Raw genomic sequence first — 72089 nt, 5'->3', positions numbered from 1 at the left:
AGACCAGGAGGAGCTGCTTACAACGAATACTACATCCCCTATTTCCAGCCATGGTAATGCGCATCCAACATTTCTAGGTTTTAGCAACCAAATTCAGAAGAGATTTTTGACTAACCTCTAGGCGGGCTTTCTCAACAAGAGAGGGACTAATCACATCCTGCATACTAGCTGGGTCAAACAATATGACAAAACACTGCCCCATCATATGACCATAACATCTAATGAGAGACTCATCAATGGGAGGGTCATGAGAAACTTGGTGAAGGGGGAGGGTCAGGAAAAACTCCATGGTGAGGAAATTCTTATTCACTACTTTCATGCTCATCACCTTCGAGCGAAGTATCCATTCCGCTTCGAGTGATGACTATACACTGTGATCTTGGGTTCTTAAGTTCACGAGGAACTTGGGTTCTTGGGTTCTTGAGGGTCTTGAGTTCTTGACGTTCTTGAGGTTCTTATGTTGCTGGCAATCTCTATTAGAGAAGGATCTTCTCTTCACTTGAGTTCTGCTCTTTTCCGCGGGCGCACCCCTTGCACTCAAACCAAGGTTTCTTTTTCCCACCTCACATCGATTGGCCGGCCGTTAAGTGCACGGTCCGCTCTCAATGATTGAAAAGAGGTACAAGGGGAGGCAGGACAAGCCCTTCTTTCTTGGGTTTCCTGTCACTCTTCATTAAAAACACGATTAGGAATCGACACGCCCAAGTAAACTTGGGTTTGTGCGACCTAAACAAGAAAAAAAAAGTTATGTGGTTCTTGTGGTTATTTCCTTGAGTGATACAGAACACTGCCAAAGCTCTGATACCAATGTAAGGTGCAGCGGAAGTGAATGTTGAACTTTGGTCAAGATGAGTGCTCCGAACTGTGCTCAAGGTTCCTTTTACTTACGGAAGGGAGAGCCTTCCGTTCCTTTAATGAGAGAGTGCAAATGATCACAAACAAAGTGAATGACACTATGAATGAAGGTGCTGAGACTGAGAGATCGAGAGAGAAAAATACGACACCAGAGACGTAAAACCCTCCTCTAAAGGTCCCACTCTCTATGGCGAGAGCGGTCTACTTATGATTGCACAAATCTCTACAATGCTTCGATTTGCCTACGATGTCGATGACGACGAGGACGACGACAAGACGGACTGAAATCTGAAAACACTAAGGGCTGAAATCTGCAAATCTTTATCTGCTGAATTCTGACTCTATGTCGGTGACGATGTCGATGGTGACGACACGACGACGACGCGCTGAAAACGCAGATGTTGAAATCTGCATTTTCCAGGCTGAAACTGTAAACCTTGCGGGATCTGATTGTGCGGCGAGGATCTGTGCGGGAAGGTGAGGTCTACAAGGTTCGGGACTTCTTTTGCGGTGCTAAAGGCTAAAAACTGAAAACGCTGATCCTATGGCTGATTTTGTCGCGATGACCTGCAAAAACGCCAGGGTTGTTCTGCAAACCAAAAACGCTAGACTGAAAAAGGTCCTCTGTTGCTGTCGGTGGCCTTGCAATGCAAAACGCTAGGCTGTCTTGCTGTAGTCTTGTCGTCAAGCTGATGCAGAAGCAAAATGCTAGGTTGATCTTGTCCAAAACGCTAAGTTTTTGCTGGGGATGCAAAACGCTAGACCATCGGGGGGTGTCTTGCTGAGAAGTTGCGTGTTGAGCAAGGTTCTCTTGCTGCCTCTTCTGCCAAAAAGTGCTAGCGCTAGGTTTTTATTTACACAAAGTTTGCAAAATTGCCCCACCTACTTTCCAACAAAATTCACTTAAAAATAATAAGTGAAAAATGTCAAAAATAGTGAAAATAAGCCTATGCACTGTAAAAATGCTACTAATGGGATCTGACTAGAATCTGATGGTCATGCTGTGTTATACACAACCTTTCTTGCTACGGATTTTGTGTTGGTACTTGTTTGTGTTTAAGTAATACATGCAAATACTTTTCATTTTATTCTATTTTTTATCATCATACTTAATATTTTATTATGGATGTAGGGTGCTCAATCAAAGGTTATAAAGCTTGTTCCTCATGTGGTGATTGGTTGAAGTCTATGTATAGTAAGAATCTCAATCAAAATATATACCTTCAACATAGACGATTCTTGACCGAAGATTATTTGCTATGCCGAAGAACACAAACTAGACATTTCAATGGAAAGGTTGAGAGCAGATGATGTCCAAAACAGATGACACCCGCATATATATACCTAAAGTGGACCAAAGGGCCCATAATCAATCCAGAGTCAGAGCTTACAAGCAACAGAGATGACGACTGCTCTCGAGGATGACCCTCTCTAACTCCCTCTATCTCTGTATGGTTTTCTTTGGAGTATTGGAAAGGATTTGAAGATTGCTCATCTTCTTGATTCTATGCACATATTTAAAAATGCAGGCCACTCTTTGTGGAAACATATTATTGGTTTGAAAGACATTGAAGCATCTCAAAACGACTTAAAAGATCAAAATTAAAAGTGTAACTTGTGGTCCGATTTGATGAAGAGACGGGTCAAAAATAATATTCACCTGCATCATGGGTGCTTACCTCCAAATAGATTGACACGACTAATCAAAGAATACGATCTATCCGTATACCCACGTGATATGGTGCCTCATTGAAGAATATATTCACTATGGATGACACAAGTCTTTTCAAGCCACATGATTGGTATATTTTCATCAAGGTAACCTAATATGCGATTTATCATAACAACTCCTTCCTCCAATCAAGAGATACTAATTTGACTGTAACTTAATACATGTAGCATGTTCTCCCCCTTGTTATTGATGACTGCTTGAGGAGTGGTATTCAAGATATTATCTATCATTTAGGGAAGCTAGCAAGGTATGTGTGTAGCTCACAGATGGTTGTATATGTACTTTTAATAAAAACCATAGTTGGTATCTATGAAATCAACTTCTGTATTTGCAAGTGGGTAATAAGATTTTGTAGATATATAAAAATATGGATGCTATTAACTTTGAAGTTTCTTCTAAAGTCTTATGTTTAAAAAAATTGTATTGGAGATTACTTGGTTTTGTGCTGAGTATAAATGGGCTAGATCCACAATGAGACAAGAGCCATCTAGTTTTTAAGTAGTTGTCTCTTCCAAAACATTATGGACAACACAAGAATCATATATTTTGTTGGCACATTGTGAGTAGGCCTTCTTCTACAGTTCTCCAGATTCTCTCACTCCATGGAGGTAAGTCGTGTCTGTTAATCCTCGGGACATCGGATATTTGACACCACTAACTTAGATGGAATCTCAGATCATGTAACTCAAGAGAGCGACACAATTTGTATGCATTCTCATCTCCTAACAACATTAGCACATGATGACTGCTCTATCAAAGAAGAGAGAGACACTAATGCAATGGATGAAGCAGAATTTTTGGCCTTAAGAGTCAGACGTTGAGCCTTCATGCAAGCATAATCCATCCTTGATTGGTTTGCGAGACACTCTCTCTCTTGATGCAAACTTGACAACTGAAGAGCTTCTTGAAGCAATGAAGGACAATGAAGAGATGGAATTGATCATTGACCTCTTCTCGAGTTTGACTGAACCCTAAAACATAGAGTACTACAAAAGAGAATGAGCACTCTAATCCATTAAAAAGAATGAGTACCTAAACCTTGAATCGGTAAGAACAAACTCCCCTACTTTATTTTTTTAATCGAATAGAATTTGGTACTACATATTTTTATTTATTTTATTTATATTTTACTGCAGGCCCTCAAGCTCGAGGGTGAGCCCATATATGGCTCTATGGTTGGGAGGTGAGCCTGATGTCCGGCCGTTACGTGTCTAGGAGGGAGTCTCATTTGCAATTCTCGTCGCATACTTGTACTAGTGCGGGCTCGTTGGTATGGGACACCAGCTCTTGTGGTAGAGGCTAGTTGTAGGCCCTCATGCTCAGGGGTGAGCCCATATTGGCTCTATAGTTAGGAGGTGAGCTTGATGTACACCCATTACATATATATCTAGGAATCTATACCAATGGTGACTCTGTCTGCACACCCGTATTGGTGTGGTCTCATTGGTATGGGACACTGGCTGTTGCGGTAGAGGCTAGCCCGCCGACTGCATGCCCTCAGTTTGGGGGTGAGCCCATATTGGCTCTATGGTTGGGAGTTGAGCTTGATGTACGCCCATTACATATCTAGGACTCTGCATCAATGGTGATTGTGTTTGCACACCCGTACTGGTGTGGGCTCGTTGGTATGAGACACTGGCTCTTGTAGTAGAGGCTAGTCCACTAGCTGCACGCCCTCAAGCTTGGGGGTGAGCCCATATTGACTTTATGGTTGGGAGGTGAGCCTGATTTTTGTCCATTCGTATCTAGGACTCTACACCAATGGTGACTCTGTCCGCACACCCGTACTGGTGTGTGCTTGTTGGTATGGGACACCGACTCTTGCAGTAGAGGCTAGCCCATTGGCTACAGGCCCTTAGGCTCAAGGGTGAGCCCATATTGGCTCTATGGTTGGGAGGTGAGCATGATGTTCACCCATTACGTATCTAGGACTCTCACTGATGGCGACTCTATCCGTACACCCGTACTGGTGTAGGGTCGTTGGTATGGGACACCAGCTCTTGCGGTAGAGGCTAGCCCACTGGCTACAGGTCCTCAGGATCAAGGGTGAGCCCTTATTAGCTCTATGTTTGGGAGGTGAGCGTGATGTCCATCCATTATGTATCTAGGACTCTACATAGATGGTGACTCTGTTCGTACACCAGTACTGGTGTGGGACACCGGCTCTTGCGGTAGAGGCTAGCTCATTGCTGTCGGCCCTTATGATCAGGGGTGAGCCCATATTGACTCTATGGTTGGGAGATGAGTGTGATGTCCGCCCATTATGTGTCTAGGAGTGAGTCTCATTTGTGATTGTCTTGTGTGATCACCACACTTGGACTCTACACCAATGGCAAGTCTGCTCACACAACCATACTCATGCGAACTCATTGGTATGGAACATCGGCTCTTGCAGTAGTGGCTAGCCCATTGGCTGCAAGCCATCAGGCTTGGGGGTGAGCCCATATTGGCTCTATGGTTGGGAGGCGAGCTTGATGTTCACCCATTATGTATATAGGATAGCCATCGTTTTGCGGTTCAGCCATTGCATGCATTGGTGGTTGCATATCAGCCCTGTAGAACCCCCGTAAGAGGCCAGACACCTCGTAGATCGGTGGTACCCTCAAGCATCTCCAGCATTTTTTCTAGGATCAGCCCAAAGTTTTTAGCATTAAAAGACCAGAGTTTTCAGCCCATAAAACCAGCGTTTTCAAATCAACCCTGAACCTCGCCATACTGCACCCTTCTCGGTTGCAAATTTTTTTCGCATCGACCATCAACACCTAGATTAGCCTAGCGCTTTCGGTTTCAGCCCACGGTTTCAGCCCAAAGTAGCCAGCTTTTTGTAGATTAGTCCAAATCAACTAGCATTTTGCATTTTGGCTTTGCATGCATTGGTGGTTGCAGATCCTCGTCGTAGTATCGCTGTAAATTGCAAATCCATAGCAGAACACCTATCGTTTTGTGTTTTCGGCCTTGACGTCATCGTCGTCTCATTGACACCATCGTCATCGTCAACAGTGTCATTATCATCGTCATCGTCATCGTTGTTGTTGACATCGTCGTTATCAAGTACCATCGTCATCGTCAACAGTGTCATTATCATCGTCATCGTCATTGTTGTTGTTGACATCGTCATTATCAAGTACCATAGCATCAATACCCATTAGCATTAACATCCCAGCATTCAGTTATTGTATGAGCGTTTGTAAAAGATTAAATAAAGTACTTTCTCTGGCAACAGAGCAAGGGGGCCCTTGAGGGTTGGGACCCGACATCCCTGTGTCGTCTCTTTCTCTCTCTTGTCTATTTATTTCTTGCACTTCAGTCCAATTCTTTCAAGTGAAGTAAAGTGTCACTTGTGCCTGTGTGGAGTACTAGATTTGAGCTAAATCCTTAAGTACTTTCGTTGCACCTGACATTGGTATCAGATCTCTATGCGTGCTCCAAATTCGTGAACTCAAGGGAGGAACCTAAAGAAGAACCCCAAAGAACCAAGAACCCCAAGAACTCTAGAACCCAAAGAACCTCTCTCAGTTTTTTTCCCTGAAGAATCTTCGAATCATGACCATGAACTTACCAGATCCCACATCGCATGCCATGTCTTTGAAGGAAGATTGACATCGGTGGATACACGAGAACCCAGATCTTGAGTACCAAGATCTACTTGCCTCTTTTGTAGATATGGAAGGAGTTGGAGACAGGATCCCTAACCTCTTCTGCATTGGCATTTTCATGTATCGTGCATCCACTTCTGTCAACAAGAAACCCTTGGAAAACACTCGATTGGCAGCACCTCAGGAGCTCTAGCGTTTTCTCCAGGATCAGCCCAGTGTTTTCAACATTAGAAGAGGAGCGTTTTCAGCCCATAGAACCAACATTTTTAGATCAGCCCTAAACCTCGCCGTATTGCACCCTTCTCGGTTGTAAATCCTCGCCACATCGACCATCAGCACCCAAATCAGCCTAGCATTTTTGGTTTCAGCCCAAAGTATCTAGCGCTTTGCAAATTCAACCCAGATCAGCTAACGTTCTTGCATTTTAGCTTTGCATGCATTGGCAGTTATAGATCCTTGCCACAGTACAATCCTAGATTGCAGATCCACAACAAAACACCTGATTTTTTAGTTTTCAGCCTTGATTTCATTGTCCTTGTTGACACCGTAGTCATCATATAAGGCTTTGCAGATACTTGACAGACAGGGGAGGTATGGATAGGTGGCCAGAGCTAGCATGAGCACATAGGATTGAAAATCTTAAGTTGTGGAGCATGACAATCTTCTTAGATCATTGATCGGAGCTCTAGAAGGAAGCTATGGTCATTGGGAAATTTGCTAGGGGTCGCACGTGCGCCCACTTGATCACGTCAAAATTCATGACATTTGATGTTTTTGGGGCCTTGATGAGGTTCTAGAAGGTATTACTCATCATATGAAGTCAACAAGAAGTGATGGCCCTCCATTTTGAGCCTTGAGCGGTAAGTTATGGCCGGTTGAAGTTTGGTACAACTGGCGGTGAGGACATGTTAGATGGTTTTTTTCAAAATTTGGGCTCTCTGTGCAAGGACTCAACAAGGGGAAAATTGAGGGAATTAAACTCGGTGACTGACTCTACCTACTGGGCTTTGCGGATCAGAGACCGAATATCCGAGCAATGAATAGTGGCTCTCCAAAGTTGCACAAACGAATTTGGTTTTTAAAGGGTTCTTTTGGTGGTTTTCAGTCACCTAAGGGGGGCCAAGCGAGGCATAATTTAACGTGCACAATTGGGCGCCCAAAGGGTAGTGTATATATACAAAACAGTGACATAGAGGGGGATGTGCAAAGGAGAGAGAGCTCTCTTGTGGAGCTTCGAGCTAAGTGGCCATGGCACATGGGTGATGGTGCTGTGTGTGCGTTGTGCATGATAGCAATTTTGGTCCAAGGGTAGTAGTGCGGGCCAACAGTTGACGGGTGACACACGGAGCATGATGACAAGGCGGGCCCGATTCAGGACAGTTTCACACACCCTCTTGGTCGCCTAATTTTTGAAGGAAAAGTGGCAAAGCTTGGGAGAACTAATATGTTTGGTGTGTGAGTTAAATGGCAAACTTGCTAGTGTATGTGAGTTGAAAGGTGTGCAGGCGGTGGCCTGTCAATGTGTGTTGAGTCTTTTGAAGGTATTTCTGAGAGGATAGGGGTGCTATGAATGCCTTGAGCTATAGTGAGGCAACTGTGTTTGTTCTGGGTGTGTTCTCCATTCCCCCTCTCCAACGTGCCTAAACTTAATTATCAATTGAAGTGATTAGGGAGTGGATGATTAGGAATGCAAATAGGGATTAATAAATGGATATGCCTAGGTATGGAACCATTGGCTCTAATACCATTTGTTAGAATTAGGGAGTGGAAGAATGCTCTACCCTAAGTGCCATTAGTGAGTTAGGCTATGGTGGATGAAGTCTTAAGCTCACCATGCTGCTAGGGTTAGGATTAGAGCAATGGAGATTAAGGCTATACTAGAGATTACTGCTAGAGCATAAAGGTCACGGGGGATTCACTCTATATACAAAATGGACGCCACTTGCGAGCAAACAACTTTGATAAAACCCTATATACGACTCATATTAGGGAACATGACACTCCTTTCTACGCTTATACGACAATCAATGAAGTAAACTATCATACTCCTATCTTACATATAAAATTTAGGTCTCACATGATCTAACTGAGTAAAACTAGTCAAAGAGTGCGTAGCATAGTGACTGGCAATGTACTAAGGAACCACTTATGTTGATAACTAGATGTACCCTCAATGTGTCTTAGTTTGACTTTCAAACTATGTGCCCGATCAACCTGCACTGTGGTGGCTATTTATCCAATGCTGACCCATCCAAATTTGGTGTAAATCAACCCTTGACCTGCTCCAAATCAGCCCTTATCTATGACCGACTTGATGAAATATTTGACGTGTGGCCTGATAAAAATATTCCACAAAATTCATCTGAGTTCTAGTGTACACCAGTGACCAATCGCTACAGTAATCAACCCGGGTCAGTCTCCCCCCCCCACCCCCCGAAATGAATATGATACCCCCTCCCTTATTTTTAAGCTGGGGAGATAAATTATTGGGGCCTGCCCCTAACTTATACACTTATGTAACTTGTAGAAAAAACCCCCTCCCTTGCACTTACGTGGTGCGGTAAGTTTTCCATGGTGAATCCCTCGGGATAAAGGTATAGTATAGACACAATGGTGTAAACTCAAAGTGCAAAGATTGATTAGAAAATAGGCTCTCAAATAGTCTTGGTGCTTTACAATCATTGGCAAGAGAGGTTGTACCCTCTTACTATTGGACCATCTCATTGAGATCTCATCATTTATCCTTCCTAGGTGGCTAGAGGGTTTTCCCACATGGTGCCACAAGTTGGGATTACCCTAACAAACTCATCATGAGCATCAAAAAAATGCCCAACCCCCTCAATTTTTGCTTCATCATCGTCTTCTTGTTGACCTTGTAAGCGTGCTTGGCAATCCGTAGACTCGCCCTTATCCTTTCCTGCAAAGCTTTGAGCTGCATCAAAAACCATCAAGGAGGCACAACAAGATAAAAGTTACAATCTTGAGTTTTGAGTTTTTACATGATTTTTAGTTTTATACAAGTCACACTTCAAAAAACTCACTTATGTGCAAATACAGTAACCCGACAGCTGATGCTACACTAGCAACTTGCCTTGCATGTACATGTGCTTGCTAAAGAAATCATAAAAACCCAAAAGAACATGTCTAAACCTCTAATGAAAGTCTATATTAACCCCATATGGATAATTTTTACAAAAAACAGGATTCTCAAAATGCACGCAACATAGTTTGCCAAACCCCCAGCTTGCTAGAGCATTCATGCTCAGGGGTAGACTATAAACAAGCTTATACACAAAGATACATCATGCAAAAAAACATCATCACCATACACCCTTTCCATGATCAAATGGAAAATTATTATCCCTTGCAACCATCGTGCACACATAATGGCATCCCTCAAATTTACAAGGATAATCATCAATCACTGGTGAGCTCCAACCATCAAAGTTCATGTCACACAAACCAAAAGACCATGGATCAACATTCTCACCATCATGAGATGTATCACTCACATCAAGCCAAGAAAAAACATCCATTGTATCCATGTCATCATGGCTTTCCCAACTTTGCAAGCTACAATCCTCTTCAACATCCACACATGCATGTGAGGTTTTTCTAACCTTTTAAACCCTTGACAATGCATGACACACCCTAACTTGCATGTCCTCATCCATCTCAACTTGCGAATCATCAAAGCCCCAAAAAAGACTACCATCACAATCCACATCACTCAAACCAACCTCTTTCTCACAATGAAAATAATAGCTAACAGGAATCTCAGTGCCACCAATAGCATCGCCGACATCACAAACATCAATATCAGCATCCCAAATGGGTCCACATGCCCACAAGTCATCAGGATACCATGTCAACTCATAAGATGGAGGAGCAAAAACATCACCTTGAATGTCAACATGCATGTCATTTGTATCACAATCAAGAGCATCCATAGGCACATACTATGCAAACACATAGAGCTAGATAAGGCCTCATCTTTATGAGCATCCATACATGGAGCTAGATCAGCCATATAATTGCCCTCTTTGTCATACATGCACTCCAAGTTTTTTTCTTTCACAATATTGCTTTCATGTAACTCCTCATCAATATCTACATCATCAAGAGAGAAAACCTCACCTTCTACGTCTGAATCAACCTCACCATCACTGCTCTAATCCTCACTAGTGATAGAGGAGCTCTTGTGTGAAATGAACAAAGAAGTAGAAGACTGATTGACATCTTCCAACCATCTTCTTTGCATCAAGAAATAAAAAATGCTCTTCACACCCAACAAGTCAGTGCAAGCAACCTCAATGCCCAAACATCCTAGAAGAGTACTGATAAACAAGAATTTCTCTTCCTTTTCATCCAGAACCATATCCTCAAAAACCTCTAGCTCCTGCTTTAGAGAGCAAAAACTCATGTAGTGCATGTCTAACTTTGCTATGTTGCTTAGCTTCAACTTATTCATCATATTATTCATCTTCAACAAAGTATCACTAATCTTGACCATGGCTGCTCTTCTATTATGAACCACCAAGACTGAAGGTGACTCAAGCCAACAATCGAATCAAACTTGTAGATTGAAGGTCACTTGAGGCAACTCCTTGGTGGCGGCCACCAAAACACTGTTGGGCAAAAGAAAAAGTGGGACACCTCTGAAGCTTTACAGCACAAGAGCATTAAAACTTCAACCTCAGCACCAAAACGTATACCAAAACCACTCTTAGTAAACCCCAACCAAAAGGCCTATTCTCCTTTGGGAATTTACAAGCACACAACCACCCAAAGGACCATAGCACACAGGAGCAAGACCCTGTCAAAGCACGGATTTACAGCACATGCTGACCAATGCATAGAAGACAAGGGCCTCCCCTTTCAAAGTTGAACATTGCAAACCCAAAACTTTAACATCAATTCCACAATTCATAGATACATGCCCTCCCAAATCTGTTTGCACACAATTTGCCTCCAAGCTTCCATAGCCATAATCCTGTAGAGAACTAGTCGTAACTTGAAGAGCACAACTCCAATCGGGGCACTTTAAAGCTCAAGAGAAATCTTGAAAAATGATTAGAAATAAATCTAAAGATGATCAAAATTGAATCTACATGCCGCTACATGAAAAATTGATGCGAACAGGGAGCTGTCCCGACACGACTACACATAGAGTAGGCAAGGCGAGGCAAAAATCTGCATCAGAAACCATCAAAGAGGCACATCGAGCTAAAAAATGCAAATTTCCAGATTTTGGCTGAACTTGTTTAAGTTTTTACATGAGTTTAAGTTATATATAGGTCTCACTTCAAAAAACTCACTTATGGGCACTTACAATAACCCAACAGCTCGTGCTACACTACCGACTTGCTCTGCATCTACATGTGCTTGCTAAAGCAATCATAAAAACCCAAAAGAACATTTCTAAATACTCTAATGAAAATCCATCTCAAGTCCATATGTACAATTTTTTACAAGAATGGGGATCTCAAAATGTGTGCAACAACGGCTTAACAACCTCCCAATCTACAAGCTGTCCACGGCTCCTGCACCACTACGGAGCATAATGGAAAAAAATCCCTTACAACTTGTGAGAACACCCTTTATAGGAGAGAACTAAAACTTCAAAAAAAATTAACAATGTTTACATCTGCTCGTGCAACTCAAGGGAGATCATTTTAGCAATTTCCATGCATTTTCCCCACTTGGGAGTCCCCATTTAGCAATCATTGCATGTGCTTGACAGATTGTAAACTTTCCACTTCAATATCTCCCACACTATGTGTGAAGGCCCTCTTGGCCACAATTCCAAGAGTCAATTTTTCCCTCAAGTCCTGTGGGAGGCCCTCCTGGTTTTCGTGTCGGTCTGTACACAAACTCTCCCCTTGTGGAGTAGGTACCCACTATTGATGGAGGAATTCTTCCATCTCTGCAATTTATCACCCAATAGAGGAGAACTGAGTGTGGAGGTTAAAGACACACTACCAACATTAGAGTGAGAAGGATCGCTCATTTTCACATGGCTCCACACTTTGGAGTATTCATCATCATGCTCATATTTTTCCTTCAGAGAGTCCAAAAATCCACTTCTAATCTCCATGAAAAGAAGAGAGTTGATCTCAGGCATACGACTAAGAGCGTCAGCTACCATGTTGTATCGTCCTTTATGATCCCAGAGTTTTGCGTCATACTCCTAAAGAAATATCAGCCCACTTGGCCTTTCGACCCTTCAAATCAATTTGTTGTGTAAATCATTTTATGCTTTCATGGTAGAACACAATCTCAAACTGAGATCCATACAAATAATGCCACTATGTCTTCAATGCAGACACTATTTCATAGACTTCTTGTTCATAAGCAGAGTAATTTTGTTGTGCTAAATCAAGCTTCTTACTTTTAATGCAATTGGCCTTCCCTCCTGCAAAAGGAGTGCTCCAATAGCATGATTACTAGTATTTGTTTCTAAAATGAATGGCTTCAAAGAATCCACAATAGCTAGAATAGAAGATGTAGCTAATGCGTCCTTGAGATCATCAAAGATTTTCTATTGAGTGACACCCCATCGAAAGGTTTTCCCCTTGGATTTCAGTTGGTCCGTCATTGGCATAGCAATGTAAGCATAGTTTTTAATGAACCTTTGATAGAGCATTATTATTGGCATAGCAATGTAAGCATAGTTTTTAATGAACCTTTGATAGAGCATTATTTTTAACAAACCTTTGATAAAAACCTACGAATCCCAAGAAAATATGGAACTCTTCGAGATTTTTGAGAGAAGGCCACCTCCAAATGGCATCCACTTTGGATTGATCCATGTGCACCCCATCAGCTAAGATGACATGCTGTAGTGAATTTCCTCCTTGAGAAAATCACACTTTGACTCTTTGGCATATAACTTATTTGCTCTTAGCAATTCAAACACCTGTTGTAGATGTTGCAAGTGCTCTTCTTCAGAGGCACTATGCACGAGAATGTCATCGAGGAAGACGATAACAAACTTAACCAAATACGGTCTCAAGAAACTATCCATGAGTGTCATGGAAGCTGCGGGCGCATTGGTTAACCCAAAGGGAATAACCAAAAACTCATAATGTCCAAACCTTATTTGGAATGTAGTATTGGGTGTACCAACAAGTCAAATGCGTACTTGGTGATATCCCGATCGCAAGTTGATCTTAGTAAAAATACAAGCATGGGTGAGCTTGTCAAACAACTCATCCACTCGTGGTGATGCGTACTTGTTTTTAACAGTTACCTCATTCAAACCACGATAGTCAGTGCACATGCGCATGCTACCATCCTTTTTCTTCACCAATAGGATGACAGAAGCCCATGGTGAAGGATTATAAGGTAGCTAGCAAGTTGGCATTCCACATGAGTATCCTCAGAATGGTTCATTCTGTAGGGTAGTTTACTAATTGGTTTACTGCCTACAACCAGGTCTATGCCATGTTACACAACCCGTATTGGGGCGATAACCCTGGTGGTAAATAATTGGAGAATACATCTTGATATTCCATAAACAAATTTTTTTAATGATTAGCAACATTTTCTTGTGGAGGAAAGAGAATATTAGCCATTACTGAGAGAGAAGCATGCGGCGTTGAGGAATTTTCAATGGAGACAAAATCAACATTCGAACAAGAATGAAACAAAGGGTAATACAAGAAATTGTCTTCTATTTCATTATCAAAATTGAGCTCTATTGTACATGTGAGTGGTGAGGAATGCACATACTTCTTTCCTAAAAACAACACATGTGTGCGTTGCGCTTGTAGCTATGTTTAAGTGATGATCCTAGGCTATGCAACTATTCTTAACCAAGTACCACATCCGCGCGCTCCATATTCATGACCTGGAAATCCAAGGATGTGTTATCCCCTTGAATTTCCAATGGTACATCTCTCAGTTGAGCATCCCACACCTTGTTATCATGGTCGCTCATCATCGTTGCCTTGTAACGGTGGGAACTCGGAGTCTGGGGCAACTTGAGCCATTTCACTAACCGGTAGTTAATGAAATTGTGCGAGGCACCATCATCTACCAAGATATGCACCTTGTATCCTTGGATATACCCGTGCATGCACACTAGCTCATGTGGACCAAAGGTCTACTGCTACATGGAAGCTATTATATAGCATTCATGCACCACCTCATTGTGTATTACCTCTACATTGGAGAAATGGGAGGAAGACTCAAGAGGAAACAATTGCCCCATGTGCACTACTCTCTCTTAGCTTTGGGCAGTAGATTTTCCCTTGGGATAATCCTTTTTGCCATGGCCATTCCAAAACATTGAAAACACTTTTTTTGCCTTCTCAAAATATTTTGTAGAGGGAGGCCCTCTTGACCCCTTGTGTTTCTTGGATGCCTCTATGTGGCTACTATGAACTTTATTTTATTGTACCCATGTTGTGTATGTGTATTACCATGTGTAGTGTTAGACACGTGAGTTTTGTGTTGCGTCTTACAATTGTGATCATCGTGGATATGAGCTTGCACTATGGACTCCTCGAGCATCTTAAGATCCTTGGTTTTGACATGCTTCTTCAGCTCATGTGCCAACCCACAAATAAACCCACACACTTGTTGGAAATCATCTAGACCATCCATCTTGAGGATGACATCCCCATAGTGCAAGATATATTCCAATAGTGTTTTATGCCGATGCATAGAACACTTACCCTAAGCATATCAATTTTTGTCCCTTTCATTTGTGGGAATAAACTCCTTTTTGAACCCATCCTAGAAAGCTACCCAGATTGTGGTATGATGCTCTTCTCCTTGAGTGACATCCACCACTTGTAGGCCTTGCCCTGTAGTGTTAGAATCGTTTCATATGCCTTGATTGCATATGGAGTGCACTTAAGATCGTGAATCCCATCCCTTTTGCTGAGGAATATATTCATTGAATCTTTATTGTGCTTATTATTTTTCATCAAATCATCCACGTCTTTTTGGGAGAGAAGGGGCATCCTCTCCACATTGGAGTTTTTCTCCAATAGATCAGGTCCACAGGGATTGTAGTACCCATAGCCATTCTATGGTATGGGCCCTTGGTCGAGTATTTCATAAATTGAACAAACATAGTGACATTGGCATTCAACTGTGAAAATTTATTCTCTATGATAGCCATGCATGCTTAAAGTGCTCTAAATTCCTGAATATCAAGCAATTCATAACTGTTGTCCACTCTTGTAAACAAGAATCAAGCAAGCTTGACGAGATCAAGGGAAGAAAACCTCCAATGACTAAAATTGAGTGCAAAAGAAACTTTGAAGAGTTAAAATGGACCTTAAAAGAGGTAGGGACTACTGAAATGGAATCCAAAGGTGACAAATACCAAGCAAAAGAATCAGGAAAATCCTATGAGGGACTTGAAAATGCCAAAAAACTAACCTCGCTAAGCTAGGAGAAGATTCAAATCGAGTATACATAGCTACAGATTTTTCTCTAGAGAAGGAAGAAATTCTCGTTCTGACATTTAAGGAGTATAGGGATGTCTTTGCTTGGTCTTACAAAGATTTCAAGGAGTGGATCCTGAAATATATCAGCATACTATCCATATGAGAGATGATGCCAAGTAGACAACAACCATACACCTATAATGATACCTTTGCTATATTTCATTTCCAAAATGTAACCTAGTCATGATAAGAATTAACTATCTATGGCCGTTTTGGGTCCCTCTCCTGCACACAGACTCACACACACACAACGCTGCCACTCCCCTTTTGAGATGTCATTTGGGCCGCCACCCTACTACATGGGTAAAGTGCCTTTTTTGTCACCTGGCCTTCTTAACCTTTATCCATGCCTATAGAGGCAGTTTCCACAGTCTCGACCACTACTTGAGTATTGTGCATATACCCTAGCTATAGGATACTTCACATTCCTTCCCCCTTAATAAATTTTTTGGTCCTAATTTGTTCTTTTGGAAAGAATAATCCTAAAGTTAGGAAACATTTTTTGGAGAGTGCTTTCTCGCTCCCATGTTGAACTCTCTTCAATTCGATCCTTCCACTTAACTTAACACTCTTTATAGATTGTATTCCTAGTCCTTTTTTGTATAACGCTTAGTATTTATTTTGCTTCATGTGGAAGAGATATAGTATCTATGAGTTCCACTATTTTCTTTTTGAGTCTGCTAACCTAGAATACTAGATGTATGCCACTTGTCTCCAATAATTGGATTTTGTAGTGCTCATGCTTAGTTTTTTTCCAACGTCTTAAAAACAGCCCTCCAAGAATGCTTATTAAACTTCCTATCTCTATCTGACACAATGTTTGTTGGTAGACCATATAGTCAATAGATATTTTCTACAAATAATCTAGTCAATTCTAGAGCTTTAGCATCAAATTTGGTTGGAAAAAAACCTAGCCATTTTGATTAATCTATCCACTATTACCCACATAGAGTCATTCCCCCTCTGTGTTCTAGGTAATCCACTTACAAAGTCCATGGAGATACTCTGCCATTTCCCTGAAGGAATGTCTAATGGATGGAGTAGTCCTCCATCTAACATCCTTATACATTCCATACAAATGAAATTGCCTCTTAACAAGACTACGAGTCTTTTTTACATTTGGGTGTCTCACACTTGGACTATCATGACACTCAGAGAGTATCTGGTGCCTAATCTCTTTATCTTTTGAAACACATACCTTACCTTTGTAGAGTAAATAGACATCATCTATGGCATCATCTACACTTGCATTTCTTCAATCGAATTTTTCTTGCAAGTTGAGGACCTCCAATGATGCTTGAAGGAGTAGGGGTATGGAGCGAGGTTTTTTTGGAAAATGAACTAGATGATAGAATCATTAAAAAAGCTCTCTCCAAAAAAAAAAATTTGGACTCCCTAATCTTCTAATAAAAGCTCGCTCCGCAAAAGTAGTTCTAGCCACGCATCATCTACCCTATCTTTCACACACCTTGTATCAACCTAGCACCCACACATCATGCATTCATTTCACTATGTTGCACTTGTCTATCAAGATACACAAAAGGGTGCACACAAAGGACTTTTGGACCACATATTAAGCTCAAACTTTCCACAGAGCTTGGTTAGCATCTATTGGAGTTACCCAAGAGATATCAAAGCCAAAAAAGATCCAATTCATTGCAAGTTTATCTTTAGCGCGTTGAAGATAGACCTATGACATATTGAACTTTTTCTCATCCATTTTCATCATGAATGTGTTTTATGGTCTATGTGAAGCTTCAAAACTAGTTTCATCAAGTTTAACAATTCTTAACCCCTAAAAGCAAACACAAGCTCTAATTGCAAAAAAAGCGGACACAAATTTACCTGTAACTACAAACACATTCATCATGAATGTGTTTTATGGTCTATGTGAAGCTTCAAAACCAGTTTCATCAAGTTTAACAAAGCTTAACCCCTAAAAGCAAACACAAGCTCTAATTGCAAAAAAAGTGGACACAAATTTACCTGTAACTACAAAGCTCAAAAAGACATACAACTTCATACACATCACCTATACATCATCAACAAAACCTGTACATTAACTTTTGCACAAATCTACAATCATATGCACACATATGCATCTTCGGTGTGCCAAAGATAAACCTTGCTAGATTTTGGGTTTTTTGCACTTCAATTGTTGTTATAGCATTTCTACTTGTTAGTAAAGGTTGGAACAAGTTTGATACACACTCTATGATGCTTTCATGATAGGATCTCTCAAAGAATAAAAGCATGAAGGCTAAGTTTGCATAGTTACCACCGTACCAACGATCTCTCAAGGAAGCTAATGTTACTTGGTTGGCTAAGGACCAGTTGGAGCACCAACATGTCACTGTATACCATGGGACTTTCAAAAGTGCTCAAGGGGGAAAGATGGAAGTACAATTTTTTCCAAAAGAAGCCATAGACCTAGAAAAAGAAGATGCAGTTAGACCATTATGGGAAAAGCTAGGCCTTAAAGATTATATCCAGCTAGAACCATGCAGAGTCGACTAACAAAGAGCATATGAGCTGATGCACAACATCAATAAAAACAATCAATCCACAATCTTAGATCTTAATAACACCCCAGTGGAAGTGAACATCACACAGGAGCAAATAGCCGATGCATTGAAGCTGCCAAAGGGTGAAAAGCCGATGAGAGACTGCCAACTGGCAACCACGACTATCTCTACACACAAATCAACATATTTTACTAAAAAACATGCCATGTTAGTGTCTTTGGACACTTAAATGCCCAATGACAAGACTACTGCTAAAAGAAGAGCCCCAAAAGCACTTCTCTTCAAAAGAAATAAACCCCGAAAGCATCTGATCCCAAAAGCTAGCGCTGAAAACTGTCAAACGCTGCCCGCGTGATTTACAAAAATCCATACAGCTTGCCACATGGCACGGCTAGGAAATCTACAAAAACTTCATATAGTCACTACCATGTCCTCTGTACATTATGCCACATCAACATGTCAGTGCATTTTACAATAATCCTTTGCAAAGTTCAAGCTTTGGGTTTTTAGGGTTTTAGGCCCCACACCTCGTGCTCGAAAGTTTGTTTAGGTTCATTTCTTCATTCTCTCTTGACCATTCAACCAAGTGTCTTCTAGTTGAGCATGCCATATCATCGCTTTTGTGACATTCTCACCTCTTGAAATAATTGTAATCACCCTCAATTACGCCTACAAAAACAACCAAAGGACAAAAAATTTCTTTTGTATACACTGACTCTATGTACTCGTTCACCAGGCTCCACCAATCTAGTACTTCTACAAAGACATCAATCATCGATCAATCATATTTTTGTCGAGGGTCTCATATACAAATCTTAATCATTATAACCATTTAGAAATCGCATCCAAACCGCATTGATCTTTTCACGGATGTTTTGATCTACTAAATCTTATTACTATCAGATTTATATCTTTTCATTTCACATTTCAATCATGACTATCCTCACAAGATAGTACATCCACATAGCATGCACTTCATAGAATCACACACTTACTTTACATTGAACACCATGTTTCAATCATTCAATCTAGCCATATCATTCTATCTAGACCTATTAATGCACCTAGATCACTGTGTAGTCATCTCATCCTTTCGAAACTCTTGATGCACTCACAACTATATCCATTCATCTCATCCAGGTAGACATCTTGATGCACTAGAATCTCATTCAATTCACTTAGCCATCGCATCCAAATTTTCTTGATCTCTAACAGATGTCTAGATGCACTAAGTTTTAATCAACAAAATGCAATAGACATTTCATCTTTCTCTACATGTCTCTAACAACACACACACATGTTTTCAATTCAATTGAGAAAATTTCCAATTTAGTGCACATCTATTCATAAAGTCATTTTGCAAAATATTGTTAGCATGTCAGTTCAATGAGAAATCAATGACTTTATTTAAACTAGGCAATCTATGACAAATGTGCACCCTGCACCGCACCATCTTCAACCCGTTGATTAATTGGAAACTTTTGGCATAGACACTACTAATATCCCAAAAACTTCAAGGTATAACTCTCTTTAAGGAGAATTTGTGATGTTCTCCTCCACCATCCACTTTGCATTGAGGGCCAAAAAGTAACCTTGATCAAATTATCTTGTGGACCTAGCTTAACTTTCTCTTTCCTTATGCCCTATGACCTATTGGTAGCCCTGCTAGCCTCTTTGTCCTTGGCACATCAATATGGATTTTTGGAATTGTTTGATCTATCAGCTCATTTGCTTTAATTTTTTTCCTTGTGCCTTGGGACCTATGAGTAGCCTCGCTAGCCTCCCTGTCTGCTGGCACGTCAATCTCAATCATTGAAACCTTGAGAGGCACTACCGTTTTGATCCCCGTTCTTCTCTAAAATCCTCTAATGAACTTGCATTTGGTCCCATTAGTTTGTTAGAACCCTCAAATGCGCTACCATTTGATTCTCTTACTGCTCCAAAATCCTGTGATGAGCTATCATTCGGTCCCCTTGATTCATTCTCTTTACTAAAAGACTCTTGCCCTATTGAGGTGGATACTATCCTATCCATAGGATAATTCAATGAGCCAATATGCATCCCAAATCCTTGTGGCCCATGAATTAACTTCCATATAAGGTTACATCAAACTGCTCGATAAACTCAAGGGCTCGATGGGTGTCTTGGTAGCCTGATAACGTCTCAAACCTAATGGATCGAACCCCTTGAACTCCTTGGTCTTCTTGCTCATTTGTTCACTGTTGGAAGAGGGCAATCTCGCCTCCTATGGACTGCTAGATGGCCTCCCATGCCTCCTAGACTTTTTCAAAAATCTACTTTTCCTACTTTTTTCTGCTTCTTTTGCCTTTTCTCATCCTCACTAGAACTAGAGGATGACAAACTATCGAAACTCTCTGAAGCTGCGAAACTCTCTGAAGGTGAAGAAAAATTTGAGTCATCCTTAAAACAAACACGCTTCTTTTCAACCCAAATAACCGGGGAAATCTGTCGATTTCCTCTTCCTCCAAGAGGGTGTCAAGCCTTTCATTCTCTGTTTCATCTTCTTTTCAAGAGCTCTATCTAGCTCTTTGTGCGAGTACGATTTCTTGTTTTTTGAACTCGGCTTTTCTCTCAACTTTCTTCCCATCTTGAGAGGAGAGTCTATGGCCTTATGCCATCTCGATGGAATCTCATCATTGGGTGATTCTTCAGGTGTTGTGAAAATTTTGAGTCTTTAGAGTACTTGATCAACCTTTTCACGCACATGTCAACTTGTGGTCTGCCAAAAAATTGTCCATGGCTGGCAGGCTTGGACACTCCAAGCGAGAAACGAGTTGCAACACACGAACAAAAACTGAAAAGTCATAGAAATATAAGAGAGAGAGAGAGAGAGAGAGAGAGAGAGAGAGAGAGAGAGAGAAAACACGGCACGACGAAGTTTTGCACCCAGATGCATTGCCCCCAAAGACTGACATCCCTTTTGGAATTTCTTTATTTTTGCTCAGAAAAAAGTACAACTCTTGAGGGTCCTTTGATCTTAGACTCTGCATCTAGATGCTCTGCAAAGTCAAGCCCTTGGGTTCTTTATAAACATTACAAGGGTTGCCTAAAATCAGAGCCCCAAAAGAACTCTCTCAAAAAGCATCAAACTTTAAAAGCATCTACTCCCAAAAGCTAACGCTGGAAACTGCCAAAAGCTACTAGTGTGTGATTCGGAAAAATATGTACAACTTGCCATGTGGCATGGCCAACGTAATTCACAAAACATTGTACAGTCATATCAACACATTAGGAGAAATATGAACCTTGCATGGGCCTTGTAAGGAATCCTAATTTTTAGGGATTAAGGCTAATGTTGTGTGGGGTTTAGGGGGCAAGGGCATTGAAGAAGGTAGTTTTGAGTAGGCTTTTCTAGCCTTTTTTTTAGACAAATGTAGGATGTGGACCTAAAGGGTTACTTTCTCTCTCTAGCTTTTTTTAAAGTGAAGGAAGCATAGCGGTGTGTCCACATCAGCAAAAACGTGGGTCACAAAGAGACAAAATTTGACTTAAAAAAAAAAAAATCATTTTTACTTGTTTTTTACTTAAAAATCCCTCCCAACATATATACATATTCAAAAATCATTTTTTGACCCATTTTTTAACCCACAAGCTTAGAAAGTCCATTTTTTCAAAAAAAAATTCCCCAAAAAAGTAATAAACATTTTGTTCTGTCCTCCTCCTCCCTCCTCTCTCCCTCTCCCTCTCCTCTCCCTCCCTGCCCCTACCTTCCTCCTCCTCCCCAATCTCTCCCTCCCCCCCCTCCCTCCTTCTCTCCTCCCATCTTCCTCAACCTCTCTACCCTTCCCCCTCTATCTTTTCATCATTTGCTTCCTCACGCAACATCTTCCACAGTGCTCACGGAAATCACAAATGGTTTGCTTCCACCACCACGTACTCCACACACCAAAAGCATACATATTCGCTTACCCACGGCATTTGCACCGAAGACCACTAGTGAAGGTGATCAAAGGTCATCACAGGAACGTCGCACCGCTTGTGAGACCAATGTTGACATTTGGGTGGATGGCCATTTGTACCCTTACGATCCTATAAGCCGCTTCCATCCACCGTTTAATAGCCTTTCCACATTTCTTCAATTTCTTGGTAGGGGAGAAGCAGGCTTGTTAGGCTATTGCAAGCGGTTGTGTATGGGTGCAGGTGCTTCTTTGCATATGTGGATGCACGAATGTCAAGCTCTTCACCTCAAGACGACGGCATTACAAGAGAGTGTTGCCTCTTCGTAGAGGTTAGTTAAAACTCTTGAACAACAAATGCAAGAAAAGGAGTCCCACATCCAGAAGCTTACCAACACCATCACATACTTGAAAGAAACACCCCTTGGTGCAAGGGAACGCAAACGCACGTAATCATCCATTGAAACTCTTTCACATTTGGGAGGAGCACGCAAACGATGAGTTACAGCCACAAGGTGATTTGGTCTTTACTTGCATGATGCATTCTTACTTCACACTATTTTCTAAAATTTATGTTTATTTGTTGCTAGAAACTTCATCCAGGAGGCATGCGGTGGAACAAGCCAAGAGGATCGAGTCAACCTTCTCACTAGTTTTCTCAATACTCAGGACGTGATTTCTATCTTAGAATCACCTGGAGGTAAGCACATTAAGGATGCAGTCACCAAGGAACTTATGCGTAAATTAAGAAATGTGGTTAGTGATGATGACGTTCAACAAGCTTGTGATGAGGCTGGAATCAGCACCAAAGCCTATCAGGCTATTTTCCAACTCCTAAAGGATGCCCTCAAAGAACATGGCATTGTGGAAAACCTATTTCCCGTTCCTCACAAGGTCAAGCTTGCAAAGAAGGCCACAAACGAAGATGTGTTCTCCCCCATTGGGACATACCTACACATTGAGGACACAATGCCAACTTCCCTTTATGCTTCGTGTGCAACAAAGACAAGGGGAAAAGGTAAGAAACAATCCATAAGACCTTCGGAGAAGGGCTTTCCTTACACAATGTGGAACAATATTTTCGTGGATCTTAGAAGGCTTCAAGAAGCCATGCTTAGATTTTACGAGTTACCTGAAGAAGGTGACACACTTTACTTTTTTCTTTGGTATTATTCTTATCATAGACTCTGAAGTTTAAGGTATTAGCACTATTTATTTTGTAGTGCCTGGCACAAAAGTCTCTTTTGTGCTAAAACTCGATGAGTGTCAAATAGTGAAAGGCCGAAGGTTAGAGAGGCTAATTGTCACTCTAATGAACGAGGCCCTTCTGCAAACCAAGTGAAGGGATTCAGTCGAGCCATCTCCCACCCCATCTTTTAGCATGCAATCAGAGAAAGACATTTGGTGTTTGGGTGCTATTGAGGTGCCCAAAGAGACCAATGGAGTACTTTCATGGATTTTTGAGAGAACTCCATGGATCACAGAAGTAATACACTCCCAAATTGCAGGTCAAAAGTTGGAGATTGAGGGTTTTGGTAGTTAAAGTGTTTGCTTGTCTGCAAACAAGGGGCTTCTTCTCTCATGCCTTGTCCATTTTGCACTCGAGGGTACAAACCTAATGGACAAAAATCACATAAGAGCACTGCAAAGGCCGGTTCCATGCTTCCATGGCAAGGGCATGGAGAACAAGGGTTAGATTGTCCTGATGTCGGAGATGAAGGTAGAGAATGGGAAGCGTTTATTCTGAGATGTCCCATGCTCAATGCCCCACCCCGTGATCAAAAGGACCACGCTTGGAATCCAATCTTTCAATTTCCTCTATCAAATGTAAATTTTTGTACATTACACGCATTCATGCGCATTTTTGATAGGCTATTGAAGAACCACATTGACTATGCTTTCACAATGAAACCGTTGGAAAAGTCCTAGGAAGCGATCGAAAGAGTGGAGGTACTCTTGAATTCCATTGGTTGTCACGGAGGAAATGTGTCTATCGTTGCTGCAAAGAACACAGGGGAGGCCCATGAAGTTGCTCAACAAGTGTCAATGAGTGGACAAAAAGCTAGACACTTTTTGAAGAAAGTTTCCCAAGGAAAGCCAAGTCGATATGATGCTCAAAACAGCTCCAACCAGTAGGCAGGTAACTTTTGGGAGCTTTGGAAGGAGTCATGCAAAGCTACTACCGACAATGATTCAAATGGCGAGCTTGCAAACAAGCGCAAGCAAGTTTGGGCACATTTTGATAAAATGGTCAAGCTTATGGGCCTTAACAGCACAACAAAAGAACAACGCCAATCATTTCAAGAAGCCTTGGCGGATTTTACCAAGGTCTTCACCCTTTCTTGGGGTGAAAATAACATCACACATTACATGGTAAGTCATTTTACATGGTGTATTCATTACAAGGGATTGTTTTTATTTAATAATGTGGATCGTTTACTCATGTGAACAACATATCTTGTTTGCGCATGGTGCATTTTTTATGCACAAGTATGGATCGCTTGAAATTTTTAGCACTCAAGGCATGGAGAAGTCCCATTATCGAGCAAGGGGAGTGTACTTCAAAAATACTCGACATGGTGGTGGAATGGTGCAATCCAATTATTTGGAGGAGATGTTCAATTGGTTTTTTTGCACAACATTTGCTCGTAAGCTCACAATGGAGCGTGCGCGACAATCCAAGATTGCTATTGAAGTGCGGAAATGGAGTCGTCAAGAGCATAGCAAGAAGTGGCAAATGTCGCAAGGTCCCACCAAGCATGCTGCATGGCAGCGAGGTAGAGTGCGACAAGGATCAAAGTGGATACTGCGCGAGTCACTAAACGTGAACGTAGGGTCCAACTCTTAGCGACATGTTTATTTAAAAAATAATACTTTTTATAAAAAAATTAGTGTGAACAGGGCCCTTTTTAAATGGGCCCTTATAAATATTGCATGCTCTCATAAACCACTCATTTCTTAAGAACAGGTGAGCTCTTACCAATGAAATGGCGCGCACCAAACAAACCGCAAAAGAGCATCCGCCTGCCAACAAAAACACCCTCCAAGGATGTGAGAAGCCGTCATGGTTTAAAGGCACAAGAAAACGGCCACGAACGCCTGGCTGTTCCAGGAACTCATATGGTAGTGGGCATGGTGGTATGGCACGAGAGTCATCGAGGACTGTTGAATCTCCACCTCCTCAAGATATAACACCCAGAAGGAGAATGAAGCAACGTGCCCAACGCTGGAGAGAAGAAGAGGGCCAGCAAACAACAGAGCAACAGAGTCCGATAGGGAGCAGTCGTCGCGCCACCAATCACAAGCAGGACCATCGAGGACTCGGTTGGTCCATACAGACACTGAATCAGAGAGTGAGTCACCATGGCTATGAGATAAAATACCGAGTACACACCGGGTGTCCGTGGGGGGGAAGACATTGCCTCAAGGGCAGGGATCTCTCCCCACACGACAAGATCGGCAGCCAAGGGAAGAGGAAGAATCAGAAGAGGCTGGAGAACCAGCCCCTAAGCATGTAAAAAAGCACAAGTCTAAGTTTTTCAAGAAGCCTAAACGTCGCCCGCCAGCAAATGTGTAAGTGCCCCCAAGACAACCGTAGTGGCGACGAAAAAAAGCAAGGGCATTTGTAGAAATCCGCCACTACCAGAAGACGACGAAGCTTTTGATTCGACGTGCCCCCTTTGCTCGCACTGTGAAGGAGGCGCTTCAAAGCTACGGAAATCAGTATAGAAAGCAAGCAATAGCACTAGAGGCTATTCAAGAAGCTGCAGAGGCCCACATCATTTCAGTGTTGGAAGATACCAACCTATGCGCCATACATGCAAAGTGAGTGACAATACAACCAAAAGATATACAGCTTGCACGTCGATTGCGACGAGACTTCGAGCATTAGCCGAAGTTACCCCTCTTTTTGTATTGCACACCCTTATCTTTGTAATGATTTGACTTTCCAATGACAATATGATCAACAGTTGTGTCTACTGTGTCTATTATCTTTGTAATGAAATGAATTTGTAATTTCAAGTTCTGTATGTAATTTAAGTCAATTTCAGTAAATTTGTGCTTTTTAAGTACCCTTGGGGGTAGATAAGCCTACAAGGGGCAAAAAAAAGCCTGGCCACAAGGGCGCGCAAATGGCCCATCCAACAGTTTTGCATGGGCCATTTGTGCGCCCTTGTACGGTGTCTAGGCTTTTTTTTGCCCCTTGTAGGCTTATCTACCCCCAAGGGTACTTAAAAAGCACAAATTTACTAAAACCTATTGGTTTTGTAACATTAATTTACGTGGATCCTTGGGGACACCGTTTTTTGGCCATTTCAAGCTTTGAATTCCCTATAGGATAAAAAAAAAAAAACATATTGTGAAACCAAGTGTCTATGCAACATTAATTTGGATTTTTCAAATGTCCAATGTAATTGGACTTTTTGGTGCATGGGTGTACTAGGTAGAGCTAAAGCAGGTGATAGTGTGCTGGAAACTTCATTTCATAATTGATTTCACCTTTTCTAGTGTCCTTGAGTGTGAACATATGCTGGAATTGCCATAAAAAGGGTGCATCTAAATTAAAGATGCAAAACCAATTCATTTCAATAAATTTGTGCTTTGTAAGTATCCTAGAGGGTAGATAAGCCTACCAGCCTAGCCACAAGGGCGCGCAAATGGCCCATCCAAAACTGATGGATAGGCCATTTGCGCGCCCTTGTGGCTAGGCTTTTTTTGGCCCTTGGTAGGCTTATCTATCCCCTAGGGAACATAAAATACCTAAATTTACTGAAATTGACTGAAATTACATACAGAACTTGAAATTACAAAGTCACCAATCAAAACAATTTTCATATCACCAATTGAAACAATTTTCAAGATTGATATCGCTAGAGGGGAGTTGTCCTAGGTAATATGCAAGGGAAGCTTGAGGTCCAAAGCCCGTCCGCTTGCCACCTGTCCTTGCAGCAAAATCATCAACCTCCACGACATCCTGTCATAAACAGATGAAGGTTGAGAAAAAAGACAATGAAGGATAAAATAGTAACATGAAAATTAGGATACACTTTACCTCCTACTCCTTGTCGTCCTCCTCCCTGTTGCCCTTTGCATCCAAGTCAATGCTCCCATGCACCACATATACGACCTTTGGATCATCAAATGGGAGGTTGCATAATGGCATAGGCATCCTAGCAGCCTCAACCTTGGCTTGCGTGGCTTGGAATTCTTCATCAGCCACGTGCAACTGCTCTGTTTCCAGGACCTCCGTACATACAACTGCAATAGTGTCAGCAACAGAGTCCCCATCTGGCAAGAGCTTTCTTTCTAGGGCATCTGGCGTATTGTCTAAGGGACATTTGGTGTTGTTTCATAGCACGCTCAAGCATTTATCCATGCGCAGGCCAAATGCTTTCTCCAAATCATGCAGGAACACATACTCCTCCCCATCCACTAACACTGAGTAGAAGCGGCTGATTTCTACCTCTGGGATAGCCACATCCATCAGTGGTAGTGGCATTGGAGTGTCACTAGGGCCAGCCGCAACTATGGATTTCTCAACCACTTCCTCAAGACCCCTAGGGTACTCGAGCCGGTGTGCCTTTCCTTCCGCTGCTGTAGGGTTCATGGGGATAACCTGCTGCTCCTTGGTGTCCTTGATAAAGGACCCAATATGAAGGTGTGGTAAGCGGAGCTCCTCCAAATCAGGTTCCTCGCTCACCAAGAAGATAAATGTTGAGAGCCGAGAAAGGTACTCCACCCCCAACTTGCGATTCTTGAGCGCTCACACACTGGGGCTTGCTCGTCCAAGTAATGGTCTGCATCGGTTGTAATTTCTTGGAATCGTTGCAACCGCTTGGAGAATGGGCGATCACCTTTGTGTATATAGCGCAAAAGATCGCAAGGCACCCAGATCCCTACATGTGGGGGGATAGATACAGAATATTTTATGATGTGCTCCTCCATGAACGCAAAAATCTCGGCAAATGCATCCATGTGAAGGGCAACTGTGGCATCAAGGTCAGGGAGACGAGTAAAAAAGGTGTGGAGGTCCAACTTCCCTTTGTATTTGGTGTCCTCAAGGAAGAGGATGAAGCATGACAAAGGGGTGGATGTGGATGCAGATGCAGATGCTGTGGAAGCATCCATGTCTAGCCTAGGGTGTAGATAGAGAGTGGAGGAGCTCAAGAGTTGCAAAAGTGAAAATAGTGAATGAGTTAAGTGGCTCCCCTTTTATAATGGACCCTTTTTTTAAGACATTAAAAAAAAGGTACTTTCACCAAAAAATGATTTCTCATCCCAATGCAAAAAATTATATTCAAAGGCATGATTTGCCAAAGCAAATCATGTTGATTAGAGCGGGGATCAGTTTGAAAATTGCAAGAGTTACAAAATTATAAGATGAATAGCATAGTTCCATCCATCCCCCAGTCCTCCTCGACCTTCAATTTGTCTTCCATTCTCTTCCTAATCTGTGGACATTCATTACAATAAGCATCCAATTATCGACAAACCATGATGTATTGAAAATGTGGTGGAAGGATTCTCACCTTGTGACCTTGTAAACGAAATTGTGCTTGTTGAAGGGCATCAAAACCCATAATAACCAAATGTTCTCAAACATTACTGAGAGTCCAATGCTTGTTCACTTGGACTGCCTCCAAAGCATCGTTGGGCATCTTCACTGCAATGTCAAAGCTTGCAATAGCGTCGTCTACACTCTGTAAGGGAGTCCACACTCCAAGCTTGCACATCCAACGATCATAGTGAAATCGTATGTACAAGGAGGTGCGGGATTTCAAATAGCACATTCCAATACCTGAAGCTCCAACCTTACAACGGTACCGGTCCCCATTATGCATGCCCTCCACAAAACCCCAGTCCTCTTCTAAAAGCCTTCCTAATTCCTCGTAATGCGCATCTTTACATACAAGCATTGTGGTAGTCTCCACAAATCCAAACTCTTTAAAAATGTGCACAAAACAATGAATAGGCAAACACCAACTCAAGCCCACAGACCTAGAAGCTTTAGAGTATTTCAAAGAGTTTTGGACATCCATTATCATCTTTTGCTTGAAAGATGCTACCGACCACAAATCTGGCACCGGCCACTCCATACTTAATAAGGAAGTTACTTTGATGGGTTCAAGCGTTCCAAACGCTTGTGTAGAAGTAGGGACAATATAGGAGTGAGAATAGAAGAAAATCCTTCTTTGAACTAGTTTGGTTGGGCAAAGATGTGGGAACAATATTGCTCCAATATCCGCATGTATAGCATTGAATGTGCCGGAGAGACTATGTAGTGGCTGCTCCTCCACCAACGTGGATGGAAATATGACTATAAATGCATGACAAATCTTAAGTATGAATCCATAATAACATTACACTATGATTTCACACCTAGCTTTGTATTCTCAAAACATGTACTTACAATGTGTTGGAAATCGAGGTGGTTGTTGCAAATACATGGTTGACATTGAGAAAACATGTTGCACAATGGCTACGGTCCCCTTGTCTTTGCGGTTCTTGAAGCCAAGGAGCTTTCCTTTCCAATGAAGATCCAAGTTTGCACGATTCTGCACACGATGAGGGCCAATAGCAGATGGTTGCATATATATCCAAGCACCTTTGGTGAACTCTTGTGGCACCCACTCATCATCTACACCTCTAGTGTTGTGGCATGCAAGTGCTGTGACCTCATCCTTTGGTCGCCTTTGCGAAGTATAGTTGGCCATGGTTGATCAAAGAAGACTAGGAGGAGGAGAAGGACCTTGCTTGTTGGTACAATGTAGGTGGAATAAAGTGATATGAGAAGTTGGTTAACCCTTGTGGCAATGGGAGGAGAAGGTGGATAACCCTTGCTTGGTGTGGCAATGGGAGGAGAAGGTGGATAACCTTTGCTTGGTGTGGCAATGGAAGGTTGTAGGGGAGGAGAGAGGAGCTTTTTTGCTGCAGCAATGGAGATGGTGTAGAGAGAGAGAGTGTTGGAGTAGAGGATGAGTGTGATGGTTGCAACCAAGGAGGGGTTGGAAAAAGGGTTCTAGAGAGAGAAAATCACTTTTTGCCTAAGAACTACTTTTGGGGGAGCTCTGGATAGCAAAAAAAGATTTTTCAAATTTTTTTAAAAATTTTGAATTTTAGGGTTTTTGGGTGCACGTTTTGACTTTTTGAGGTCATAAAATGCTTTTTTGACCATAAAATAGTTTTAGAGGGGTTTTAAGAAGATCAAATTTGAGTTTTGAAAATTTTTAAAAATTTCAAATTTTTGGGATTTTTTCAGACCCGGATCAAAAAGGAGGGAAGTTGGAGGTTCCATATGCCCCCCCCCCCCCCCCACCTTCTCACTAGGTAAGAGCCCATTTAAGAAGTGTAAGACTACTTTGTCCCCCTACATTTTTGAGGGCATAGAGTGTGTCCACCACCCTCTTCTCATTGGCTCTGACCTCTAATTAACCTTAATCCCAAAGGGCCCCTAGAGGGTTCATATTTTTCCTAATGATCCGTATAGTATGCCACGTCAGCATGTTAGCGTGTTTTACAAAAATCCTCGTCAGAGTCCAAGCTTTGGGTTTTTAGGGTTTTATTCCCCACGACCGGTGCTCTGAAGTTCAATGAAGTTCATTTCTTTAGTTTCTCTTGTCCACTCGGCCATTTCTCTTCCAGTTGGGCATGTCATGTCAACACTTTGTGACATATGTGTGTGTGTGTGTGTATTTATTTATACACACACACACACACACACACACACATATATATATATATATATATATATATATGTAGAGAGAGAGAGAGAGAGGTTGTGCACAAAAATCGTTCCATGTTTGGGATGTGTGATTGTGTGTCGATGCACCTATCTTTTGCTCTCTTTACTTGGTAAGCATAGTGAGCTTTTCTTGTTTCTTGAAGATTGTATAGTCTGGTATTTAATCCAATTTTTGGTTTGCTTTACAATCACCATTAATGGTTTTTTGTTGATTTGTTGAAAAGCTCTTGTGCTAGCCAAGTATGAGTCAACTTAGCGTGCTCCCTCAAGCTCTAAAGTTTCCACACCATCAATTATGATTTTCTTCAGCCTAAAAGCAACGGTGTAGATAAGGAGAAATATGTAAGGCCTAAATCACATTAGCAGTGTATGTTATTTACGCTTGTCAGCAGTTTTATGCTTATAAATTGGGTGTGCCATAAAATTTTTGTAAATCAAACTTAATTTGTTTAGAGCTTTTTGATTTAAATTTCTTGTTTCAAGAGCTTTCTAGTGATATACAATATGATGGTATATGTATACTAAAGCACAATGTATCAAATTCAATTAACATATAATTTCCATTTTATGTTGATTAGTCCTATCCATGGCCATGAATGGTAAAAGTTAATGTGCTTTCATTCGTAAGCATTGATTCAGACCGAGGGAGAATCAACAATTTGAAAAAGGATATTGAGTATGAGGCTAGGAAAAAATAAGAGGAACAACATACAAGTAATGTTGATGGTAGCCATGATAACAAAAGTGAAGACGACTCTCAACACAAGGATATAAGTCATCAAAGAGATGAATATGGTGGAGATCGCAATAGGCATGATTGTACAAACGAAGCCTACACTTTTATGTGACAATGGGTAGCATCTGCTTCACTTTAGAGTACTTGTCTCTCGTTTTAAGGTTTGCACACTTGAGCTAGAAACCAACATCACATGTTCTTACAAAGTGTTAGCAGAGTTCATCATTAACCTCTCCCAAAAGAGTGAGAAATAGGTCACGTAAGACTCAAAGAGAACGGATCTAAGGTTCTTGATATCTTTTTCTCATGAGCATTCATATTCTTCTTCACCTTAAAAGCAAAGCTATAGACAAGGAGACACACAAAAGTAAGCATTTAGACTCGACTTTCCCTTGGCTTTCTTTCCCTAATGACCAAGAAAGTACTTTTGCTCATGCACTGAGAGTGCCTACAGGTAATGATTGTTACCTACGACTACGTGTGAAATTTAGAGAATAAATCTAGGCCATACAAATTTACAGCTTAAGGCTATGGATGTTAGCAATTTATTGACCTTTGATTTTATGGATCCACCGTCTTTAAGTCCACGGGCTCTAATATTGGCTATGAAACAACTCTATAGATTAGCACTAGTTTGGTAATGTGATAGGACATAGCAATGTCATCTCACGGTTTCTTCTATCATATGTATGTGTTTGTAGAAGTCCTTACTTGACATCAAAGCTAACACCACTTTATGTGGAAAAAATAAGAAACACTCACAATTCCTAATTGTATGGTCATGAGGAACTCTCAAAGACAAATGAGTGCTCAATTTGACCAAAAACATCATAATTGCTAGGTGAACCCCATTTTACACAAGGTACAAAAATCTTTGAAAGTGAGTCTATTTTTGTTCTAAAAATCAATGAGTTCTTGACCAAAGTCTATGGTGGTTGTAGGCCCAATTTTTTTCTTTTAAACATAGTATTAAGTACAAAAAAAGTGTATTTTTTGCATTTTGTTGACCTATAATCAATGTTTCTATGCATACACCTATCATTAAATTTATAAATTGTCTTGTAGCTAACCCAATTAGTGCATGGAGGCTACAAGATATAGCTAATCTATCAAAAAACTCAAGTGTAGTGTGCTCTCACTTAGATCGGTTTCAAACACCAAAAGTTTGTTACCATATACATGTGGTAGTGATGTGTGTGAACACACTAGGACCGCCGGGGCATTTTTCCCCTCTTTAGGAGTCCCCCGTGCATTGTATATACGCCCATCACTCTAGGGCTATCTATCTTTCCATTGCACACTAAGTAACACACTCTCTATTGTGTGCCTTGAGCTTCCTTCATCTTCTCCAAGCTGTGTGCATTTCTCTGCAACCCTAATTCCAACAATTGGTATCAGAGCAAGTTGCCTCCTCCCGGGCTTAGTCGCCAGCAGCTCCAGTACACACCTGCTCACTTTCTCCGATTTCAGTGAGCTTTGGTGAGTGTTCACAGGTCGACAAATATTTTGGATTATCTCGTAGAGCTCAGTCTGCTCAAATTTTTGATTCGGGCTCATTTCGGCCTCCATTTCCACTACAGGCAGGTCTGCACAGGTAATTTTGTCATTTTGTGCAGAATTTCTGTCACCAGTGTTGTTTTCTGCATAACAGGTGCCTTATAGTCTTCTACGGTTTGTGCTATATAGCACGTGTTGTTCCCGCTCCGTTTCTCCTATTTTCGGGAAGTTTTCACATCAGGTGCAACATTTAAACCATGGCTGACAACAATAACACAGATGTGTTCAAGATGTTTGCTGCTGAGGACAGGTTGGATGGGGACAATTACCCTATGTGGGCTTATATGATGCAACATGTTCTTGTGTCAAAGGACGTCTGGAACATTGTGAAGGGCATGGATGTACGCCCTGGTTCTGAGGATTTAGGTGATGTTGAGGATGTTGCAGGTCTTGCTGCAAGGATTGCTGCTATTAGAGTTTTTTTGCCTATGGCAGAACAAGCTCGTTGGGATGTAAAGGATGCACAGGCTCATGCATTGATTGTGTTGTCTGCGAAGCGCACCATTGTTCCTCACATTCATTCTGAAAAATCTACAAAACAGGCTTGGGATATTTTTGTTGGTCTTTATGCAAGTCGCAATGAGGCTAAAATTGCTTTGCTGCGTAAAGAGTTGGAGTCAAAGATTATGCATGAGGAAGATGATATGGACACTTTCCTTGCTAGTGTCAAGGATATCAATGAGCAAATTATTTTTGCAGGTGAAGTCATTTCAGACAGTTCCCTTGTGCAGATTGTTCTTGATGCCTTACCAGATTCTTACCAGACTTTTGCTAGTACTTGGAGACTTATGACCCAAGGAAATCCAGAAGCTGCCAAGTTTGATGCATTATGCACATTGTTGTTGCAAGAGTCACTTTAAAAAAAAAAACAGGACTAGAGAGCCGTGCAGTTGAATAGGCTTTTATTACTTCTCAAAGAAAGGGTGGTAAAACAACAATGCCACCACTTCTTATGGTTCTACTGCGAGTGGCAAAACTTCTGTTCCCAATGCTTCTGCTGGCAGCACTTCTTCTGGCAATTCTGGTGATACGGTCAAAAAGGAGATGCATTGCCATTATTGTAAAGCTAATGATCACTTGATCAAGTCGTGTCCTAGGTTGAAGGCCAAAGAGGCTAAGAAGAAAGAGGGTGATTCCACTGCAAATGCTAGTTCCACTACAAATGCAGCCATTGTTGAGTCTTTTGTAAAAGGAGACTGTAATGCTGATGTTGATGCAGAATGGGCTTTTAGTGCAGAGTACACTTACAATCCGGTTGTCCATGATGCATGCTTATCAATTGCTGCAGATTCACATGTGTGATATTTCGACAGTGGTGCTACAAAGCACATTACCTCACATCGTGAATTGTTTACCTCTCTTGAGTCTATCCTCATGGGAATTCAGTCACTTGTGCCAACAATGCCTCTTATCCGATTCATAGATTTTGAAAGATTGTGCTTACTGCTGCAAATGGCATTTCCTTCACACTTGTTGATGCACTTTATGTACCTGGGATCAAGAAGAATCTCTTGTCTATATCCTCACTTGCTAGACTTGGACTTGTAGTCAAATTTGTGGATGAGAGATGTACAATTCATGATCTCAATTTTGGTGATGAAATTGTTGCATCTGGACTTTTGTGTCGTGGGCTATATAAGCTCACTGTGTATGACAAGTGTGGACAAAATTTTGCAAATGTTGTTGCAGATTCAAGGGCTATTTCAAATGCAAAACTTTGGCATGCACGTTTTGGTCATATGAATTTTGCGAGTTGCAGAATTCTGATATGGTTGCTTTTTTGCCACCTCTTGAAGCACCTGTCAAACATGTTTGTGAAGGCTGTATTTTGGGTAAGATGCAGCATTCTAAGTTTCCAAAGGATGGTTCAGTTCGGGCCACATGCAGGTTGCAGCTTGTGCATAGTGATGTTTGTGGGCCCATGCAAACTCCGTCCTTGGGCAATTACCTTTACTTCGTGACTTTCATTGATGATTACTCCAGGCATGCATGGGTGGGTATTTCCGCTTAAAGTGAAGTGTGAAGTTTTTATGTGCTTCAAACAATTTGTAGCTATGGCTGAAAATGTCTCGAAATGTACTATGGGCACCCTCCGTTCGAATCGAGGGGGGGAGTATATGTCTCATGAATATAATGCATTTTTGGCTAGTCGTGGGATAAAGCACCAATGTAAAGTGCCTTATACACCTCAGCAAAATGGTGTTGCTGAGAGGAAAAACAGGTCACTTACGGAAATGGCACGATGTATGGTCAAAAGTCAAGCTTTGCCGCATTCCTTTTGGCTTGAGGCCATCATGTGTACCACTTATGTACTAAACAAGTGTCCTACAAAAGCTTTGTAGTCTATTACTCCATATGAAGCATGGCATGATAGAAAGCCTTCTATTGAGCACATGCGTGTTTTTGGCTGTTTGGCATATGCTTTGGTGCCACAAGTGCAGTGCAGAAAATTGGATGATAAGGCTGTCAAATGTCTTTTTGTTGGTTATAGTGCTGAAAGCAAAGGTTATAGGTTGTATCATCCGCAAAGAAAGCGTATTCTGGTTTCACGGGATGTAGTGTTTGTGGAAGATTCTGTTCAGCCCTTGCTGTCATGTACTAGAGACAATAATGTAAGCTCACAGGACATTTAAGACAGTTTGTTGCCTTTTTTCGGTGGAAATACAAATGTAATTTCCAATGAGGAAAATGTACAACCTATGGGAGTTTCTAAAAATGTTACAGATCAGCCTATTACTGATGAAGATGTACATGATGTACTTGATGAGGAAAGGGCTGAAAATGAGCAGGCTAGAGGTATGCCAAAATGGCTGGTGCACACTTTGCGTGATAGTAAATTGGATGCACCTTTGTCTAGTTGTACTCGTTCAGGCTCTCGCCATGCATCTTATGCATCAGATTGTTATGCTTTGGCTGTTTCTAGCTTACATGATGTTGAGGAGCCTCTGTCTTTCGATGAAGCATAGAATTCAGAGAATTGGATGGCTGCCATGCAATTAGAATATGATGCACTTATAGAAAATGACACATGGACTTTATGTGATTTGCCTCCTGGCACAAAGGCCATTGGTACGAAGTGGGTTTACAAGTTGAAACACAAGCCGGATGGTGAGATCGATCGCCATAAGGCTCGACTTGTTGCAAAGAGTTATGCACAGCAAAAAGGCATAGATTATGAAGAGACTTTTGCTCCCACTTGTCATATGACTACTATGCATTTTCTATGTGCATTGGCAGCTCATTTTGTTTGGGATGTACATCAATCAGACATTGTTACTGCTTTCTTGAATGGTGACATATTTGAGAAAGTTTATGTAATGTAGCCTCACGGTTTTGTCATAAAAGGACAAGAGGACAAAGTGTGCAGATGTAAGAAGTCTTTGTATGGGTTGAAGCAATCTCCTTGTGCTTGTTATGAGAAAGTTGACACTCATTTGGTTAAATGAGGCTTTTGTAATAGTCCAACAGAAAGCACATTGTATGTAAAGTGTGAGGGTGATGTACTTTTCATTGTGGTTTTTTAATCGATGATTTGCTGATCCACTGGACCAAATGAGAGACATATTGCTGAATTTAAGGCTGATTTGAATGCTACTTTCAAGATGAGAGATTTGGGGATGTTGCATCATTACTTGGGTATACAGTTTAAGTAGTGTGATGGTAGTATTGCCTTGTGTCAGAAAAGTTACATAGAGACATTGCTATGCAAGTTTGGACTTGACGATTGCAAACCTATTGCCACTCCCATGGAAACAGGTTTGAAGTTGTCTACATGATGCTGGCTGCTAATGTCACTCTTTACCAAACTGTTGTTGACTGCCTCATTTATGTATGCAACATGAGGCCAGATATTGAATTTGCAGTCTCACAGGTCAGCAGATTTATGCATAGCCCACGGTCTAAGCATTGATAGGCTATCAAGAGGATTTTCCGCTACCTTAGTGGCACTTTACATCTTGTCTTGTTTTATCCCAAGGGGGGATCATTGCCGCCAGACTTACATTCTTTTTTGGACTCAGATTGGGCTGGTTGTTTTGACATGCGAGTGTCCACAAGTGGTTTTTGTTTCATGCTTGGCAGTTCATGTATATCATGGTTGAGCAAGAAGAAACCTACTGTGGCCAATTCGAGTTGTGAGGCTAAGTACAGGGCAATCTTCACAGCTACGGTTGAGTGTGTATGGCTCAGACGCCTTATGGATGATTTGGGTGTTGGATAGGACACTATCAACACTATCTACACTGACAGCCAGAGCGCATTGGCAGTTGCGAGGAACCCAGTTTTTCATGTTCTCACAAAGCACATTGAGGTGCATTACCACTATGTCAGGGAGAGGCTTTCAGCAGGAGAGATCAGCTTGGCTTATGTGAACATAGGACAACCTTGTAGATCTTTTCACAAAGGCATATTCTTGTGAGAAGCTTGAAGCTTTCCGTAAAGCTTTGGGCTTACTTCCCTTTGTGGACTGATCATGTCCTTAGGGCATGGCACTTCCCTTTACTCATGTGCCAGCTCTCGTTCACCGCATCACTCCAAGGGGCATTTGTTACCATATACATGTGGTAGTGATGTGTGTGAGCACACTAGGACCGCCGGGGCATTTTTTCCCTCTTTAGGAGGTTTTCCCCCCGTGCATTGTATATACGCCCATCACTCTAGGGCTATCTATCTTTCCATTGCACACTAAGTAACACATTCTCTATTGTGTGCCTTGAGCTTCCTTTGTCTTCTCCAAGCTGTGTGCGTTTCTCTACAACCCTAATTCCAACAAATTTAATCTTCTTACTGCAAGCCTAATACGATGATTTTGTATAGCTATAGTGCTCCAAATGCGACAAAACTTGTTACTTAAAATGTGCAGAATATCCTCAGCAACCTCATGTCCTCAAAAGACATTTCCTACACTTGAGAAAAATCATGGCCAAAGATGAACAACCTACTTTGGATAGGCCAGTTTTGTCCTCCGAAGCACTCTACCACTGCCTTAGGACGTGCTCTATCTACTCATACGGTCGAAAACCCATTTTCATACGTGTATGGAGCGTAAGGAATGAAAAAAACTTGTAGATAGGTACTACTAAAAACACAACTTCATCACAAGAGATTTACACAAAAAGGAAGATCTTTCACCTACGAGGGCGTTGGTGTGCTCAGAACTGCAATGCAACTTCATAGAGACTTTACATGAGCAAGACACAAAGATATGAAACAAAAGAGGTTCACAAAATTGTATTGCCGCGTACGCTCGCTTTCATTATCCAAAAAACTTAGTTCCAAAGCTATAAAATTTTCTTTTGTACCTTAGCCAAGGTTAGAGAAATAAAGCCCTAACTAAATGGCTTGATAATAAGGCTATAAACTACAAATAATTACAAGTCTAGAAGCCCATGGCCCCTAAATACTCTTTGGAAAATAAATATGATACAACAAATTTGGAATTCATGGGATTTTAAATTAATGAATGGAGTTTTGATACAATAAGTGGGGATAAAAAATGATAATGATGATCCTGCTAGTTGAGTAGCTAGCATTCCCCCCTCCTTGCCCGTGTCAATTGTGACATAGCTACTTAGGATGCTAAATAGTGGTTGAAATCACAAGCTTCAATCCGCTTTAAGTGCTACTCCAATCCTTGTTGGTATTTTAGCTTCGGTTCTTTATTTGGAGTAGACATGAACTGCATGGTAATCTTGTTCTTCTGCTCAATGATTGAGTAGCAACAAATCTGGTTTTTAAGTTGGCGATGATTGGGCCAAAGATCTTGCTTCTATATGTGAAAGATCCTGTATAGAACGCCTCCGTAAAGATCTTCATATAGTAGGATGGTAAGAACATTACCCTAGTGTAAAATCATAGAGCACTTCCTCTGACGTTTCTCTAATAGGTCGTATCACAAGCCTTGATTGTCTTCAAGAAAATACATCCATGCGACATATGTCTATTTAGATCAATGGAATGTCTGTAAACATGTGCGAAGCATCTTGGAAATTTTTATCAACGTGATGCAAGCTAAATTTGGTATCCCACGGAAGAGCTATATCGTAGATGAGAGATTATCCACCAGACAATCTTCAATAGGCTTCCCATTTAGTGGTGGTGGGAACCGCAGGTAATTGAGTCAGGTTGGCTGCTTTTGCTTTATAATGACATCTTCTATTAGTTGGGGACCCTTGGGACCAAGCACTGCACCAAATCTTGCCTGATGTCCATTGGTATAGAGAATGAGATACCTTGGGTTCCAGTTCATCCAAATGTTGTGCCACTTAGGATGTACCATTGTTGGATTGGCCATGAGCTCCTTGAGTAGCCTCTCTTTTATTTGCAACACTTCAAACATGATTAGATGGTAGGGGAGAGCGTTTTGATGCCACTCTTCATTGATATTATCCATTGTAAGAAGGTTGAGATTACTAGAATGAAGAATTATTTCCTCCCACTGCATGGAATCCTTCCACATTTGCTCAGTTTCATCTTCCGACTTGATTTTTAAGAAAGGTCTCTTCTTCTGCAGTCAAAGTTGTTGGAGATGAAGAGGGGTCGGCTTTATCTTGTGTAACCAGAATCTCTAGGAGATTTGAAGTAGATGTTTAAGCATTGATTGTTTCTTGAGCTCTCCTAAGCTCCTCTTTGAGGTGTTCTATCTCCTTTTGATAATTTTCTTCTCTTTGGATAAATCCTCTAGAGAGATCTTGGAATTGCATCTACTCAGACTTGACTTCTATTTCTAGTTCTTTAGTCTTTTCGTCAAGGGCTTTGTAGGCTTCATCACTATTTTGCAAGGTAGCAACAATGGATTTGTCCTCATCTGATTGAGTAGTTGAGTCTGCTCTTGGCAGGCATTGGCCACATCAAGGTGGACCTATATTTTTTGAGCAAAAGAGCTTGTATTTTTTAATGTTGTGGTTACCTCTTGCAAGTGCTTCTCTTATTGCTAAATTGTTAGCCTTAAGGCTGTTATTCTTGCTTCAAAGTTGGTAGCCATTTCTTCCATTTTTTTGTTGGTGGTCTCCATTGCCTCGGTAAATGCCTCGTTGAAAGATTCCACTACCTCAAGCCTTGCCAATGTGAGGTTTAGGTGCTACTAGAGGTGATGGATCTTCTAGTGAAGAGCATAAACTTTGTCTTTCATTTGCTCCACAACCTCATGTGCATATCTAGAAAATTCATCAATATCTTCCAAGTTCTTGACTTGGCAAGTACTTGCTTCTTGTCGGTGTGATTGTTCAGTCATCTCTCCTTTTGGTAGCTCCCCTTGCCCCACTGATTTTTTGGCTTTTGTTCAATCTATATGGGATCCTGCAACACTCTAGAACATGTGGTTGCTCTTCAAAAGATTCCTCAAAATGAGCTGGTGGTACCTCTTGTGGAGGCTAATCTTCATGCATTCTAGGGGGGGGGGGTTGTGGTTTCCTTCTTTTTTTCAGATACGTCTTCAGGTTTTGTCTCCTTTGATTGTGTCATCTCAATGGTCTATGCCTTGCTCCTCTCTTTGAGTCTCCTCCTCCTCATAGAGTGAATTCAACCCAGCTAGAGGGTCACCGTGTTGATGGTACATGGGGTTTTTAGATCCGATTTTTATTCTCTTTGGTGTGGGTTGCCTTTTTTTTTTTTTGCAAAACCCCCTGTTCTATCTCCCTTTGTTGTTTTTACCAAGTTTTGGTAATTTACTTGTCAAGCTACAAATAATTTCTTTACACCTTGCTTCTACCATAGGTTGGTTATGAGGGAGAGAAAACCATTGGATTTTTCTCCATGTCAAAACACAAGGCCTATGAAGAGAATGATGATAAGTTTTAAGTTGTAAATTTTAGAAAAATTTCAACCTATTTTGCCAAAAAAATCATAAAATGCTTATATCGTTTTGTAGAGATGACCTTCTTTATGTTTGTAAAAGCCAAGTATAAGTACTCAGTGTTACAAAACAATGAAATGTCCTTCAAGGACCAGTTTCCAAGTCACTTGCAAGTTATAGAATTAATTGCATACTTGAGCACATGTTGACTGAGAGCATAATTTTGGCCTTCCAAAGGTCCTCTCATCGAATTGGAGCTATTCTAGTGTTGTTTGACAACTACAAATGACTTTATATGTTGAAACCAAGAAACTATGTATCTTTTTGGCTCCCTAACTCAATTAAACCTCGTTGCTTGAACCCTATCTTGGGACTTTTTTATTGTGCAAAACCTCGTTGCTTGAACCCTATCTTGGACTTTTTTATTGTGCAAAATCTCTTGAAAAACTTGAATCCTCCACGATAACATTGAAACCAGGATTTTAGGCATCCCAATTGTGTCCATACCACATACTTTTACATATGTAGTTGATCTTTGTAGAAAGTTTGAAGTTATTTAAGGGTTTGAACGCGTATGTGTCAATAATTAAAATGTCAAAGTTTTCTCATGGGCAGTTTTCAATATATGAAATGATCCAATAATTGTTGCTTATCAAAGCACTTATACTTGCCACATTGAGTTCTCAGTGGAGAGCGTAAACAATGTTTCACTTTCTAAAATGGACAAATACATCAAAACATATTTTTCTTTGTAAACAATGATATTCTTGAAGTGGCCATATCAAACACATAGAGCTTAAAATTATTTTATATATTGTCAAGTAATTTTGTTTTACATATGAAACTTGCAATTATCTATAGCACAATTGTGCAAAAGTAACGTAATATTTTCTACAAGGTCTCTTCATTTTTTCTTGAACTCATAAAGTAAATTTCTTCAACACATCAAGTGCATACTTACAGGGGTTCACTTAATGAGTATAGCTCTTGATCATGATAGCTTCTAGAGTGCAAAGTTATATTATTAAAAGACCCTCTACATGGACATATTTAAGCATACCAAGAGGTTTTCTTAAATACACCATCTGATACACTCTCCTCTCCCTCCCTGCCCCTACCTTCCTCCTCCTCCCCAATCTCTCCCTCCCCCCCCTCCCTCCTTCTCTCCTCCCATCTTCCTCAACCTCTCTACCCTTCCCCCTCTATCTTTTCATCATTTGCTTCCTCACGCAACATCTTCCACAGTGCTCACGGAAATCACAAATGGTTTGCTTCCACCACCACGTACTCCACACACCAAAAGCATACATATTCGCTTACCCACGGCATTTGCACCGAAGACCACTAGTGAAGGTGATCAAAGGTCATCACAGGAACGTCGCACCGCTTGTGAGACCAATGTTGACATTTGGGTGGATGGCCATTTGTACCCTTACGATCCTATAAGCCGCTTCCATCCACCGTTTAATAGCCTTTCCACATTTCTTCAATTTCTTGGTAGGGGAGAAGCAGGCTTGTTAGGCTATTGCAAGCGGTTGTGTATGGGTGCAGGTGCTTCTTTGCATATGTGGATGCACGAATGTCAAGCTCTTCACCTCAAGACGACGGCATTACAAGAGAGTGTTGCCTCTTCGTAGAGGTTAGTTAAAACTCTTGAACAACAAATGCAAGAAAAGGAGTCCCACATCCAGAAGCTTACCAACACCATCACATACTTGAAAGAAACACCCCTTGGTGCAAGGGAACGCAAACGCACGTAATCATCCATTGAAACTCTTTCACATTTGGGAGGAGCACGCAAACGACGAGTTACAGCCACAAGGTGATTTGGTCTTTACTTGCATGATGCATTCTTACTTCACACTATTTTCTAAAATTTATGTTTATTTGTTGCTAGAAACTTCATCCAGGAGGCATGCGGTGGAACAAGCCAAGAGGATCGAGTCAACCTTCTCACTAGTTTTCTCAATACTCAGGACGTGATTTCTATCTTAGAATCCTGGAGGTAAGCACATTAAGGATGCAGTCACCAAGGACCTTATGCGTAAATTAAGAAATGTGGTTAGTGATGATGACGTTCAACAAGCTTGTGATGAGGCTGGAATCAGGACCAAAGCCTATCAGGCTATTTTCCAACTCCTAAAGGATGCCCTCAAAGAACATGGCATTGTGGAAAACCTATTTCCCGTTCCTCACAAGGTCAAGCATGCAAAGAAGGCCACAAACGAAGATGTATTCTCCCCCATTGGGACATACCTACACATTGAGGACACAATGCCAACTTCCCTTTATGCTTCGTGTGCAACAAAGACAAGGGGAAAAGGTAAGAAACAATCCATAAGACCTTCGGAGAAGGGCTTTCCTTACACAATGTGGAACAATATTTTCGTGGATCTTAGAAGGCTTCAAGAAGCCATGCTTAGATTTTACGAGTTACCTGAAGAAGGTGACACACTTTACTTTTTTCTTTGGTATTATTCTTATCATAGACTCTGAAGTTTAAGGTATTAGCACTATTTATTTTGTAGTGCCTGACACAAAAGTCTCTTTTGTGCTAAAACTCGATGAGTGTCAAATAGTGAAAGGCCGAAGGTTAGAGAGGCTAATTGTCACTCTAATGAACGAGGCCCTTCTGCAAACCAAGTGAAGGGATTCAGTCGAGCCATCTCCCACCCCATCTTTTAGCATGCAATCAGAGAAAGACATTTGGTGTTTGGGTGCTATTGAGGTGCCCAAAGAGACCAATGGAGTACTTTCATGGATTTTTGAGAGAACTCCATGGATCACAGAAGTAATACACTCCCAAATTGCAGGTCAAAAGTTGGAGATTGAGGGTTTTGGTAGTTAAAGTGTTTGCTTGTCTGCAAACAAGGGGCTTCTTCTCTCATGCCTTGTCCATTTTGCACTCGAGGGTACAAACCTAATGGACAAAAATCACATAAGAGCACTGCAAAGGCCGGTTCCATGCTTCCATGGCAAGGGCATGGAGAACAAGGGTTAGATTGTCCTGATGTCGGAGATGAAGGTAGAGAATGGGAAGCGTTTATTCTGAGATGTCCCATGCTCAATGCCCCACCCCGTGATCAAAAGGACCACGCTTGGAATCCAATCTTTCGATTTCCTCTATCGAATGTAAATTTTTGTACATTACACGCAATCATGCGCATTTTTGATAGGCTATTGAAGAACCACATTGACTATGCTTTCACAATGAAACCGTTGGAAAAGTCCTAGGAAGCGATCGAAAGAGTGGAGGTACTCTTGAATTCCATTGGTTGTCACGGAGGAAATGTGTCTATCGTTGCTGCAAAGAACACAGGGGAGGCCCATGAAGTTGCTCAACAAGTGTCAATGAGTGGACAAAAAGCTAGACACTTTTTGAAGAAAGTTTCCCAAGGAAAGCCAAGTCGATATGATGCTCAAAACAGCTCCAACCAGTAGGCAGGTAACTTTTGGGAGCTTTGGAAGGAGTCATGCAAAGCTACTACCGACAATGATTCAAATGGCGAGCTTGCAAACAAGCGCAAGCAAGTTTGGGCACATTTTGATAAAATGGTCAAGCTTATGGGCCTTAACAGCACAACAAAAGAACAACGCCAATCATTTCAAGAAGCCTTGGCGGATTTTACCAAGGTCTTCACCCTTTCTTGGGGTGAAAATAACATCACACATTACATGGTAAGTCATTTTACATGGTGTATTCATTACAAGGGATTGTTTTTATTTAATAATGTGGATCGTTTACTCATGTGAACAACATATCTTGTTTGCGCATGGTGCATTTTTTATGCACAAGTATGGATCGCTTGAAATTTTTAGCACTCAAGGCATGGAGAAGTCCCATTATCGAGCAAGGGGAGTGTACTTCAAAAATACTCGACATGGTGGTGGAATGGTGCAATCCAATTATTTGGAGGAGATGTTCAATTGGTTTTTTTGCACAACATTTGCTCGTAAGCTCACAATGGAGCGTGCGCGACAATCCAAGATTGCTATTGAAGTGCGGAAATGGAGTCGTCAAGAGCATAGCAAGAAGTGGCAAATGTCGCAAGGTCCCACCAAGCATGCTGCATGGCAGCGAGGTAGAGTGCGACAAGGATCAAAGTGGATACTGCGCGAGTCACTAAACGTGAACGTAGGGTCCAACTCTTAGCGACATGTTTATTTAAAAAATAATACTTTTTATAAAAAAATTAGTGTGAACAGGGCCCTTTTTAAATGGGCCCTTATAAATATTGCATGCTCTCATAAACCACTCATTTCTTAAGAACAGGTGAGCTCTTACCAATGAAATGGCGCGCACCAAACAAACCGCAAAAGAGCATCCGCCTGCCAACAAAAACACCCTCCAAGGATGTGAGAAGCCGTCATGGTTTAAAGGCACAAGAAAACGGCCACGAACGCCTGGCTGTTCTAGGAACTCATATGGTAGTGGGCATGGTGGTATGGCACGAGAGTCATCGAGGACTGTTGAATCTCCACCTCCTCAAGATATAACACCCAGAAGGAGAATGAAGCAACGTGCCCAGCGCTGGAGAGAAGAAGAGGGCCAGCAAACAACAGAGCAACAGAGTCCGATAGGGAGCAGTCGTCGCGCCACCAATCACAAGCAGGACCATCGAGGACTCGGTTGGTCCATACAGACACTGAATCAGAGAGTGAGTCACCATGGCTATGAGATAAAATACCGAGTACACACCGGGTGTCCGTGGGGGGGAAGACATTGCCTCAAGGGCAGGGATCTCTCCCCACACGACAAGATCGGCAGCCAAGGGAAGAGGAAGAATCAGAAGAGGCTGCAGAACCAGCCCCTAAGCATGTAAAAAAGCACAAGTCTAAGTTTTTCAAGAAGCCTAAACGCCGCCCGCCAGCAAATGTGTAAGTGCCCCCAAGACAACCGTAGTGGCGACGAAAAAAAGCAAGGGCATTTGTAGAAATCCGCCACTACCAGAAGACGACGAAGCTTTTGATTCGACGTGCCCCCTTTGCTCGCACTGTGAAGGAGGTGCTTCAAAGCTACGGAAATCAGTATAGAAAGCAAGCAATAGCACTAGAGGCTATTCAAGAAGCTGCAGAGGCCCACATCATTTCGGTGTTGGAAGATACCAACCTATGCGCCATACATGCAAAGTGAGTGACAATACAGCCAAAAGATATACAGCTTGCACGTCGATTGCGACGAGACTTCGAGCATTAGCCGAAGTTACCCCTCTTTTTGTATTGCACACCCTTATCTTTGTAATGATTTGACTTTCCAATGACAATATGATCAACAGTTGTGTCTACTGTGTCTATTATCTTTGTAATGAAATGAATTTGTAATTTCAAGTTCTGTATGTAATTTAAGTCAATTTCAGTAAATTTGTGCTTTTTAAGTACCCTTGGGGGTAGATAAGCCTACAAGGGGCAAAAAAAAGCCTGGCCACAAGGGCGCGCAAATGGCCCATCCAACAGTTTTGCATGGGCCATTTGTGCGCCCTTGTACGGTGTCTAGGCTTTTTTTTGCCCCTTGTAGGCTTATCTACCCCCAAGGGTACTTAAAAAGCACAAATTTACTAAAACCTATTGGTTTTGTAACATTAATTTACGTGGATCCTTGGGGACACCCTTTTTTGGCCATTTCAAGCTTTGAATTCCCTATAGGATATTAAAAAAAAAAACATATTGTGAAACCAAGTGTCTATGCAACATTAATTTGGATTTTTCAAATGTCCAATGTAATTGGACTTTTTGGTGCATGGGTGTACTAGGTAGAGCTAAAGCAGGTGATAGTGTGCTGGAAACTTCATTTCATAATTGATTTCACCTTTTCTAGTGTCCTTGAGTGTGAACATATGCTGGAATTGCCATAAAAAGGGTGCATCTAAATTAAAGATGCAAAACCAATTCATTTCAATAAATTTGTGCTTTGTAAGTATCCTAGAGGGTAGATAAGCCTACCAGACTAGCCACAAGGGCGCGCAAATGGCCCATCCAAAACTGATGGATAGGCCATTTGCGTGCCCTTGTGGCTAGGCTTTTTTTGGCCCTTGGTAGGCTTATCTATCCCCTAGGGAACATAAAATACCTAAATTTACTGAAATTGACTGAAATTACATACAGAACTTGAAATTACAAAGTCACCAATCAAAACAATTTTCATATCACCAATTGAAACAATTTTCAAGATTGATATCGCTAGAGGGGAGTTGTCCTAGGTAATATGCAAGGGAAGCTTGAGGTCCAAAGCCCGTCCGCTTGCCACCTGTCCTTGCAGCAAAATCATCAACCTCCACGACATCCTGTCATAAATAGATGAAGGTTGAGAAAAAAGACAATGAAGGATAAAATAGTAACATGAAAATTAGGATACACTTTACCTCCTACTCCTTGTCGTCCTCCTCCCTGTTGCCCTTTGCATCCAAGTCAATGCTCCCATGCACCACATATACGACCTTTGGATCATCAAATGGGAGGTTGCATAATGGCATAGGCATCCTAGCAGCCTCAACCTTGGCTTGCGTGGCTTGGAATTCTTCATTAGCCACGTGCAACTGCTCTGTTTCCAGGACCTCCGTACATACAACTGCAATAGTGTCAGCAACAGAGTCCCCATCTGGCAAGAGCTTTCTTTCTAGGGCATCTGGCGTATTGTCTAAGGGACATTTGGTGTTGTTTCATAGCACGCTCAAGCATTTATCCATGCGCAGGCCAAATGCTTTCTCCAAATCATGCAGGAACACATACTCCTCCCCATCCACTAACACTGAGTAGAAGCGGCTGATTTCTACCTCTGAGATAGCCACATCCATCAGTGGTAGTGGCATTGGAGTGTCATTAGGGCCAGCCGCAACTATGGATTTCTCAACCACTTCCTCAAGACCCCTAGGGTACTCGAGCTGGTGTGCCTTTCCTTCCGCTGCTGCAGGGTTCATGGGGATAACCTGCTGCTCCTTGGTGTCCTTGATAAAGGACCCAATATGAAGGTGTGGTAAGCGGAGCTCCTCCAAATCAGGTTCCTCGCTCACCAAGAAGATAAATGTTGAGAGCCGAGAAAGGTACTCCACCCCCAACTTGCGATTCTTGAGCGCTCACACACTGGGGCTTGCTCGTCTAAGTAATGGTCTGCATCGGTTGTAATTTCTTGGAATCGTTGCAACCGCTTGGAGAATGGGCGATCACCTTTGTGTATATAGCGCAAAAGATCGCAAGGCACCCAGATCCCTACATGTGGGGGGATAGATACAGAATATTTTATGATGTGCTCCTCCATGAACGCAAAAATCTCGGCAAATGCATCCATGTGAAGGGCAACTGTGGCATCAAGGTCAGGGAGACGAGTAAAAAAGGTGTGGAGGTCCAACTTCCCTTTGTGTTTGGTGTCCTCAAGGAAGAGGATGAAGCATGACAAAGGGGTGGATGTGGATGCAGATGCAGATGCTGTGGAAGCATCCATGTCTAGCCTAGGGTGTAGATAGAGAGTGGAGGAGCTCAAGAGTTGCAAAAGTGAAAATAGTGAATGAGTTAAGTGGCTCCCCTTTTATAATGGACCCTTTTTTTAAGACATTAAAAGAAAGGCACTTTCACCAAAAAATGATTTCTCATCCCAATGCAAAAAATTATATTCAAAGGCATGATTTGCCAAAGCAAATCATGTTGATTAGAGCGGGGATCAGTTTGAAAATTGCAAGAGTTACAAAATTATAAGATGAATAGCATAGTTCCATCCATCCCCCAGTCCTCCTCGACCTTCAATTTGTCTTCCATTCTCTTCCTAATCTGTGGACATTCATTACAATAAGCATCCAATTATCGACAAACCATGACGTATTGAAAATGTGGTGGAAGGATTCTCACCTTGTGACCTTGTAAACGAAATTGTGCTTGTTGAAGGGCATCAAAACCCATAATAACCAAATGTTCTCAAACATTACTGAGAGTCCAATGCTTGTTCACTTGGACTGCCTCCAAAGCATCGTTGGGCATCTTCACTGCAATGTCAAAGCTTGCAATAGCGTCGTCTACACTCTGTAAGGGAGTCCACACTCCAAGCTTGCACATCCAACGATCATAGTGAAATCGTATGTACAAGGAGGTGCGGGATTTCAAATAGCACATTCCAATACCTGAAGCTCCAACCTTACAACGGTACCGGTCCCCATTATGCATGCCCTCCACAAAACCCCAGTCCTCTTCTAAAAGCCTTCCTAATTCCTCGTAATGCGCATCTTTACATACAAGCATTGTGGTAGTCTCCACAAATCCAAACTCTTTAAAAATGTGCACAAAACAATGAATAGGCAAACACCAACTCAAGCCCACAGACCTAGAAGCTTTAGAGTATTTCAAAGAGTTTTGGACATCCATTATCATCTTTTGCTTGAAAGATGCTACCGACCACAAATCTGGCACCGGCCACTCCATACTTAATAAGGAAGTTACTTTGATGGGTTCAAGCGTTCCAAACGCTTGTGTAGAAGTAGGGACAATATAGGAGTGAGAATAGAAGAAAATCCTTCTTTGAACTAGTTTGGTTGGGCAAAGATGTGGGAACAATATTGCTCCAATATCCGCATGTATAGCATTGAATGTGCCGGAGAGACTATGTAGTGGCTGCTCCTCCACCAACGTGGATGGAAATATGACTATAAATGCATGACAAATCTTAAGTATGAATCCATAATAACATTACACTATGATTTCACACCTAGCTTTGTATTCTCAAAACATGTACTTACAATGTGTTGGAAATCGAGGTGGTTGTTGCAAATACATGGTTGACATTGAGAAAACATGTTGCACAATGGCTACGGTCCCCTTGTCTTTGCGGATCTTGAAGCCAAGGAGCTTTCCTTTCCAATGAAGATCCAAGTTTGCACGATTCTGCACACGATGAGGGCCAATAGCAGATGGTTGCATATATATCCAAGCACCTTTGGTGAACTCTTGTGGCACCCACTCATCATCTACACCTCTAGTGTTATGGCATGCAAGTGCTGTGACCTCATCCTTTGGTCGCCTTTGCGAAGTATAGTTGGCCATGGTTGATCAAAGAAGACTAGGAGGAGGAGAAGGACCTTGCTTGTTGGTACAATGTAGGTGGAATAAAGTGATATGAGAAGTTGGTTAACCCTTGTGGCAATGGGAGGAGAAGGTGGATAACCCTTGCTTGGTGTGGCAATGGGAGGAGAAGGTGGATAACCTTTGCTTGGTGTGGCAATGGAAGGTTGTAGGGGAGGAGAGAGGAGCTTTTTTCCTGCAGCAATGAGATGGTGTAGAGAGAGAGAGTGTTGGAGTAGAGGATGAGTGTGATGGTTGCAACCAAGGAGGGGTTGGAAAAAGGGTTCTAGAGAGAGAAAATCACTTTTTGCCTAAGAACTACTTTTGGGGGAGCTCTGGATAGCAAAAAAAGATTTTTCAAATTTTTTTAAAAATTTTGAATTTTAGGGTTTTTGGGTGCACGTTTTGACTTTTTGAGGTCATAAAATGCTTTTTTGACCATAAAATAGTTTTAGAGGGGTTTTAAGAAGATCAAATTTGAGTTTTGAAAATTTTTAAAAATTTCAAATTTTTGGGATTTTTTCAGACCCGGATCAAAAAGGAGGGAAGTTGGAGGTTCCATATGCCCCCCCCCCCCCCCACCTTCTCACTAGGTAAGAGCCCATTTAAGAAGTGTAAGACTACTTTGTCCCCCTACATTTTTGAGGGCATAGAGTGTGTCCACCACCCTCTTCTCATTGGCTCTGACCTCTAATTAACCTTAATCCCAAAGGGCCCCTAGAGGGTTCATATTTTTCCTAATGATCCGTATAGTATGCCACGTCAGCATGTTAGCGTGTTTTACAAAAATCCTCGTCAGAGTCCAAGCTTTGGGTTTTTAGGGTTTTATTCCCCACGACCGGTGCTCTGAAGTTCAATGAAGTTCATTTCTTTAGTTTCTCTTGTCCACTCGGCCATTTCTCTTCCAGTTGGGCATGTCATGTCAACACTTTGTGACATATGTGTGTGTGTGTGTGTATTTATTTATACACACACACACACACACACACACATATATATATATATATATATATATATATATGTAGAGAGAGAGAGAGAGAGGTTGTGCACAAAAATCGTTCCATGTTTGGGATGTGTGATTGTGTGTCGATGCACCTATCTTTTGCTCTCTTTACTTGGTAAGCATAGTGAGCTTTTCTTGTTTCTTGAAGATTGTATAGTCTGGTATTTAATCCAATTTTTGGTTTGCTTTACAATCACCATTAATGGTTTTTTGTTGATTTGTTGAAAAGCTCTTGTGCTAGCCAAGTATGAGTCAACTTAGCGTGCTCCCTCAAGCTCTAAAGTTTCCACACCATCAATTATGATTTTCTTCAGCCTAAAAGCAACGGTGTAGATAAGGAGAAATATGTAAGGCCTAAATCACATTAGCAGTGTATGTTATTTACGCTTGTCAGCAGTTTTATGCTTATAAATTGGGTGTGCCATAAAATTTTTGTAAATCAAACTTAATTTGTTTAGAGCTTTTTGATTTAAATTTCTTGTTTCAAGAGCTTTCTAGTGATATACAATATGATGGTATATGTATACTAAAGCACAATGTATCAAATTCAATTAACATATAATTTCCATTTTATGTTGATTAGTCCTATCCATGGCCATGAATGGTAAAAGTTAATGTGCTTTCATTCGTAAGCATTGATTCAGACCGAGGGAGAATCAACAATTTGAAAAAGGATATTGAGTATGAGGCTAGGAAAAAATAAGAGGAACAACATACAAGTAATGTTGATGGTAGCCATGATAACAAAAGTGAAGACGACTCTCAACACAAGGATATAAGTCATCAAAGAGATGAATATGGTGGAGATCGCAATAGGCATGATTGTACAAACGAAGCCTACACTTTTATGTGACAATGGGTAGCATCTGCTTCACTTTAGAGTACTTGTCTCTCGTTTTAAGGTTTGCACACTTGAGCTAGAAACCAACATCACATGTTCTTACAAAGTGTTAGCAGAGTTCATCATTAACCTCTCCCAAAAGAGTGAGAAATAGGTCACGTAAGACTCAAAGAGAACGGATCTAAGGTTCTTGATATCTTTTTCTCATGAGCATTCATATTCTTCTTCACCTTAAAAGCAAAGCTATAGACAAGGAGACACACAAAAGTAAGCATTTAGACTCGACTTTCCCTTGGCTTTCTTTCCCTAATGACCAAGAAAGTACTTTTGCTCATGCACTGCGAGTGCCTACAGGTAATGATTGTTACCTACGACTACGTGTGAAATTTAGAGAATAAATCTAGGCCATACAAATTTACAGCTTAAGGCTATGGATGTTAGCAATTTATTGACCTTTGATTTTATGGATCCACCGTCTTTAAGTCCACGGGCTCTAATATTGGCTATGAAACAACTCTATAGATTAGCACTAGTTTGGTAATGTGATAGGACATAGCAATGTCATCTCACGGTTTCTTCTATCATATGTATGTGTTTGTAGAAGTCCTTACTTGACATCAAAGCTAACACCACTTTATGTGGAAAAAATAAGAAACACTCACAATTCCTAATTGTATGGTCATGAGGAACTCTCAAAGACAAATGAGTGCTCAATTTGACCAAAAACATCATAATTGCTAGGTGAACCCCATTTTACACAAGGTACAAAAATCTTTGAAAGTGAGTCTATTTTTGTTCTAAAAATCAATGAGTTCTTGACCAAAGTCTATGGTGGTTGTAGGCCCAATTTTTTTCTTTTAAACATAGTATTAAGTACAAAAAAAGTGTATTTTTTGCATTTTGTTGACCTATAATCAATGTTTCTATGCATACACCTATCATTAAATTTATAAATTGTCTTGTAGCTAACCCAATTAGTGCATGGAGGCTACAAGATATAGCTAATCTATCAAAAAACTCAAGTGTAGTGTGCTCTCACTTAGATCGGTTTCAAACACCAAAAGTTTGTTACCATATACATGTGGTAGTGATGTGTGTGAACACACTAGGACCGCCGGGGCATTTTTCCCCTCTTTAGGAGTCCCCCGTGCATTGTATATACGCCCATCACTCTAGGGCTATCTATCTTTCCATTGCACACTAAGTAACACACTCTCTATTGTGTGCCTTGAGCTTCCTTCATCTTCTCCAAGCTGTGTGCATTTCTCTGCAACCCTAATTCCAACAATTGGTATCAGAGCAAGTTGCCTCCTCCCGGGCTTAGTCGCCAGCAGCTCCAGTACACACCTGCTCACTTTCTCCGATTTCAGTGAGCTTTGGTGAGTGTTCACAGGTCGACAAATATTTTGGATTATCTCGTAGAGCTCAGTCTGCTCAAATTTTTGATTCGGGCTCATTTCGGCCTCCATTTCCACTACAGGCAGGTCTGCACAGGTAATTTTGTCATTTTGTGCAGAATTTCTGTCACCAGTGTTGTTTTCTGCATAACAGGTGCCTTATAGTCTTCTACGGTTTGTGCTATATAGCACGTGTTGTTCCCGCTCCGTTTCTCCTATTTTCGGGAAGTTTTCACATCAGGTGCAACATTTAAACCATGGCTGACAACAATAACACAGATGTGTTCAAGATGTTTGCTGCTGAGGACAGGTTGGATGGGGACAATTACCCTATGTGGGCTTATATGATGCAACATGTTCTTGTGTCAAAGGACGTCTGGAACATTGTGAAGGGCATGGATGTACGCCCTGGTTCTGAGGATTTAGGTGATGTTGAGGATGTTGCAGGTCTTGCTGCAAGGATTGCTGCTATTAGAGTTTTTTTGCCTATGGCAGAACAAGCTCGTTGGGATGTAAAGGATGCACAGGCTCATGCATTGATTGTGTTGTCTGCGAAGCGCACCATTGTTCCTCACATTCATTCTGAAAAATCTACAAAACAGGCTTGGGATATTTTTGTTGGTCTTTATGCAAGTCGCAATGAGGCTAAAATTGCTTTGCTGCGTAAAGAGTTGGAGTCAAAGATTATGCATGAGGAAGATGATATGGACACTTTCCTTGCTAGTGTCAAGGATATCAATGAGCAAATTATTTTTGCAGGTGAAGTCATTTCAGACAGTTCCCTTGTGCAGATTGTTCTTGATGCCTTACCAGATTCTTACCAGACTTTTGCTAGTACTTGGAGACTTATGACCCAAGGAAATCCAGAAGCTGCCAAGTTTGATGCATTATGCACATTGTTGTTGCAAGAGTCACTTTAAAAAAAAAAACAGGACTAGAGAGCCGTGCAGTTGAATAGGCTTTTATTACTTCTCAAAGAAAGGGTGGTAAAACAACAATGCCACCACTTCTTATGGTTCTACTGCGAGTGGCAAAACTTCTGTTCCCAATGCTTCTGCTGGCAGCACTTCTTCTGGCAATTCTGGTGATACGGTCAAAAAGGAGATGCATTGCCATTATTGTAAAGCTAATGATCACTTGATCAAGTCGTGTCCTAGGTTGAAGGCCAAAGAGGCTAAGAAGAAAGAGGGTGATTCCACTGCAAATGCTAGTTCCACTACAAATGCAGCCATTGTTGAGTCTTTTGTAAAAGGAGACTGTAATGCTGATGTTGATGCAGAATGGGCTTTTAGTGCAGAGTACACTTACAATCCGGTTGTCCATGATGCATGCTTATCAATTGCTGCAGATTCACATGTGTGATATTTCGACAGTGGTGCTACAAAGCACATTACCTCACATCGTGAATTTTTTACCTCTCTTGAGTCTATCCTCATGGGAATTCAGTCACTTGTGCCAACAATGCCTCTTATCCGATTCATAGATTTTGAAAGATTGTGCTTACTGCTGCAAATGGCATTTCCTTCACACTTGTTGATGCACTTTATGTACCTGGGATCAAGAAGAATCTCTTGTCTATATCCTCACTTGCTAGACTTGGACTTGTAGTCAAATTTGTGGATGAGAGATGTACAATTCATGATCTCAATTTTGGTGATGAAATTGTTGCATCTGGACTTTTGTGTCGTGGGCTATATAAGCTCACTGTGTATGACAAGTGTGGACAAAATTTTGCAAATGTTGTTGCAGATTCAAGGGCTATTTCAAATGCAAAACTTTGGCATGCACATTTTGGTCATATGAATTTTGCGAGTTGCAGAATTCTGATATGGTTGCTTTTTTGCCACCTCTTGAAGCACCTGTCAAACATGTTTGTGAAGGCTGTATTTTGGGTAAGATGCATCATTCTAAGTTTCCAAAGGATGGTTCAGTTCGGGCCACATGCAGGTTGCAGCTTGTGCATAGTGATGTTTGTGGGCCCATGCAAACTCCGTCCTTGGGCAATTACCTTTACTTCGTGACTTTCATTGATGATTACTCCAGGCATGCATGGGTGGGTATTTCCGCTTAAAGTGAAGTGTGAAGTTTTTATGTGCTTCAAACAATTTGTAGCTATGGCTGAAAATGTCTCGAAATGTACTATGGGCACCCTCCGTTCGAATCGAGGGGGGGAGTATATGTCTCATGAATATAATGCATTTTTGGCTAGTCGTGGGATAAAGCACCAATGTAAAGTGCCTTATACACCTCAGCAAAATGGTGTTGCTGAGAGGAAAAACAGGTCACTTACGGAAATGGCACGATGTATGGTCAAAAGTCAAGCTTTGCCGCATTCCTTTTGGCTTGAGGCCATCATGTGTACCACTTATGTACTAAACAAGTGTCCTACAAAAGCTTTGTAGTCTATTACTCCATATGAAGCATGGCATGATAGAAAGCCTTCTATTGAGCACATGCGTGTTTTTGGCTGTTTGGCATATGCTTTGGTGCCACAAGTGCAGTGCAGAAAATTGGATGATAAGGCTGTCAAATGTCTTTTTGTTGGTTATAGTGCTGAAAGCAAAGGTTATAGGTTGTATCATCCGCAAAGAAAGCGTATTCTGGTTTCACGGGATGTAGTGTTTGTGGAAGATTCTGTTCAGCCCTTGCTGTCATGTACTAGAGACAATAATGTAAGCTCACAGGACATTTAAGACAGTTTGTTGCCTTTTTTCGGTGGAAATACAAATGTAATTTCCAATGAGGAAAATGTACAACCTATGGGAGTTTCTAAAAATGTTACAGATCAGCCTATTACTGATGAAGATGTACATGATGTACTTGATGAGGAAAGGGCTGAAAATGAGCAGGCTAGAGGTATGCCAAAATGGCTGGTGCACACTTTGCGTGATAGTAAATTGGATGCACCTTTGTCTAGTTGTACTCGTTCAGGCTCTCGCCATGCATCTTATGCATCAGATTGTTATGCTTTGGCTGTTTCTAGCTTACATGATGTTGAGGAGCCTCTGTCTTTCGATGAAGCATAGAATTCAGAGAATTGGATGGCTGCCATGCAATTAGAATATGATGCACTTATAGAAAATGACACATGGACTTTATGTGATTTGCCTCCTGGCACAAAGGCCATTGGTACGAAGTGGGTTTACAAGTTGAAACACAAGCCGGATGGTGAGATCGATCGCCATAAGGCTCGACTTGTTGCAAAGAGTTATGCACAGCAAAAAGGCATAGATTATGAAGAGACTTTTGCTCCCACTTGTCATATGACTACTATGCATTTTCTATGTGCATTGGCAGCTCATTTTGTTTGGGATGTACATCAATCAGACATTGTTACTGCTTTCTTGAATGGTGACATATTTGAGAAAGTTTATGTAATGTAGCCTCACGGTTTTGTCATAAAAGGACAAGAGGACAAAGTGTGCAGATGTAAGAAGTCTTTGTATGGGTTGAAGCAATCTCCTTGTGCTTGGTATGAGAAAGTTGACACTCATTTGGTTAAATGAGGCTTTTGTAATAGTCCAACAGAAAGCACATTGTATGTAAAGTGTGAGGGTGATGTACTTTTCATTGTGGTTTTTTAATCGATGATTTGCTGATCCACTGGACCAAATGAGAGACATATTGCTGAATTTAAGGCTGATTTGAATGCTACTTTCAAGATGAGAGATTTGGGGATGTTGCATCATTACTTGGGTATACAGTTTAAGTAGTGTGATGGTAGTATTGCCTTGTGTCAGAAAAGTTACATAGAGACATTGCTATGCAAGTTTGGACTTGACGATTGCAAACCTATTGCCACTCCCATGGAAACAGGTTTGAAGTTGTCTACATGACGCTGGCTGCTAATGTCACTCTTTACCAAACTGTTGTTGGCTGCCTCATTTATGTATGCAACATGAGGCCAGATATTGAATTTGCAGTCTCACAGGTCAGCAGATTTATGCATAGCCCACGGTCTAAGCATTGATAGGCTATCAAGAGGATTTTCCGCTACCTTAGTGGCACTTTACATCTTGTCTTGTTTTATCCCAAGGGGGGATCATTGCCGCCAGACTTACATTCTTTTTTGGACTCAGATTGGGCTGGTTGTTTTGACATGCGAGTGTCCACAAGTGGTTTTTGTTTCATGCTTGGCAGTTCATGTATATCATGGTTGAGCAAGAAGAAACCTACTGTGGCCAATTCGAGTTGTGAGGCTAAGTACAGGGCAATCTTCACAGCTACGGTTGAGTGTGTATGGCTCAGACGCCTTATGGATGATTTGGGTGTTGGATAGGACACTATCAACACTATCTACACTGACAGTCAGAGCGCATTGGCAGTTGCGAGGAACCCAGTTTTTCATGTTCTCACAAAGCACATTGAGGTGCATTACCACTATGTCAGGGAGAGGCTTTCAGCAGGAGAGATCAGCTTGGCTTATGTGAACATAGGACAACCTTGTAGATCTTTTCACAAAGGCATATTCTTGTGAGAAGCTTGAAGCTTTCCGTAAAGCTTTGGGCTTACTTCCCTTTGTGGACTGATCATGTCCTTAGGGCATGGCACTTCCCTTTACTCATGTGCCAGCTCTCGTTCACCGCATCACTCCAAGGGGCATTTGTTACCATATACATGTGGTAGTGATGTGTGTGAGCACACTAGGACCGCCGGGGCATTTTTTCCCTCTTTAGGAGGTTTTCCCCCCGTGCATTGTATATACGCCCATCACTCTAGGGCTATCTATCTTTCCATTGCACACTAAGTAACACATTCTCTATTGTGTGCCTTGAGCTTCCTTTGTCTTCTCCAAGCTGTGTGCGTTTCTCTACAACCCTAATTCCAACAAATTTAATCTTCTTACTGCAAGCCTAATACGATGATTTTGTATAGCTATAGTGCTCCAAATGCGACAAAACTTGTTACTTAAAATGTGCAGAATATCCTCAGCAACCTCATGTCCTCAAAAGACATTTCCTACACTTGAGAAAAATCATGGCCAAAGATGAACAACCTACTTTGGATAGGCCAGTTTTGTCCTCCGAAGCACTCTACCACTGCCTTAGGACGTGCTCTATCTACTCATACGGTCGAAAACCCATTTTCATACGTGTATGGAGCGTAAGGAATGAAAAAAACTTGTAGATAGGTACTACTAAAAACACAACTTCATCACAAGAGATTTACACAAAAAGGAAGATCTTTCACCTACGAGGGCGTTGGTGTGCTCAGAACTGCAATGCAACTTCATAGAGACTTTACATGAGCAAGACACAAAGATATGAAACAAAAGAGGTTCACAAAATTGTATTGCCGCGTACGCTCGCTTTCATTATCCAAAAAACTTAGTTCCAAAGCTATAAAATTTTCTTTTGTACCTTAGCCAAGGTTAGAGAAATAAAGCCCTAACTAAATGGCTCGATAATAAGGCTATAAACTACAAATAATTACAAGTCTAGAAGCCCATGGCCCCTAAATACTCTTTGGAAAATAAATATGATACAACAAATTTGGAATTCATGGGATTTTAAATTAATGAATGGAGTTTTGATACAATAAGTGGGGATAAAAAATGATAATGATGATCCTGCTAGTTGAGTAGCTAGCATTCCCCCCTCCTTGCCCGTGTCAATTGTGACATAGCTACTTAGGATGCTAAATAGTGGTTGAAATCACAAGCTTCAATCCGCTTTAAGTGCTACTCCAATCCTTGTTGGTATTTTAGCTTCGGTTCTTTATTTGGAGTAGACATGAACTGCATGGTAATCTTGTTCTTCTGCTCAATGATTGAGTAGCAACAAATCTGGTTTTTAAGTTGGTGATGATTGGGCCAAAGATCTTGCTTCTATATGTGAAAGATCCTGTATAGAACGCCTCCGTAAAGATCTTCATATAGTAGGATGGTAAGAACATTACCCTAGTGTAAAATCATAGAGCACTTCCTCTGACGTTTCTCTAATAGGTCGTATCACAAGCCTTGATTGTCTTCAAGAAAATACATCCATGCGACATATGTCTATTTAGATCAATGGAATGTCTGTAAACATGTGCGAAGCATCTTGGAAATTTTTATCAACGTGCTGCAAGCTAAATTTGGTATCCCACGGAAGAGCTATATCGTAGATGAGAGATTATCCACCAGACAATCTTCAATAGGCTTCCCATTTAGTGGTGGTGGGAACCGCAGGTAATTGAGTCAGGTTGGCTGCTTTTGCTTTATAATGACATCTTCTATTAGTTGGGGACCCTTGGGACCAAGCACTGCACCAAATCTTGCCTGATGTCCATTGGTATAGAGAATGAGATACCTTGGGTTCCAGTTCATCCAAATGTTGTGCCACTTAGGATGTACCATTGTTGGATTGGCCATGAGCTCCTTGAGTAGCCTCTCTTTTATTTGCAACACTTCAAACATGATTAGATGGTAGGGGAGAGCGTTTTGATGCCACTCTTCATTGATATTATCCATTGTAAGAAGGTTGAGATTACTAGAATGAAGAATTATTTCCTCCCACTGCATGGAATCCTTCCACATTTGCTCAGTTTCATCTTCCGACTTGATTTTTAAGAAAGGTCTCTTCTTCTGCAGTCAAAGTTGTTGGAGATGAAGAGGGGTCGGCTTTATCTTGTGTAACCAGAATCTCTAGGAGATTTGAAGTAGATGTTTAAGCATTGATTGTTTCTTGAGCTCTCCTAAGCTCCTCTTTGAGGTGTTCTATCTCCTTTTGATAATTTTCTTCTCTTTGGATAAATCCTCTAGAGAGATCTTGGAATTGCATCTACTCAGACTTGACTTCTATTTCTAGTTCTTTAGTCTTTTCGTCAAGGGCTTTGTAGGCTTCATCACTATTTTGCAAGGTAGCAACAATGGATTTGTCCTCATCTGATTGAGTAGTTGAGTCTGCTCTTGGCAGGCATTGGCCACATCAAGGTGGACCTATATTTTTTGAGCAAAAGAGCTTGTATTTTTTAATGTTGTGGTTACCTCTTGCAAGTGCTTCTCTTATTGCTAAATTGTTAGCCTTAAGGCTGTTATTCTTGCTTCAAAGTTGGTAGCCATTTCTTCCATTTTTTTGTTGGTGGTCTCCATTGCCTCGGTAAATGCCTCGTTGAAAGATTCCACTACCTCAAGCCTTGCCAATGTGAGGTTTAGGTGCTACTAGAGGTGATGGATCTTCTAGTGAAGAGCATAAACTTTGTCTTTCATTTGCTCCACAACCTCATGTGCATATCTAGAAAATTCATCAATATCTTCCAAGTTCTTGACTTGGCAAGTACTTGCTTCTTGTCGGTGTGATGGTTCAGTCATCTCTCCTTTTGGTAGCTCCCCTTGCCCCACTGATTTTTTGGCTTTTGTTCAATCTATATGGGATCCTGCAACACTCTAGAACATGTGGTTGCTCTTCAAAAGATTCCTCAAAATGAGCTGGTGGTACCTCTTGTGGAGGCTAATCTTCATGCATTCTAGGGGGGGGGGTTGTGGTTTCCTTCTTTTTTTCAGATACGTCTTCAGGTTTTGTCTCCTTTGATTGTGTCATCTCAATGGTCTATGCCTTGCTCCTCTCTTTGAGTCTCCTCCTCCTCATAGAGTGAATTCAACCCAGCTAGAGGGTCACCGTGTTGATGGTACATGGGGTTTTTAGATCCGATTTTTATTCTCTTTGGTGTGGGTTGCCTTTTTTTTTTTTTGCAAAACCCCCTGTTCTATCTCCCTTTGTTGTTTTTACCAAGTTTTGGTAATTTACTTGTCAAGCTACAAATAATTTCTTTACACCTTGCTTCTACCATAGGTTGGTTATGAGGGAGAGAAAACCATTGGATTTTTCTCCATGTCAAAACACAAGGCCTATGAAGAGAATGATGATAAGTTTTAAGTTGTAAATTTTAGAAAAATTTCAACCTATTTTGCCAAAAAAATCATAAAATGCTTATATCGTTTTGTAGAGATGACCTTCTTTATGTTTGTAAAAGCCAAGTATAAGTACTCAGTGTTACAAAACAATGAAATGTCCTTCAAGGACCAGTTTCCAAGTCACTTGCAAGTTATAGAATTAATTGCATACTTGAGCACATGTTGACTGAGAGCATAATTTTGGCCTTCCAAAGGTCCTCTCATCGAATTGGAGCTATTCTAGTGTTGTTTGACAACTACAAATGACTTTATATGTTGAAACCAAGAAACTATGTATCTTTTTGGCTCCCTAACTCAATTAAACCTCGTTGCTTGAACCCTATCTTGGGACTTTTTTATTGTGCAAAACCTCGTTGCTTGAACCCTATCTTGGACTTTTTTATTGTGCAAAATCTCTTGAAAAACTTGAATCCTCCACGATAACATTGAAACCAGGATTTTAGGCATCCCAATTGTGTCCATACCACATACTTTTACATATGTAGTTGATCTTTGTAGAAAGTTTGAAGTTATTTAAGGGTTTGAACGCGTATGTGTCAATAATTAAAATGTCAAAGTTTTCTCATGGGCAGTTTTCAATATATGAAATGATCCAATAATTGTTGCTTATCAAAGCACTTATACTTGCCACATTGAGTTCTCAGTGGAGAGAGCGTAAACAATGTTTCACTTTCTAAAATGGACAAATACATCAAAACATATTTTTCTTTGTAAACAATGATATTCTTGAAGTGGCCATATCAAACACATAGAGCTTAAAATTATTTTATATATTGTCAAGTAATTTTGTTTTACATATGAAACTTGCAATTATCTATAGCACAATTGTGCAAAAGTAACGTAATATTTTCTACAAGGTCTCTTCATTTTTTCTTGAACTCATAAAGTAAATTTCTTCAACACATCAAATGCATACTTACAGGGGTTCACTTAATGAGTATAGCTCTTGATCATGATAGCTTCTAGAGTGCAAAGTTATATTATTAAAAGACCCTCTACATGGACATATTTAAGCATACCAAGAGGTTTTCTTAAATACACCATCTGATGCAAGTAGCATTTAATATGAATTTGGAAAAAAGGGACACTAAAGAATCCTATTTTGGTACCAAACTAATGCTAATTAGGCAACTCTTCTAAAGTTTATAAAGAACCCAAGGGCCTCACTTTGTAGAGCATCTAGACGCACATCCTGAGAATAAAGGATTTTCATGAGCGATAATAAAGATGTACCTAAAGGGGCGCCAGTCTTCGGGGCCAGTGCATTTGGGTGGAGAACTCCGCATGCAAATTCTCTCTCTCTCTCTCTCTCTCTCTCTCTCTCTCTCTCTCTCTCTCTCTCTCTCTCTCTCTCTCTCTCTCTCTCTCTCTCTCTCTCTCTCTCTCTCTCTCTCTCTCTCTCTCCCCCACCCCCCCATAGCCGGGTTGGTAGTACTGATGGATGGAAGTGCATGGAGAGGCCTCTAGTCTCTATGATTTCTCGGATGATTAGAGACAAACCCTCTGTACCACATGAGATTATCCATTCACAGTTCGCTGCTCCACCACTAGTCATTGAGGCACTCACCGGATCCATTTCTTTCATGCACAGTATCTGGGTCTCGCCAGAGATAGATATGCTTGTCTAGCTTTGGAGTCTTCTCGACAGCTTGCCTCACAGGGAGACACCTCTTGTTGGTATGCACATATGACAGCTTGGTTCAAGCTGCATAGTTTTGACATAGATAGACTACCCCCTTTCCAATATTCACTGGACGCACCCTCCTTATCTCTCACACGAACTGAGATCACTCAGCTCATCAAACATGACTTGATTCAGTTAGACACTAGAAGGACATGGATATAGCCGATGCGTGTGCTTGGCATGAAGATGGCTTTCTACAGAGAGCATCTCCTTGAGCTTATAGAGGATGGTTTTTTTTTTAAGACCCGCCTACATGGATACTCATCTATCCCATGGATTACAATGTGCTATTGGATAGATGCACACATTGTCACATCAGTTAGAGATTGAGACTGGTAGATTTAGAGGAGTACCAGCAGAGGCCAGGATTCATTACCTATGCCATATAGATCCATAGATAGATTTACATCACATCTGTCTCACTGCCTAGTCTACTATGAGGTACGAGGCTGTTTCCACTGCCTATTTAGAGACGATTTTGGACCATTGGCCAAAGTTATGAGATATCAAGATCAGACATGCCTTCGGCTATTTTTATTGGAGCTGCACAGACATAGGGAGAGCCTCTTGATGAGACCATACAATACTAGACACTCCCAGAGGGAAATCATTGATTTTTTCAGACTACAAGTGTGACATTCAGATGAGCAGGCATCACAACAGATTTCAAAGTCCACATGTACCAGAGGTACACTGACTGACAGAGCCACTGTACTTGGGAGATCCAAGAACCCATGATTGTGAGGGTCATTGAGACATCGATGGAAGCTGCATCAGAGGGTTTGGACTATTCTGGCCAGACATTGAAGACGCCCAGTCAGAGTACTCACTGAGGAGGACATTGATGAGGTCCACCAAAGATCGATGCTGGATATCATAAGATAGGATCTTGATCCCAACATCTCAACCTTTCATCTTATTTCATTTCATCCCATTCCATTTCACTTTAGCTCAATTCAATTTCAGTTTTTCAGTTTGTCAATTTTGTTTTGTTTTGCCAGTCTTTTACACAGACATTGTATCAGATTCACCATTTGTAAACTCCTTTGTCTCATAGGTAAATTTGGCCTTTTAAAGACGTTAATATATCATTGTATTTCTCTCTCTCTCTCTCTCTCTCTCTCTCTCTCTCTCTCTCTCTCTCTCTCTCTCTCTCTCTCATAGTTTAGTGATGTTGCAGTTTTTGTTTGTGTGTTTCTATTGATTTCTCACTTGGAGTGTCCAAGCGTGTATGGATGTATGTATATCAATATCTATATAAATATAGATAGATAGATATAGATTTGTATATGTGTGTGTGTGTGTGTGTGTGTGTATCCTTACCCAATTAGTGTTGACATAAACCCTTGTGCATGCCATTAGCCACATGCATCGACATGACCTCTGGGTAGTTACCATCAATCATTTTCCAATCCGCAATCCACCCTCCTCCTTATTTGCCATAGGGACATGGGGGCATGGGATCAATGGTCCTCATGTAAAGGTGGCTTGCAACTTAATTGGAGCCTTTGATCACACAAAACTAATTTCGGGATGCCCCATTCTCTTGCAGGTGGGATTTGAACCCTCTCCAATATGGTGTGAGATCTAATCTCATGCCCACCTACATCTTCATGGCATAAGTGTGAGGCCACAAAGGGTGAGGGCCACCCACAATTTTTACACGTGTACATGTTCTTGCACCTATAAATTGTTGTAGCTCCCACCATCAGATAGAAAAGGTTTCTTTAAGGCTCTATGTTATCAGCATTGTCTTGGAGGAATACATGTGAGACAATTCCTTTTTCAGAACGTACCACCTCTTAATTTTGGGATATAATTTAGAGCTTCTTCATCTACTTGGATTATAGGCCTCTAACCCAGCCTTCATTTTGGGACGGTGGCCCTCTACTTTTTATGGAAGGTCTAGCCTAAAACCTACCCTTCTTAATTTAGAGCTTCTTCATCTACTTGGATTATCGGCCTCTAACCCAACCTTCATTTTGGGACGGTGGCCCTCTACTTTTTATGGAAGGTCTAGCCTAAAACCTACCCTTCGTCATGATGGGAACTTTTAATAATTTACCTTCAAATGATGCATACATTTTTTTGTGCCTTTGAAATATGAAATTACTCAAATTTTTAAAGGCAAATTCAACAGAAAATGTATCAAGTCACAACATTGATCCCGTTTGGATATGCCCATGTAAGATAGTCCGGAGGATTGGCTTTTTGTATCATTCGCATGATTAGTTCTCCCCAATCTCAGAAAAATAAAAATTCTTTCAAAACATATTAAGTGCATAAGTGAAGGGTGAGTTTAGGAAATGAAAAGATAGATGAAGGTGGAAAGTCAAAAGAAGAGTGAAGGTGGAAAGTCGAAAGACCTTTTGTGTCCATATAAATAGGTGTTTCTCTGCTCTTTCATTTTTCCTTTAGCATCTCTCTCGCAATGTTGTATTCATCTTTCTTAGGTAATATTGTTGCAAATCTATGTGCTTTGTCATTGTCTGTTCTTATGTGCTATAGATTTGTCTGTTGTTATGTGCTTTGTCATTGTCTGTTGTTATGTGCTATAGATTTGTCTGTTGTTATGTGCTTTGTCATTGTCTGTTGTTATGTGCTATAGATTAACACATTTTTGTTCTTTTTTTTGAAAAGAATCTTTGAAGTAGGAGCACCTTTCAATTGTTTTGTGAAGCCATTAGGAATACCTTTTAATTTTTATGATCATACATGACACATGTAGTGAATAAAAAGAGAAATTTTATATTTTTATTTTATTTCATTGAAATCAGCTAGTGTGGGTGTTATCCCATTAAAAGATCAATTCTAATAATACATTGATAATTGCACTGCCTGAACTATTCAAAGAGTTTACATTAGGATTGAACAAGGGAGACCATTTGAACAATAGCAAAGGGGAATTTCTCATGACACATTGTCCATCTTGAGCAGGGGTCTTGAAGAGGAATAACATGTGGTTCTTGGGAAAGGACTCACAAAACTCAAGCTATGCACCTTTATAACCCCAATGAGCCTTAACCCATTCCTTGAGGAAGGCTCACGAGGGTGGGGACTTGCTATGAGACCTATGAGGGCTCTCTCCTCTAGGTCTTTCTCCATCTTACAAATTTGCAAGGAAGGCAGTAAAATAGTAGGCTTACCTCATCCACTAGGTCCTTCGCCTACTCGATAAGTCTCTTGGCAATGCGCCCATCCGATTGCTTTGCAAGCTACTCCATGTTGGCTCCTAGAATTGTCCTCACAAGGCTCCTGATGGTGGACTGATGATCTAGGGTAAGGGAGAATCCATGTTAGGGGTCAAGGATGCTCTTGTGTTTTCTTGCAGGTGGAGTGCATTCTTTAACTAGTGCAAAGGTACATTGGCCAAGAGAAGTCTGATGGACCCTAGTTCTCCTTGCATGGCATTGGAGTAGTACAAGTGACCTATTTGAAAGTGGATTCTACCTTTCCAATACCTTTGAGACTAGCAGTGTAGGTGAGTTTGAGTGATAAGAGAGAGGCCCAAGGAAGGCACTTGACACCATGAGTGCTTCTCCTTTGAAGTGACAAGGGGGCAAGGGGGTATGGCCTAACCATATGCCAATGTTGGTGTGCAAATTTAAGCCAAGAAGGTCTGCAAACTGGCTCAAGGGAAATAAATGCAAGGTAGTGGCTCTTCAAGAGATTAAGGCTAAAGTAAATGAGCTACTAAGTATCCTCTTTGAAGTGTCTAAAGATAGGCAATGGGTCTCCTCAGCAGACCACAGTCGGGGCTCAAGAGGCACTACTATATGATTTTCTTCCCAATAGGATCTCTCCCTTATCAAGCCTAGAATTGGCAAGTCTTGGTGCTAGAGTTACCCCCTCCAACAGAGCCCTTGCGGGGGTTTCTCCCCCGTATGAGGCCCCAGAACTCTCAAGCTACACCCAAGGATATCCAAAAAAGGTGCAACAACAACCGTAGCCAATAAAGATCTACGAATTGGTTTTCTCTACTTGCCCCCATCTCTTAGGGAGAAGAAGCTCACTCAAAGGAGTTCATCCCACCTATCCAAGTTCCCCCCAAACAAAGACCAAGAGGCTGAGGGTATATCAATGCTAAAAGTACATGTGAACAAGATTAACCAACCTACTAAGCTAGATCTAAATAAGGAGAACCAAGGTCAATACTTCCCAGGTGAGAAATTCAACCCTAGCATGGGTGAACGAGCTCCCATGGAAGTATTGAAGGACAATAAAAGGAACCATGCTATAGTGTCTTGGACACCCCTAGACATGGGAACAATGGTAAGAAGGACAAAAGAATCCTTAGATGTAAGTCCTCTATTTGAATGTGAAGAGGATCACTAATCCCCTCAAAGCAAAGAAGGTCTGCAATTGGCTCAAGAGCAATAAATGCAAGATATTGGCTCTTCAAGAGATAAAGGCCATAGGAAATGAGATGTTGAGCATGCTATTTTGAAATGTCTAAAGACATGCAATAGGTCTCCTCATACCACAATTAAGGCTTAGGAGGCACTATTATGGGGTTCCCTACCCAATGGGATCTCTCCCTAATCAAGCCTAGAGTTGGAAAATCTTGGTACTCAACCTACCAACTCCCTTCAATTGTCCACTGGTCTCCATATATATATATATATTGATGACTTTGTTGCTGATAATTTTACTATTCGTAAAAAGATAGCCAGTCTCCTACCTGACTGCATCATGGTTGGAGACTTCAGCATGGTTGAATCTCTCTAGGATAAATTTCTCCACAAGGCCAAGTCATGTTAGGGAGTGAACAAGCTTGGGAACTCTTGTCCACTTCTTGGTAGTTGTGAAATATAGGGCAAGAAGGGGAGTTTACTTGGAAAAACTATGGGAGAGGTGAAAATTCCTTCTCAAGGACCCCCTCCTAGCAAAGGCTTGGTCAAAGGCATTTTTTAAGACTTTGGTCAAACTCATCCACTTTTGTAAACAGGTGCCTTAATTTAGGAGATAGAGTAGAGAACCATTATACTCAGACTTGGTCCACCTTGAGTCTTAGCCTCTCTTTATCAACACCCAATCTCTAATCTCTGCTCTCAAACAAGAAATTAGACTTGAGGAGGAACTCATCCTCAAGCACTCCATTGTTTACTTCAAAGAATGGTGGGCAAGGCAACCTCGAGTTTGTTAAAGAACACTTTAAGGCTTTGTTCAACCTAACCTAGAGAAGAAAACATAAAACCACCTCCAGTAGGACCAAAGTTCTTGAAGCTAGACAGAAAGTGGCCCTCAAGCAAGCCAAGGTCCTTATTGACTCCCCATTATCACTAGCAGACCTCTACATTTCCAGAAAGGAGTCGAGCCTAAAAAAATTCCTAGCGTTGACATGCAACTATATTTTTTCAGGTCTTCAAAGAGACACTTGCCTCATTCCTTCTATGTGTCTAGGAAGAGTCCCTTGCCCATGAAGCCTTTCCCTATTCCATCAATTCAAGAATTATCAAACTCCTCCACAAAAGATGCCCTAGACATAAACAGACCAACTCGAGACCCTCACTATGCTAGCATCTACATATAAGGTCTTTGCTAAGGCTATTGCTAATAGGATCACCTCCCACTTAATGAAGTGGATTTTTGTAAAACATTAAGGATTCATAAAAGGATCTTCGTGTGGTAAGGATTTGAGCATACTCAAGACTAAAGGCAAGATTTCCTCTTCATCAAGGTGGATTTTGATAAAGCCTATGACAGAGTGGAGTGGTCATTTGTTATGGCTATCTTGGCTGCCATGGGTTCAACCCAATGCTTGTGAAGTTTGTCAAAACCCTTTTAGGGAATGACAGGGCTAGAGTGGCCATCAATGGGCTTCTCTCAGACCCATTCTCTCTGAATTGTTATGTTTGATGGGGGTGCCCACCAGTTCCTCTGCTCTTTGCAGCAGCAACAAATGGGCTCAACTACCTCATCCAATAGCTTATCTAGCAAGGAATTATAAAGGCATCACCCTTATAAACTCTCTCTCTCTCTCTCTCTCTCTCTCTCTCTCTCTCTCTCTCTCTCTCTCTCTCTCTCTCTCTCTCTCTCTCTCTCTCTCTCTCTCTCTCTCTCTCTCTCTCTCTCTCTCTCTCTCTCTCTCTCTCTCTCTCTCTCTCTCTCTCTCTCTCTCTCTCTCTCTCCCTCTCTGCATACCATCATCAAGAGGGTGAAGCTTGATAGAAAACAATGGGGGACTTCAATTTTGAGAACATTTGGAGTCCATCCATCCATCCATTTGGAGTCCATCCATCCCCACTAAAAAGTCCCACTCCTCTAGTTGATTTTACACAAGGCAAATGGATTGGCAAGAAGGTCCTCAAAGCCCACTTGAGAATGCAAACTTGTTGTAGGTGTGATAGGACAGAATATGATATTTCTCATTTGTTCATTAACTTCCCTACTAACATACTTATTTTAGAGATCCTAAGGAAAGCTCTAGGGGGCACTCCTTCTTGGTAATAACTGTTGTTAGGCCATTTTGTAGGGGAGTTTCTTGTAGCTTAGAATAAGATAAGGGCTGATTCTTTTTGGCTAATGTGGAGGAAGATGATATTATTTTAGATGAAGGTTTATACCACACTTCCATGCTTAAAAATTGGTTAGTTGACATTTACCTATAGGACTACAATCTTTTCTAGAATCTCACCAGAATTTGAAGGAAAAAAGAAACTGTGCATAAAGATTCTGCATCAAACTACACAGTTCTCATTATTAAAGGAAGAGAAGAAGTTTGATAGTTCTCTTCCTCTTGTTGAAGGATTGGAAGAATGAAATAGCTAAGGATTTGGAGACCTATAAGAACACCCTAGCAAAGTCTAATATCCTGATGGCTAGGTTCATTGACCTCCTAATTATTGAATGAGTGGTGCAAGAGCTTCAACCCCCATTGCAAGAACTCCATAAAGCCACTATGAGCCAACATCCACCCATGAATTTGGCTAGTTTAATGGGGCAAGTAGAGCAACCACACTTTCCAAGTCCAATGTGCAAGAGCCTCAATCACCAGTCCAAGAAGCCAATATGTTCAAAAATATGTCCGTTTTTTAGCTAGTTCATCACAACAAAGGAAGGAGCCCGAGAAAAATCTACCTGAAAAGTATGATGGGATAGGATCAAAGTTTAGAGTCTTCTTCCAACAAGCGGAGCTATTTATATGCATGCAACCAAAGCTTTATTCGGACGGTGCTTCTCAAGTTAGTCTCATTGTCACACTTCTCTCAACACGCTTTGGAGAATTAGTTGTTGAAGCCAAGCTTAGCAAGATACATCAAAGCTATCACCATTCTTCATTCATTGGGTAAGGAATGGGAAAGCTTTTCTTTGAGGATATTTACCGCTATCATGGGCTTCCATGTGACATTGTTTCAAATCAAGGACCAGAGTCGATATCAAGCTTTTGGAAAGACTTGCTCAAGATTCAAGTAGCAAAGATTAACCTCTCTTTATCCAATCATCCACAGAGTGATGGACAAACAAAGGGGGTGAATCTAGCCTTACAACAGTATCTTTGATGCACAATCAACTACCATCAGCACCTAAGGATGTATGTCCACATGAAGAATTGTACTGCCACATATTTAGCCATACATCTACAAAGCATTCATAAAGGATTGACGATGAATATCAGAAGAGCTCAACAAAGGTATACGAAGAACATGAAGGGAACACCGAATGTAACAACTACTGGGCAAGATTAGGGAACGAGGTAGCTTCTCTGCCATGACCTACATACATTTTTCCCTTTTCAAAAGATGAATTATCAAAGACTTGGACCATTCAAGAAAGTTGGCCAAGTGAATCCAATCACATATCATCTCCAGTTTCCACAGTCTATGCACTCATCCAATCTATGCAGACTTATCCAGTCTTCCATGTCTCAGTGTTGGAGCCTTGTCTTCATGAGTATCATCAACAACATCCATCAAGCCTTGCTCTTATGCCAAGAAGCATGACCACTCCTCGTGGAACTCGTCGCTAGAGGAGGAGGGGGTAATGTCATGGATGCTTGAGAGTTAGTTTTCTTGAGTCTCCTATAAGAAAGCTCTAGAAGATTCTAGAAGAATGGCGTGGAAGATTCTAGAGGATTGAGGAAAGTGCTAGAAGGTTCTAGAAGATGGCTTGCATTATCACTTATGTCATTGCCTACATCATCGCTTATATCATCACCTATGTCGTCATCTACATCATCACTAGAAGGCTCTAGTAGAATCTAGAAGAAGTATCAAGAAGTATCAAGAAGAATCTAGAAAGTTCTAGAAGCTTGAAGAAGAATCTATAAGTTTCTAGAAGCTTGGAGAAGATTCTAAAAGAATCTAGTAGAATCTAGAAGAAGTATCAAGAAGTATCAAGAAGAATCTAGAAAGTTCTAGAAGCTTGAAGAAGAATCTATAAGTTTCTAGAAGCTTGGAGAAGATTCTAAAAGAATCTAGAAGTTTTTGAAAAGCTCTAGAAAGTTGAAGGAGGATCTAAAAGGATTTAGAAGTTTTTTGGAAAGCTCTAAAAAGTTGAAGAAAGTTTTAGAAGAACTAGAAGAATCAAGAGGTACCTAGAAGATTCTAACCTCCTCAAGAAGAACCTAGAAAGTTCTAACCTCCTCAAGTAACCTCCTCACGTGACCTCCTCAAGCACTAGTATAAATAGGGGTCTTGGGTTACAAGCCCTTCAGACTTATCAACACAAGTTGTGAGACTCATACGAGGTATGCCCTCTCCTAGTTCTTAATTCTTGTTCTTGCAATCAAGCCCTGTCTTGTACTCGAGTCATGTAATCATATATTGTTATCAATTCTTGTTGTTGTAATCAATCTTCTCAACGTCACTTTGTGAGACTCATGCAAGGTAATCCTCTCTTAGTTCTTGTCTTGTTATCAAGTCTTGCTTTTCTAATTAGTCTTCTTAACACAAGTTGTGAGGCTCCTGCAAGGTAAGCCCTCTTCTAGCTCTTGTCTTGTGTGCGATTCTTGTCCTTGCAATCAAGCCTTGTCTTGTTCTCCAATCTTGTATCAAGTTTTCTTAATAAAGTATCAAGACTTGTATTAAAGATTAAGCTTATAATCAAGTCCCAAGTTCTTGTGTCCTCTCCTAGTTCATGCCTTGTTATCAATTCTTGTTCTTGCAATGAAGCCTTGTCTCACATTCGAATCTTGTAATCCAAGTCCTATATCAGGTAATGTCATGGATGCTTGAGAGTCAATCTTCTTGAGTCTCCTACAAGAAAGCACCAGGATTCTAGAAGGCTCTAGAAGATTCTAGAAGAATGGCGTAAAAGATTCTAAAATGATTTTTTTACTTGTTTTCGTACATTCAGTCATCACAAGAGATCAA

The 72089-nt window shown here is 41.1% G+C and overlaps 2 pseudogenes; both read left to right on the top strand.

Moving 5' to 3' along the window:
- The first annotated feature begins 33322 nt into the window (after positions 1 to 33322).
- On the top strand, positions 33323 to 34019 carry LOC147428454 (uncharacterized; annotated as a pseudogene).
- Positions 34020 to 53454: 19435 nt separating this feature from the next.
- On the top strand, positions 53455 to 54151 carry LOC147428453 (uncharacterized; annotated as a pseudogene).
- The last annotated feature ends 17938 nt before the right edge of the window (positions 54152 to 72089 follow it).

The sequence above is a fragment of the Adiantum capillus-veneris genome, chromosome 23, assembly GCF_014529385.1.
Source record: "Adiantum capillus-veneris isolate H3 chromosome 23, ASM1452938v2, whole genome shotgun sequence".
In the NCBI taxonomy this organism is placed as follows: domain Eukaryota; kingdom Viridiplantae; phylum Streptophyta; class Polypodiopsida; order Polypodiales; family Pteridaceae; genus Adiantum; species Adiantum capillus-veneris.
Note: the sequence above shows the minus strand (reverse complement) of the source record. Positions and strands in the feature narration are given on the sequence as shown.